The 72,089-nt window shown below is 46.1% G+C and overlaps 1 protein-coding gene across 1 annotated transcript; it reads right to left on the bottom strand.

The window, feature by feature from the left end:
- Positions 1–55,447: 55,447 nt before the first annotated feature.
- On the bottom strand, positions 55,448–57,298 carry LOC147984738 (uncharacterized). Its single transcript, XM_087541238.1, has 2 exons — positions 56,851–57,298; positions 55,448–56,265 (listed from the first exon to the last, which is right to left on the bottom strand). Exons 1-2 carry the CDS (start codon positions 57,296–57,298, stop codon positions 55,448–55,450), a joined length of 1,266 nt encoding a protein of 421 aa, XP_087397364.1.
- Positions 57,299–72,089: the final 14,791 nt, after the last annotated feature.

Here is a 72,089-nt window from a genome sequence, read left to right as displayed (position 1 = left end):
GTTGCAATCCGTGCTAAATTCTCCACATGCTTATAGTCAAAATAAAGCCTTTAACAAACATATCGTTGATGCTTTGATGCAATCTTATGAAGAAAAACTTGAGTTGGAAGTTTCTGTCCCTAGAAAACTTTATGATGAGTGGGAACCCACTATTAAAATCAAGATTAAAGATCATGAATGCTATGCTTTGTGTGATTTGGGTGCTAGTGTTTCCACGATTCCAAAAACTTTGTGTGATTTGCTAGGTTTCCGTGATTTTGATGATTGCTCTTTAAACTTGCACCTTGCAGATTCCACTATTAAGAAACCTATGGGAAGAATTAATGATGTTCTTATTGTTGCAAATAGGAATTATGTGCCCATGGATTTTATTGTTCTTGACATAGATTGCAATCCTTCATGTCCTATTATTCTTGGTAGACCTTTCCTTAGAACGATTAGTGCAATTATTGATATGAAGGAAGGGAATATTAGATTCCAATTTCCATTAAGGAAAGGCATGAAATACTTCCCTAGAAAGAAAATTAAATTACCTTATGAATCTATTATGAGAGCCACTTATGGATTGCCTTCCAAATATGGCAATACCTAGATCTATCCTGGCTTTTATGCCAAGCTAGGGGCGTTAAACGATAGCGCTTGTTGGGAGGCAACCCAATTTTATTTTTATTCCTTGCTTTTTGCTCCTATTTAGTAATAAATAGTTTATCTAGCCTCTGTTTTTTGTGTGTTTTTTGTGTTTAATTAGTGTTTATGCCAAGTAGAACTGTTGGGAAGACTTGGGGAAAGACTTTTTAATCTTGCTGTAAAAAATAGAAACTTTAGCACTCACGATAACTGATGCCATTTTTATTTGGAAAGTGATATTTAGTTAATTATTTTTGAATATGATTAATAGATAAATTACTCACGTCCAGAAATTTATTTTAGAATTTTTGGGGTTCCAAATCTTGCGTTAGCTACAGATTACTACAGACTGTTCTGTTTTTGACAGATTCTGTTTTTCGTGTGTTGTTTGCTTATTTTGATGAATCCATGGCTAGTAAAATTGTTTATAAACCATAGAGAAGTTGGAATACAGTAGGTTTAACACCAATATAAATAAATAATGAGTTCATTACAGTACCTTGAAGTGGTGTTTTCTTTTCTTTCATTAACGGAGCTCATGAGAGTTTCTACTTTAAGTTTTGTGTTGTGAAGTTTTCAAGTTTTGGGTAAAGATTTGATGGATTATGGAACAAGGAGTGGCAAGAGCCTAAGCTTGGGGATGCCCATGGCACCCCCAAGATAATCTAAGGACACCTATAAGCCAAATCTTGGGGATGCCCCGGAAGGCATCCCCTCTTTCGTCTACTTCTATCGGTAACTTTACTTGAAGCTATATTTTTATTTACCACATGATATGTGTTTTGCTTAGAGCGTCTTGTATTATTTGAGTCTTTATTTTTTAGTTTTCCACAATCATCATTGCTGCACACACCTTTTTGAGAGAGACACTCATGATTCGGAAATTGTTAGAATATTCTATGTGCTTCACTTATATCTTTTGAGTTATATAGTTTTTGCTCTAGTGCTTCACTTATATCCTTTAGAGCACGTTGGTGGATTTGTTTTATAGAAACCATTGTTCTCTCATGCTTCACTTAGATTATTTTGAGAGTCCTACAAAACAGCATGGTAATTTGCTTTAATTATGTTAGGCATTCAAGATTAATAATAAAATTTTCTTATGAGTGTGTTGAATACTATGAGAAGTTTGAAACTTGATAATTGTTTTGAGATATGGAGATGGTGATATTAGAGTCGTTCTAGTTGAGTAGTTGTGAATTTGAGAAATGCTTGTGTTAAAGTTTGTGATTCTCGTAGCATGCACGTATGGGGAACCATTATGTTAAGAAGTCGGATCATGATGTATTTATTGATCATCTGTAACACCCTCGATGTGACTATATCTCCCACGTGTCGAGGCACAACTTAGAGGCATAATCGCATTGAAGGCATATGTCGCAAGTTAGGCAATCTTCACAACATCCCATGTAATATAGATAATAAAAGGGGAGATAACATAGTTGGCTTACACTCGCCACGTCAATCAAGTACATAAATAACATTACATCATACAAACACTCATGGCCCGACTACGACGCCAAAATAAAAGATAACCCAACATGCGACACGGTCCCGATCACCCCCAACTGGGCACCACTACTGATCATCAGGAAAGGAAACATAGTATCGTTGAGAGTCTTCGTCGAACTCCCACTTGAGCTCGAGCGCGTCACCTGGAGCGGAATCATCAGGCCCTGCATCTGGTGTAATAGTAATCTGTGAGCCACAGGGACTCAGCAATCTCGCACCCTCGCGATCAAGACTATTTAAGCTTAATAGGTATGGCAAGGTAAATATGTGGAGCTGCAGCAAGCAACTAGCAAATATGGTGGCTATCCTGTTCGCAAAAGAGAGCGAGAAGAGGAGGCAAAGCGCAAGCGAGAAACTAGAGAGCAACCTGCGCAAGCATTACTCCAACACCGTGTCCACTTCCCGGACTCCGCCGAGAAGAGGCCATCATGGTAACTCACACGGTTGATTCATTTTAATTAAGTTAAGGTATAAGTTATCTACAACCGGACATTAACAAATTCTCATCTGCCTATAACCGCGGGCACGGCTTTCGAAAGTTCAAATCCCTGCAGGGGAGTCCCAACTTAGCCCATGACAAGCTCTCACGGTCAACGAAGGAATAGACCTCCTCCCGAGACGTTCCGATCAGACTTGGTACCTCGGTTCTTCAAGACACTTCGACAGGTTAAAACAAGACCAGCAACACCACCCAGATGTGCCGACAAATCCCGATAGGAGCTGCACATATCTCGTTCTCAGGGCACACCGGATGAGCAAGACGTCGGGTAGGCCAGCCCAGAGTTGCCCCTGGTAGCCCCGGACATCGCTCGGTTGGACCAACACTCAGAGGAGCACTGGCCCGGGGGGGGGGGGCTAAAATAAGATGACCCTCGGGCTCCGGAAACCCAAGGGAAAAGAGGCTAGGTGGCAAATGGTAAAACCAAGGTTGGGCATTGCTGGAAAAGCTTTAATCAAGGCGAACTATCAAGGGGTTCCCATTATAACCCAACCGCGTAAGGAACGCAAAAATCCGGGAACATAACACCGATATGACGGAAACTAGGGCGGCAAGAGTGGAACAAAACACTAGGCGAGAGGCCGAGCCTTCCACCCTTTACCAAGTATATAGATGCATTAAGATAACAAGATAATATAATGATAACCCAACAAGTAAATAAATGTTCCAACAAGGAACGGCCTTCAATCTTCACCTGCAACTAGCAACGCTATAAGAGGGGCTGAGCAAAGCGGTAACATAGCCAAACAACGGTTTGCTAGGACATGGTGGGTTAGAGGTTTGACATGGCAATTTGGGAGGCTTGAAAGCAAGTGGTAGGCATCGTAGCATTGGCATAGCAAAAGAGCGAGCAAACTAGCATAGCAAAGATAGTAGTGATTTCGAGGGTATGATCATCTTGCCTGCACAGTTGTCAGAGTTGACTGGATCCTCGAAAGCAAACTCAACGGGCTCCTCGATAGCGAACTCGTCTCCCGGCTCTATCCAAACAAGACAAACAAGCAACAAGGAAACAATCAACCACGTGCAAGGATCAAACAATATGATGCAAGGATGGTACGATATGCGGGATGCGATGCGGGATGCATATGCAAGATGTGAAAAGGAATGCATGAACCTGGCCTCAACTTGGGAATCCAAGTGTGCCACTGGAAAGATGAGATGAAATCGCTTGAAAACGATATAAAGAACGCCGGAATCGGAGTTATGGTTTGGAAATGGCAAGCAATTCAAATATGACACCGGTCTGCGATTTACAGCAAGTAGCCATCTAAATGCAATGAGATAAACATGCTACAGCACCCAAACATGACAACAAAATACATGGCAGGGATGCATTCATGATGCTTAACAAAAGTCTAGCACTGAGCTATGGCCAATTCATCCATTAACAGGTTCAAACAAGCATGGCAAAAATGCATATGGCAAACAGATTTCAGACTTGGTGAAATTAACACTTGTCTGGAATTTCAGATCAGGTAGCACACTTCGGAGCAACAAAACTACATGCTACAGGACCTGAACATGGCAAAGTAAAGCATGGCATGGAGCTACTCAAAGAGCTTAACAAAAGTCCCTTAGTGACCTTGAGCCAAAAGGGATCAGAAAATACAATAGCAAGCATGTGAACATGGAAAAACATAATCAGTTCTCAGACTTAGTGAAAACTGGAGCATGCTGAAAACAGATATCAAGTAGGCGTGTTTACGAGCTCGATGCACTCACTACGGAGCAAGTCATGAAAATCTAAGCATACACCCACCAAGAATACACAAAATTCAAGCTAGACATGGCAAGAACAATAACATAGCATGCACGGATCAACTACAACATCATCGGCAAAATCGCTAACAAGTAGACAATCTGCCTAGATTCACGAAGTAGCAAAAGTAGATCTCTATTGACTCAAGTTAGGGTGCTCCATAATTTCAAACAAAGACATGGATGGATAAAGCACTACAATATTAACAAAACATCCTTACTGATCATCCTCAAAAGAGGCATGGATCACTAGGAAACAGCATGAACATATGACCATATGAGATAAACAGCTCAAGGACTTAGTGGAAATGCTAAGTCCCTGAAATCAGCATTACCAAGTGCCTCACTTTGCAAGCTTGTGTTAGTCAGCACACACATCACAAAATTACATGGGTTGCACCTCTGGAAATATGGCAAAACCCTTAACAAAACATATGTAGAGCTCATGGGCATAACATGCACACAATAATCATGGCAAAAAAGACAAGTATCTAAATGGAGTAGCAGATCTGACAATTATCTCAAGTAGCCCTCTTCTAACAGAATTTCGGGCATCAAGATGAACACAAATGAAAATGATGCAATGGAACAAAATGATGTGTTCTCTGAGGCGAACATTTTGATATGCTATATGCCCAAAACGGAGCTACAGATGCAAAGTTACGATGCGATGAACATGGCAAGATAATTAGGGTTTCGGGGCAAAAGTCAACCGAGGCAAATATCCCAGATCTAGATCCAGCCGGGCACGCTTTACGAGGTTCGCCGGGATCACTGTTCACCGGAGGGAGGAAGCTCGCCGGAGTAGAGGAAGGAGACCGGGACGGAGTGGTCGGAGCGGGGTAACGCTCGCCGGCGCAGGCGGCGGCCGGAACGGGGCGGCGATGTCGGCGCCGGGGACTTGCGGCGGCGCGGCGGCCCGGTGGCGCGATGTCGGCGCCGGCCGGCGAGGAGCGCGCGGCGGCGCGTCGGGGGAGGCGGTCGGCATCGGCGAGGGAAGGGGCGAAGCCGCGCGGGCGGGCGCCTCTGGCCCGGTGGCGGGCGCGGGCGGGCCGGCCACGGGCCACCGCTGGCTTCGGCGGCGCGGCGATGTGGGCGCTTGGCGGAGCGAATCCGGTGATGCCACGTGGAGGCGGACACGTCGGGCGCACACGTCCGTCGGCGGGAAAAATTTCTGGCGGGCTGCGGGTGGAGACGGATCTAGGGTTTCGAGGAGGGGATCCGAGATTTGGAATGGGGGAGGTATATATAGGCATAGAGGGAGCTAGGAGTGTCCAAATGAGGTGCGGTTTTCGGCCACGCGATCATGATCGAACGCTCTAGATGATGGAGAGGGTTTTGGTGGGTTTTGGGCCAACTTGGAGGGGTGTTGGGCTGCAACACACAGGAGGCCTTATCGGTCCCTCGGTTAACCGTTGGAGTATCAAACGAAGTCCAAATGGTACGAAACTTGACAGGCGGTCTACCGGTAGTAAACCAAGGCCGCTTGGCAAGTCTCGGTCCAATCCGGAAATGTTTAATCCCCACACACAAAAGAAAGGTAGAAATGACCACCGGAGGAGAACGAAGCGCCGGAATGCAAAACGGACAACAGGGAAAATGCTCGAATGCATGAGATGAACATGTATGCAAATGCAATGCACATGATGACATGCTATGAGATGCATGACAACGACAACAACACACGGAGACAAAAACCCAAACCCGAGAGAATAAAATAACTTAACGCCGGAAACGGCAAGAGTTGGAGTACAAATTGGGAAAGTTACATCCGGGGCGTTACATCATCCTCCTTATGAGTGGCGGTCAGGGACGAGCGATGGTCTTTTCCTACCAATCTATCCCCCTAGGATCATGCGTGTAGTACTTTGCTTCGATAACTAATAGATTTTTGCAATAAGTATGTGAGTTCTTTATGACTAATGTTGAGTCCATGGATTATACGCACTCTTACCCTTCCACCATTGCTAGCCTCTCTAATACCGCGCACCTTTCGCTGGTATCATGCACCCACCATATACCTTCCTCAAAACAGCCACCATACCTACCTATGATGGCATTTCCATAACCATTCCGAGATATATTGCCATGCAACTTTCCACCATTCCGTTTACTATGACACGCTCCATCATTGTCATATTGCTTCGCATGATCATGTAGTTGACATTTTAGTTGTGGCAAAGCCACCGTTCATAATTCTTTCATATAAGTCACTCATGCATCATTGCTATCCCGGTACACCGCCGGAGACATTCATATAGAGTCATACTTTGTTCTAGTATCGAGTTGTAATCATTGAGTTGTAAACAAATAGAAGTGTGATGATCATCATTCATAGAGTATTGTCCCAATAAAAAAGAGAAAGGACAAAAAAAGAAGGCAAAAAAGAATAAATAAAAAGGGGCAATACTACTATCCTTTTTTTCCACACTTGTGCTTCAAAGGAGCACCATGATCTTCATGATAGAGAGTCTCTTATGCTACCACTTCCATATACTAGTGGGAATTTTTCATTATAGAACTTGGCTTGTATATTCCAATGACGGGCTTCCTCAAATGCCCTAGGTCATCGTGAGAAAGCAAGTTGGATGCACACCCACTTAGTTTCTTTTTGTTGAGCTTTCATATACTTATAGCTCTAGTGCATCCATTGCATGGCAATCCCTACTCACTCACATTGATATCTATTGATGGGCATCTCCATAGCCCGTTGATACGCCTAGTTGATGTGAGACTATCTTCTCCCTTTTTGTCTTCTCCACAACCACCATTCTATTCCACCTATAGTGCTATGTCCATGGCTCATGCTCATGTATTGGGTGAAGATTGAAAAAGTTTGAGAACACCAAAAGTATGAAACAATTGCTTGGCTTGTCATCGGGGTTGTGCATGATTTGAATACTTTGTGTGGTGAAGATGGAGCATAGCCAGACTATATGATTTTGTAGGGATAACTTTCTTTGGCCATGTTATTTTGAAGAGACATAATTGCTTTGTTAGTATGCTTGAAGTATTATTATTTCTATGTCAATATTAAACTTTTGTCTTGAATCTTTCGGATCTGAATATTAATACCACAATTAAGAGAATTACATTAAAATTATGCCAAGTAGCATTCCACATCAAAAATTCTGTTTTTATCATTTACCTACTCGAGGACAAGCAGGAATTAAGCTTGGGGATGCTTGATACGTCTCCAACGTATCTATAATTTTTGATTGTTCCATGCTATATTATATCCTGTTTTGGTCATTATTGGGATTTATTATACACTTTTATATTATTTTTGGGACTAACCTATTAACCGGAGGCCCAGCCCAGAATTGCTGTTTTTTTGCCTATTTTAGTGTTTCACAGAAAAAGAATATCAAACGGAGTCCAAACGGAATGAAACCTTCGGGAACGTGATTCTTGGAACTAACATGATCTAGAGGACTTGGGCCCTACGTCAAGCAATCAACCAGGAAGGCACGAAGTAGGGGGCACCCCTACCCCCCAGGCGCGCCCTCCACCCTCGTGGGGCCCATGTTGCTCCACCGACGTACTCCTTCCTCCTATATATACCTATGTACCCCCAAACTACCAGATACGGAGCCAAAACCCTAATTCCACCGCCGTAACTTTCTGTATCCATGAGATCCCATCTTGGGGGCTTTTTCGGAGCTCTGCCGGAGGGGGTATCAATCACGGAGGGCTTCTACATCAACACCATAGCCTCTGCGATGAAGTGTGAGTAGTTTAATTCAGACCTACGGGTCCATAGTTATTAGCTAGATGGCTTCTTCTCTCTTTTTGGATCTCAATACAAAGTTCTCCCCCTCTCTTGTGGAGATCTATTCGATGTAATCTTCTTTTGCAGTGTGTTTGTTGAGACCGATGAATTGTGGGTTTATGATCAGGTTTATCTATGAACAATATTTGAATCTTCTCCGAATTCTTTTATGTATGATTGGTTATCTTTGCAAGTCTCTTCGAATTATCAGTTTGGTTTGGCCTACTAGATTGATCTTTCTTGCAATGGGAGAAGTGCTTAGCTTTGGGTTCAATCTTGCGTGTCCTTTTCCAGTGACAGTAGGGGCAGCAAGGCACATATTGTATTGTTGCCATCGAGGATAACAAGATGGGATTTATATCATATTGCATGAGTTTATCCCTCTACATCATGTCATCTTGCTTAAAGCGTTACTCTGTTCTCTTGAACTTAATACTCTAGATGCATGCTGGATAGCGGTCGATGTGTGGAGTAATAATAGTAGATGCAGGCAGGAGTCGGTCTACTTGTCTTGGACGTGATGCCTATATACATGATCATACCTAGATATTCTCATAACTATGCTCAATTCTATCAATTGCTCAATAGTAATTTGTTCACCCACTGTAATACTTATGCTCTCGAGAGAAGCCTCTAGTGAAACCTATGGGCCCCGGGTCTATTTTTCATCATGTTAATCTTCCAATACTTAGTTATTTCCTTTGCCATTTATTTTACTTGCATCTTTATTTCTCTTTATCATAAAAATACCAAAAATATTATCTTATCATATCTATCAGATCTCACTCTCGTAGGTGACCGTGAAGGGATTGACAACCCCTTTATCGCGTTGGTTGCGAGGAGTTTATTTGTTTGTGTAGGTGCGAGGGACTTGTGCGTGGACTCCTACTGGATTGATACCTTGGTTCTCAAAAACTGAGGGAAATACTTACGCTGCTCTACTGCATCACCCTTTCCTCTTCAAGGGAAAACCAATGCAGTGCTCAAGAGGTAGCATCCGTTCGGAATAAAAGAAATGGTAGAAATTCAAATTCTAAAAGTTCAAGCAAAAAAGAAACCTCATGGAAATTTAAATTGTAAAAGTACAAGTTGTAAAATGAGAGAAGTTCAGAACATCATTGTAAAAAATGTTGAGTTCAAAAAAGAAACAAACAAAACATTTTCTTTTTGAAAAAAATATCATTCAGTTCGACGATATAAACTATGTTAGTACAGGGCGATGATACCGTAAACCATTGAAACTTTAAGAGGAAAACCTTACCCAGAAAACAAAGTAAAAGTCCAATCTATGAAAACGTCCTTAGTACAAATCCATATGGAGATCAGTTCGAGTACTTTGTTTCCGGAATGGAAAAAGAAAAGGTTTCCTTCACCCTATTCGAAATTACTCTGTGAAATAAATAGATCAGTACCAACACACAAAAAGATCAGCACAAGTACTCTGTTTTTTCTGACGAGAAAACAACACGATGTGTCTCACGGTATTCGAAATTACTCTTCAACGGTTGCGAATTTTAGAAAGTGTTAAACATGACTAAATTTCGCATTTTCGATAGCTTTCTAACGATATATTATTTTCCCAATTTCGACAAACTGTGAAAAAAATCACGTTTGAAATCAACTTTGACCGTATTCGAATTCGTTTTTAAACCGTAAGGAATTAGAAGAACATTTTAATACAAAAAAGTTGCACATTTTCCATAGCTTTCCAATGCCGTATCATTTGCGTCAATTTCGACAAACCGTTTGTAAAAAAATGCGAAAATACATTTCGCCCAGAATTTCACCATTTTAAAATTACTTTTAAATTGTATATAATTTGGAAAAATAATAGATATATGGAAGATGTGGATTTCACGAGCTTTCCAACGCCATCTTATTTGCTCAATTCCGACAAACCGTTTGAAAATTGAGTCCAAAATACGATTCGCGTTTTTGGTTTTGATTTTTTTCAAAACTGCTCTTAAACCATGATGATTTTGCAAAAAATTACTATATATTTATAATGTATATGTCAAGAGTTTTCCAACGATATATTATACGCCCCATTCCGATGAAAAGATGATTAGTTTGACGAGATGAAAATCATAAGTACAACCGCCTGAAACCATCATTTTAAGTAGGGTAACAGAATAATATTCTGTTAAGCGAAACAGAATAGCCCAGATGTATATATAATGACGGAAAGAGTGAAGACAATGCAACATTGTAGTATTTGAACAACTGAGGAAATTCAAAACTGGAGAAATATTCAAATTGAAGATTTTCAACTTTTGTTGGTGGCGTGACCCACCATATAAGAATGATGATTTCAGACGTAGCATACAATTGTTGTATGGCTCTGAGAATCAAATTCTTTGTTAATTGCTTCACACTTAGAGGGTTAGTCTCCATTGATTGAAGAAAAATGTTACTTCGTGTGTTGCATATCTAAGTCATCAATTTTGCATAAGTGTTAGGATGTGTGTACTTTTCAAAGGACGTTCGAAGATTTTAAGATATTTAGCTCACACCAGAACTTGCTAAATCTCTTCTCATCCAAGGGCTTTGTGAAGATATTGGCTAGCTGTTCTTTAGTCTTCACGTGCTCGATAGAGATGTCGCCCTTCAACACATGATAACGAAGAAAATGATGACGAATGTGAATGTGCTTTGTCTTTGAGTGCTGAACTGTTTTATGAGCAATCTTGATGGCGCTCTCATTGTCATGGTAGTAAGGCACATTATTCACATTGATGTCATAGTCCTTGAGGGTTTATTTCATCCATAGCAATTGAGCACAGCACGAACCGGCAACAATGTACTCAGCTTCATCAGTAGAGAGTGATGCACAGTTCTGTTTCTTCGGACCAACATACCAAAGATCGTCCGAGGAAATGGCATGTGCCTGATGTTGACTTGCGGTCCACATGATCACCAGCATAGTCAGAGTCTGAATATCCAATTAGATCAAAACCTGAGCCCTTGGGATACCATAATCCAAGTATTGGAGTGTGAGCTAGATATCGAAGAATATGCTTCACAGCCTTATGGTGTGATTCCTCCGGTGTAGCTTGAAAATGGGCACACATGCAAACACTAAGCATAATATCTGGCCTAGATGCACATAAATACAGTAAAGAGCCAATCATGGAGTGGTATACCTTTTGATCAAAGTCAATACCGTTTTGATCAGTGCATAGATGGCCATTTGCGGGCATAGGGATTTTGATGCCTTTGCAATCTTGCATGCCGAATTTCCTCAATACATCCTTGAGGTATTTCTCCTGAGATATGAAGATGTCGTTGCGTTGTTGACAAATCTGAAGACCTAAGAAGAATTTCAATTCTCCCATCATAGACATTTGATATTCTTCATTCATCATATAGGCAAATTCATCACACGCCCGAGGGGCTTGCTTGAGGCCATAGAGGGCCTTATTGAGTTTGGAGACTTTGTCAGGATGCTTTAGATCTTCAAATCCCAGGGGTTGAGCAACATATACTTCTTCCTCAAGCTTACCACTGAGGAATGCATTTTTCACATCCATTTGATATAAGATGATATTATGATGATTAGCATAAGCAAGTAATATGCGAATAGCCTCAGGTCTAGCAACAGGTGCAAAAGTGTTATCAAAATCAATTCCCTCAACCTGTGTGTAGCCTTGAGCTACAAGCCATGCCTTATTCCTCACCACAAGGCCATTTTCATCTTCCTTGTTGCGGTAGATCCATTTGGTGCCGATGATATTGTGCTTGCATGGGTCTGGTCGCTTGACAAGTTCCCACACATTGTTGAGCTCAAAATGATGTAATTCCTCTTGCATCACTTGAATCCACTTAGGCTCCAGAAATGCTTCATCTACTTTAGTGGGCTCTGTGATAGAGACAAAAGCAGAGTGCCCACAAAAGTTAGACAAATGTGAAGCTTTTGAGCGTGTTAGAGGACCTGGTGCTTTGATGTCGTTGATGATTCTCTCAGTCTGTACTTCATTTGCAACGCAAGGATGAGCGGGTTGACGATGTTGAGGGGGCTCATCATTTTATTCAGAGCCATTTTCCTCAGGTGCAGCATGTCGGTGGGAACGACACCTATGGGATCACTGGGATCCCTTCTACGGTTGGCGGGTGCGGGGTCGTGAGAAGAGCAGGTTTAGGAGCAAGCACATGGGTCGTTTATCCAGGTTCGGGCTGCGAGGATGCGTAAAACCCTAGTCCTGCTTTTGTGGATGTATTGAGTGTTCTTGAGCTTTTTGAACTAGCTATGGTGGCTATGCCGTCCCAGAAAGCCGAATCCCTCTCATGGTCGCCTCGGACCTCCTTTTATAGGAAAAGGGGTTGCCACAGTGGCACACAGGAGGTGGAAATGCCTACAGTGCGAGAGCTTATTGCACGGCATTACGGGACAAAGTGCATTAAATGCGCTATGTAGGTGTCCATTAGCTTTATCGGGGACGGGAACGAGGCATGTCCCGTCCGTCGCCGCTTCGCCTCGCTTCGACATGTGCCCAGACCAGCGATGCATGCAGCGCCATGTAGGCAGGTAGGCAGCTGAGGTGGCACGGTGGTAAGGCCTTCATGAAGATCTGCATGCCGCCATGCAGGTGCTTGCTGATTTGGCCTGGAAGCTGCATGTTGCCATGCAGGTGCCTGCCCAGCTGGTTGGGCTGCCAGCTGCATGTGAACGGCGGTGGAGTCTTGGTTGATGTGGGCCTGGCAGTGGCCCTGCTGATGTCCTCGGCAAGGGTCTTGCCGTGGCATTGCCGTCATCCCCGACAAGGGTCTTGTGGAGTTCCTCGGCTGGGATCCTGCCGAGGGTTGCCGTCTTCTAATCCTCATCTGATCTTGTGTTTATGATCTTGACGAAGATTTTCATGCCACCACAGAGGCGCCTCCCGAGCCTTGGTTCCAGCACAGTTGTTTGGGTCGGAGCCTGGGGGCTCAAGGGTGGCTCGCTCTGCTGGTGTTTGGCAAGTTGCCCCAGCAAGGCTCTTGCCGGGGCTGCAGGGGGGGGTGGGGTGGTGGTGGCTCCTCGGCAAGGATCTTGCCGAGGGAGTCCACCTCACCCTCTTGCCCTCCTGCGCTTCTGGTCTTGGCGTCGCCTTGGTTGTCTTGTGCTTCGGCTTCTCTCCGGCTTCCCTCCTCTGCCCTGCTAAGTGTGGCCGCGGCGCGTGGCTCTGACTGCCCGTGCACAAGTAAAGGGGTCATAAGGAGAGCTCCTACTTTTGTACACCGACATGGCACCCAAGACTGGCAAGGGCAAGGGATCGGCCAAGAAAGCCGGAGGGGTGGAGCCGCCAGAGAATGAGTTGGAGGCGTGGCGGACAGAGCTTGCCTACTTTCCCTCGACGGTCGACACGGCCCACCTTCGGGACAACTTCAGGCCGCTGTGGGGGGTCAAGACGGGGGGGAGAGACGACGGGGCATCCTGCCACACGCGTCATCCCCGCCAACTACGGCAAAGCCGCCCTGAATCGGTATCCGTTCTTCGTCGATTACTTCTCCTGCAGCCTCTGCCCCCTTCTCTGATTTCTTTAATGACATCATGCATACCTTCGGCTTCCATCTCCTGGATTTTACCCCAAATGCCGTGGCGTGCATGGCTGTCTTCGCCCATCTCTGCGAGGGCTTCGCCGGAGTGCACCCCAACACGGCGCTCTTCCGCCACTACTTCTTCCCTCGGATCCAGCAGGGAGGCGCCATCTCCGGTTGTGTCACCTGGATCCCGAGGTCCAAGGGGACATACCCGGAGGGCGCTCAGAAGGAGAGGTGGGAAGAGTGGCGGGGCTGGTGGTGCTGGATTGAAGAGGAGGATCCACAAGAGTTCAGCCGGGTTCGCCAGGCGCCGCCGGTTCGCGGAAACGATTGGAGCAGTGTCGATGCCGATGACACAAAGCTCACGGTCGCCACCAGCAGGATTCTTTGCCTCACCGAGGCCGGGCTCACCCTTGAGATGATCGGGGCGGATTTCATCCGCTGCCGAATCGCTCCGCTGCATAACAAGGGGAGGCCGGCCTGGCTTTTCGCGAACACAACGGACATCATGCGACTCCGCGCCGGCCCCGACCAAAACTTTACCGTGTTGGCGCACGCTCGCTTCTGCCAGTGGCTCTTCCAGCTCGATGTGGACCGCGACAGCAGGGCCGAGAGGTCCGGCAAGGCTGTGAAGGCCGGCAAGGTCGTCAAGGGGCCCTTATTTGGGTTTCCGGCAGGGGTGGTCCTGCTGAGCAACAACTCCCGCCAGACCGACATCATCGCCATGATGCCGGACTGCAAGGCGCATGACCCCGTCCAAAAATGGGTCGCGCCGCCAGAGGAGCAGGTGCAGGAGTTTTTTACACCCTAGAGGAGAAGTACATCCGCGAGGAGCCGCGGCTCATCCAGGACACCACCTAGGCGGAGCTGGACTACATCGCCGCCAGGGCGGTGGAGGCGGAGCTTGCTAGGGAGGCCGGCAGTGCCGGCGGCTTGGAGGATAAGGCCGCGGTGGCCGCAGAAGAGAAGGAGCTCGCCCAATGATCGGAGTCTGCTAGGGAGGCCAGCAGCGCCGGCACCAGGGTTCCTCTTATCGGAGACGACGACGACGAGCCGTCCGAGGAGGAGGTTGAAGCTGTCGAGCCCCCAGCCGCAGGGAAAGGGCGAGTCCTGTGATGGGCCACCTCTGGCGAGCCGGTTCAGCCCGGCAGGGCCATGCCACCCCGACGAGCCTAGGAGACGTCCGCACACCAAACGAGGTCGCGGCGGTGAAGAAGTTGGTGAAGGCTGCGGTGGCGAAGAAGAAAGCATCTGCTTCTTCTTCGTCTAAGTGTTCCCCAACTCCACCTGCTTCCCCTCCTCCGACAGGTGACGACACGGAGGTCTTCTTCGACCTTGGGTCTCTCAGCCCGAGGAGGAAGAGGAAGGCAGTGGAAGAAGAAACAGAGGACGAGTAAGTGCTTCAACTCTTGTCATCTCCGTCCCTCCGGGCCGTATCTCTTTTCTTGACCTGGCTTCATCTTGGCAGGGATACGGAGACACTGGCCCAGAGGGTGAAGAGGGTCAGGTCTTCGGCAGGTGGCCAGCCCCCGACGGGCACCTCTAAGGCGCCACTAGTGGTGGTGAGCAGCCCGAATAGCAGCCCCTGGCACAGCCCCCAGCGTAAGCTCATCACCCGCCCCTCGTCAACGTGTGTCGGGGGTACGATCTTTGGTGCTGACCTTGCCGTGATCGCAGGAGGAGGGCAGAAGTAGGGGGAGCCACTGACGGCCACCCCCAACACACCGCCTCCGTCAACCACGCCGCCCCGAGGGGCGTCCCCGGCAAGGGCGCCAAGCACCGAGCCCATGCACACGGAGGAGGAGGAGGAGAACTTGGGCGCCAACGGCTCCACCTTGGCACCAAATGTTGGCGAGGAAGGGGCTACTTCTCCCCAGCCTGGCACGGGTACATTATTTGCCTCTCGTCCCTGCCCTTTTGTTCTTCTTTCTGAATCTTTATCTTGGCTTTGCTTCATCCCCTTCTTGATGTCCAGATCGTCCGTCGGCGGACCAGGAGGACATAGATACCATCATCGAGGAAGTTGCCAAGGGCACCATAGCGGAGGCCAAAAAGATCGCCGCCGAGGAGGCCGCCAAGGGCTCTGCCGAGGACACCGCCAAGGGGCCTGACGGGGAGCCCAACAAGGCTACTGCCGAGGAGGCCAGCAAGGGACCTGCCGGGGAGGCCGGCAAGGCCGCTGCCGAGGAGGAGCTGGTGGATGACCAGCCTTCCTCCTCTACTGCCTCTGGCTCCGGCAGGTACTTGAGGGTGAGCGACGACCTTTTCGTCCACCTTCCAGGGGCGTCGATCTCCAGGGCGCCCATTGAGGGAGAGGTGTTCGATGAGGAGGTGCTTGCTGCCGCCGGGCTCGAGGTTGTCGACGAGCCAAGCACCGGCGGTGACGGTTCCCAGGAGGAGCGGATTATCCAGGCCATGGGTGCCAACTTCCGGAAGCTCCAGGCGCTCCACCGCACCCGCTTAGACAAGGCCAAGTCCAGGGCGGCAACAGTGGACAAGGCGGAGGAGGACCTCAAGGTACGCGTCGCCGAGACGCAGACTTGGTTCCGCCAAGCTTGTGAGGAGCTGAAGGCCGCCCATGGCGAGCTGGCCAAGCACGAGGTGGAGCTCACCATGAAGCGGGCCGACATTGAGAAGGCCCAGGAGACGGCGGAGAACCTAGCCGCCGCAGCCGAGGCCGCTCGAGCCTAGCACCAGGCCGCGCTGAACTCCCAGGAGGAGGACCTTGCCGCGCATGAGGAGAAGCTTGCTGCAACGCTCCACGGCAAGGATGAGGAGGTGGAGAAGCTCGTCGTGGAGCGGACCCAGGGTGTGGAGCAGAGGCACAGGGAGGCACTCAATGCCCAGGCTCAGGTTCACGCCGACAAGATGAAGCTGGAGGTGGAGTGGGACGGGCTGAAAAACCAGGTCCTTACGCTATCCAAGGAGAAGGACACGCTCAACAACGCTCTGACGAAGGCGCGGGGTGCGGTCCTCAGCAGGGCTGGGGAGCTCTCCGAGGCCAACAACTCCATCAAAGACCTCAAGCTGAAGCTGGAGGGTCTCGAGGAGATGTTGTCGGAGAGCAAGGCCCGGGAGGAGACCCTGACCAAGAATCTGGAGACCGAGAAGCAGCCGCGGAAGGACGACGCCCTCGCCCACAAGGAGCACGTGGAGGGCGAGAACCGCTGGCTCAACCGCCTCGCCACCATTGCCGACAAGGCCACCACGCAGCTGGCTACCATGGGGATACCGGATGTGAGGTACGCTCCGGAGCCGAACTTGAGCGCCAACTGAAGCCTGACCCTGTTCTTTGAGAGGGTTGTCGGTGCCTTGGAGCGGCTTCGCACCAACCGGGCAGCCTCGTTGGCCAATGAGGCCCGGAGGCTTTGCCAGGGTGCCATGACCAAGGTTCTCACCAAGATGGTATACTAAAACCCCAACCTTGACTTCGACGCCACGCTGGACAGCTTGCCGGTGGGTGTGGACCTCGCGGCACTCAAGGAGCGTATCAAGCCCATCATCAGCCGCATCGGTGAAATCGAGAGGGTGGAGGGCCAGCGCCAAGATTAGGCACCCCGTCTCCCACTATCGCTGCAGGTTCATGACCAAGACCATTTTTATCTTTAGTTAGAACCGCAGCAACAATTGATGTAATATAACTCTACATCACTTTTGGTACGATGCATGTTATCTTCCTGTTCGATCTTCCCTTTGTATGTTTACCCTACGTTAAACGGGTAGGCTTGCCAGCGCGTAAACCCAGGGCGGCACCTTGAGGACGGATCCCCAATGGCCTTCCGGGTGTGTTTGTTGCCGAGCGAACCACCTTACCGCTCTCAACGTGGCCGCTCGAACTGCCGAGCTTGACTCGAGTCAGAATTGAGAGTGTTGCCAATTGCGGAAGGCTACCCTGCCACTCTCGACGCGGCCGCTTGAGCTATTGAGTGGACTCAGAATAGAACAAGGGTGTTGCCAATTGCGGAAGGGTCCCTTTGCATGCAGGCTTTCATACATAGGGCAGGACCTTCGAGGACAATAACCTGATATATAAAAAGGAAATTGCTTAAGGTTTCGTATGACTTAGCTTTTCTGTCGCCGCACCGGCGTCCTTCGCGCTTGCAGGCGGCGTCGTTCTCTTGGCCGTCTTCTTCTCTGGAAGCCGTGGCCACGAGAAACTGCTAAGCCGGCCGCTAAACCAGATTCTCGCAACTGTGGTCCCCTACCTGGCGCACCAAATATGTCGGTGGGAACGACACCTATGGGATCACTGGGATCCCTTCTACGGTCGGCGGGCATGGGGTCATGAGAAGAGCAGGTTTAGGAGCAAGCACACGGGTCATTTACCCAGGTTTGGGCCGCGAGGATGCGTAAAACCCTAGTCCTGCTTTTGTGGATGTATTGAGTGTTCTTGAGGTTTTTGATCTAGGTACGGTGGCTGTGCCGTCCCAAAAAGCCGAATCCCTCTCCAGGTCGCCTCGGGCCTCCTTTTATAGGAAAAAGGGGTTGCTATAGTGGCACACAGGAGGCGGAAAGGCCTACAATGCGCGAGCTTATCGCACGGCATTACGGGACAAAGTGGATTAAATGCGCTACATAGGTGTCCATTAGCTTTATCGGGGACGGAAACGAGGCATGTCCCGTCCATTGCCGCTTCGCCTCGCTTCGACACACGCCTAAACCAGCAATGCATGCAGCGCCATGTAGGCAGGCAGGCAACTGAGGTGGCGCGGTGGTAGGGCCTTCATGAAGATCTGCATGCCGCCACGCAGGTGCTTGCTGATTTGGCCTGGAAGCTGCATGTTGCCACGCAGGTGCTTGCCCAGCTGGTTGGGCTGACAACTGCATGCGAACAACGGCGGAGTCTTAGCTGATGCGGGCCTAGCAGTGGCCCTGCTGATGCTCTCGGCAAGGGTCTTGCCGGGGGCCCGGCAAGGGTCTTGCCGTGGCGCTGCTGTCATCCCCGGCAAGGGTCTTGCCAGGGGTCTTATGGATTTCCTCGGCTGGGATCCTGCCGAGGGTCGCCATCTTCTAATCCTCATCTGATCTTGTGTTTATGATCTTGACGAAGATTTGCATGCCACCACAGAGGCGCCTCCCGAGCCTTGGTTCCAACGCAGTTGTTTGGGTAGGATCCTGTGGGCTCAAGGGTGGATCGCTCTGCTGGTGTTGGGAAAGTTGCCCCGGCAAGGCTCTTGCCGGGGCTGCGGGGGGCTGCCTCGGCAAGGATCTTGCCGAGGGAGTCCACCTCGCCCTCTTGCCCTCCTGTGCTTCTGGTCTTGGCGTCGCCTTGGTTGTCTTGTGCTTCGGCTTCTCTCCGGCTTCCCTCCTCTGCCCTACTAAGTGTGGCCGCGGCGCATGGCTCTGACTGCCCGTGCACAAGTAAAGGGGTCAAACGGAGAGCCCTACTTCTGTACACCGACACAACAGCATGATGTTCTTCACCATTATGAATGACTTCTTCAGCAAATTCCTCGATAGGAATGACATCCTCTGTAGCCTTGAACTTGATGGATTCCTTAGGTGGTATTTCATCTAGCACATGAGGTAGGTGCTCTCTTTGTGAGCCATTAGATTCATCGAACCGCACATCTACAGTCTCAACAACCTTGTGGTGATAGGTGTTAAGACTCTATAGGTGTGCGAGTCCTTTTCCATAACCAAGCATAAAACCTTCAAGTGCTTTCAGTGCAAATTTAGAATTGTGATGAGGATCTCTAATCCAACATTTAGCACCGAAGACTTTGAAATAACTCACATTGGGTTTCTTGTTAGTGAGGAGTTCATATGAGGTCTTTCTGAAGAATTTGTGAAGATATACCCTGTTGTTGATGTGGCACGCAGTATCAATTGCCTCAGGCCAGAAGCAAGGAGGCGTCTTGTATTCATCAAGCATAGTGCGAGCCATCTCAACAAGAGTCCTGTTCTTGCCCTCCACGATGCCATTCTGCTGAGGAGTATAAGGAGCAGATAACTCGTGAGTAATACCAAGTTCATAAAGATAGTCATCAAGACCAGTATTCTTGAACTCAGTTCCATTGTCACTTCTGATGTGCTTGATCTTCACACCAAAGTTGGTTGAAGCCCTCGAGGAAAATCGTTTGAAGACTTCCTGTACTTCAATTTTGTAAGTGATGATATGCACCCATGTGTAACGGGAGTAGTCATCAACTATGACAAAATCGTATAAATATGCAACGTTAGTAAATGTGGCATAGTGAGTAGGGCCAAAGAGATCCATGTGAAGCAATTCAAATAGATGAGTGGTAGTCATGATGGTCTTTGAGGGATGCTTGGCTTTGATCATATTTCCATCTTCATAAGCTCCACACAGATGGTCCTTGAGCAATTTGACACCCTCAATGCCAATGCCATGCTTCTTCTTCGCTAGTGTAACACCCCAGATGTAACTTTCCCAATTTGTACTCCAACTCTTGCCCTTTCTGGCGTTAAGTTATTTTATTCTCTCGGGATCGGGTTTTTGTCTCCGTGTGTTGTTGTCGTTGTCATGCATCTCATATCATGTCATCATGTGCATTGCATTTGCATACGTGTTCATCTCATGCATTCAAGCATTTCCCCCATTGTCCGTTTTGCATTCCGGCGCTTCATTCTCCTCCGGTGGTCATTTCTACCTTTCTTTTGTGTGTGGGGATTAAACATTTCCGGATTGGACCGAGACTTGCCAAGCGGCCTTGGTTTACTACCGGTAGACCGCCTGTCAAGTTTCGTACCATTTGGACTTCGTTTGATACTCCAACGGTTAACCGAGGGACCGATAAGGCCTTGTGTGTGTTGCAGCCCAACACCCCTCCAATTTGGCCCAAAACCCACCAAAACCCTCTCCATCATCTAGAGCGTTCGATCACGATCGCGTGGCCGAAAACCGCACCTCATTTGGACACTCCTAGCTCCCTCTATGCCTATATATACCTCCCCCATTCCAAATCTCGGATCCCCTCCTCGAAACCCTAGATCCGTCTCCACCCGCAGCCTGCCGGACATTTTTCCCGCCGACGGACGTGTCCGCCCGACGTGTCCGCCGCCACGTGGCGTCACCGGATTCGCTCCGCCAGGCGCTCACATCGCCGCGCCGCCGAAGCCCGCGGTGGCCCGTGGCCGGCCCGCCCGCGCGGCTTCGCCCCTTCCCTCGCCGGTGCCGGCCGCCTCCCCCAACGCACCACCGCGCGCTCCTTGCCGGCCGGCACCGACATCGCCGCCACCCGGCCGCCGCGCCGCCGCAAGTCCCCGGCGCCGACATCGCCACCCCGTTCCGGCCGCCGCCTGCACCGGCGAGCGCCGCCCCTTTCCGGCCACTCCGTCCCGGTCTCCTTGCTCTACTCCGGCGAGCTTCCTCCCTCCGGTGAATAGTGATCCCGGCGAACCTCGTAAAGCACGCCCGGCTGGATCTAGATCTGGGATATTTGCCTCGGTTGACTTTTGCCCCGAAACCCTAATTAACTTGCCATGTTCATCGCATCGTAACTTTGCATCCGTAGCGCTGTTTTGGGCATATAGCATATCAAAATGTTCGTCTCAAAGAGCACATCATTTCATTACATTGCATCATTTTCATTTGAGTTCATCTTGATGCCCTAAATGCTGTTAGAAGAGGGCTACTTGAGATAATTGTCAGATCTGCTGCTCCATTTAGATACTTTTTTTGCCATGATTATTGTGTGCATGTTATGCCCATGAGATCTACATATGTTTTCTTAAGGGTTTTGCCATCTTTCCAGAGGTGCAACCCATGTAATTTTGTGATGTGTGTGGTGACTAACACAAGCTTGCAAAGTGAGGCACTTGGTAATGCTGATTTCAGGGACTTAGCATTTCTACTAAGTCCTTGAGCTGTTTATCTCATATGGTCATATGTTCATGTTGTTTCCTAGTGATATGTGCCTCTTTTGAGGATGATCAGTAAGGATGTTTTGTTAATCTTGTAGTGCTCTATCCATTCATGTCTTTGTTTGCAATTATGGAGCACCCTAGCTTGAGTCAATCGAGCTCTACTTTTGCTACTTCGTGAATCTGGGCAGATTGTCTACTTGTTAGCGATTTTTCCGATGATGTTGTAGTTGATCCGTGCATGCTATGTTATTGTTCTTGCCATGTCTAGCTTGCATTTTGTGTATTCTTGGTGGGTGTATGCTTAGATTTGCATGACTAGCTCCGTAGTGAGTGCATCGAGCTCGTAAACATGCCTACTTGATATCTGTTTTCAGCATGCTCCAGTTCACATGCTTGCTATTGTATTTTCTGATCCCTTTTGGCTCAAGGTCACTAAGGGACTTTTGTTAAGCTCTTTGAGTAGCTCCATGCCATGCTTTACTTTGCCATGTTCAGGTCCTGTAGCATGTAATTTTGTTTCTCCGAAGTGTGCTACCTGATCTGAAATTCCAGACAAGTGTTAATTTCACTAAGTCTGAAATCTGTTTGCCATATGCATTTTTGCCATGCTTGTTTGAACCTGTTAATGGATGAATTGGCCGTAGCTCAGTGCCAGACTTTTGTTAAGCATCATGAATGCATACCTGCCATGTATTTTGTTGTCATGTTTGGGTGCTGTAGCATGTTCATCTCATTGCATTTAGATGGCTACTTGATGTAAATCGCAGACTGGTGTCATATTTGAATTGCTTGCCATTTCCAAACCGTAACTCCGATTCCGGTGTTCTTTATATCGTTTTCAAGCGATTTCATCTCATATTTCAAGTGGCACACTTGGATTCCCAATTTGAGGCTAGTTTCATGCATTCCTTGTCACATCTTGCATATGCATCCCGCATAGCATACCATCCTTGCATCATATTGTTTGATCCTTGCACGTGGTTGATTGTGTCCTTGTTGCTTGTTTGTCTTGTTTGGGTAGAGCCGGGAGACGAGTTCGCTATCGAGGAGCCCGTTGAGTTTGCTTTCGAGGATCCAGTCAACTCTGACAACTTTGCAGGCAAGATGATCATACCCTCGAAATCACTACTATCTTTGCTATGCTAGATTGCTCACTCTTTTGCTATGCCAATGCTACGATGCCTACCACTTGCTTTCAAGCCTCCCAAATTTCCATGTCAAACCTCTAATCCACCATGTCCTAGCAAACCGTTGATTGGCTATGTTACCGCTTTGCTCAGCCCCTCTTATAGCGTTGCTAGTTGCAGGTGAAGATTGGAGGCCGTTCCTTGTTGGAGCATTTATTTACTTGTTGGGATATCATTATATTATCTTATTATCGTAATGCATCTATACACTTGGTAAAGGGTGGAACGCTCGGCCTCTCGCCTAGTGTTTTGTTCCACTCTTGCCGCCCTAGTTTCCGTCATATCGGTGTTATGTTCCCGGATTTATGCGTTCCTTACGCGGTTGGGTTATAATGGGAACCCCTTGATATTTCGCCTTGATTAAAGCTTTTCCAACAATGCCCAACCTTGGTTTTACCATTTGCCACCTAGCCTCTTTTCCCTTGGGTTTTCGGAGCCCGAGGGTCATCTCATTTTAGCCCCCCCGGGCCAGTGCTCCTGTGAGTGTTGGTCCAACCGAGCGATGTCTGGGGCTACCAGGGGCAACTCTGGGCTGGCCTACCCGACGTCTTGCTCATCCGATGTGCCCTGAGAACGAGATATGTGCAGCTCCTATCGGGATTTTTCGGCACATCTGGGTGGTGTTGCTGGTCTTGTTTTAACCTGTCGAAGTGTCTTGAAGAACCGAGGTACCGAGTCTGATCGGAACGTCTCGGGAGGAGGCCTATTCCTTCGTTGACCGTGAGAGCTTGTCATGGGCTAAGTTGGGACTCCCCTGCAGGGATTTGAAATTTCGAAAGCCGTGCCCGTGGTTATGGGCAGATGGGAATTTGTTAATGTCCGGTTGTAGATAACTTGAACCTTAACTTAATTAAAATGAATCAACCGTGTGAGTTACCATGATGGCCTCTTCTCGGCGGAGTCCGGGAAGTGGACACGATGTTGGAGTAATGCTTGCGCAGGTTGCTCTCTAGTTTCTCGCTCGCGCTTTGCCTCCTCTTCTCGCTCTCTTTTGCGAACAGGATAGCCACCATATTTGCTAGTTGCTTGCTGCAGCTCCACATATTTACCTTGCCATACCTATTAAGCTTAAATAGTCTTGATCGCGAGGGTGCGAGATTGCTGAGTCCCGGTGGCTCACAGATTACTATTACACCAGATGCAAGGCCTGATAATTCCGCTCCAGGTGACGCGCTTGAGCTCAAGTGGGAGTTTGACGAAGACTCTCAACGATACTATGTTTGCTTTCCTGATGATCAGTAGTGGTGCCCAGTTGGGGGTGATCGGGACCGTGTCGCATGTTGGGTTATCTTTTATTTTGGCGCCGTAGTCGGGCCATGAGTGTTTGTACGATATAATGTTATTTATGTACTTGATTGACGTGGCGAGTGTAAGCCAACTATGTTATCTCCCCTTTTATTATCTTTATTACATGGGATGTTGTGAAGATTGCCTAACTTGTGACATATGCCTTCAATGCGATTATGCCTCTAAGTCGTGCCTTGACACGTGGGAGATATAGTCGCATCGAGGGTGTTACAAGTTGGTAATCAGAGCCTTCCCCGACCTTAGGAGCCCCATTGCTTGATCGTTTTTAGCAGCCTAGTTGTGTCTAGAAAAATGTTTTGAGTCATTTAGGAATTATATATCGGAGATTTTAGGAATTCTTTTTACTTCCCAGTCTCCTCATCGCTCTGGTAAGGCATCTTGATGTAGAGTTTTGACTCTTCTCTTCTCAAATTTCACTAAATTTTTTTTAGGATCACGCGGGTATCTTGGAATCGTTCCGATGGTTTTATGACGAGAACATTGTCTTGGTGCCTCCTGTCAGGGGTTTTGTGGAAGTGTCCCGGGGAGTTGAGCTCTGAGGTGTTGTCGTCATAATTTTATCGTTGCAGTTCTGGAATACCTGAGTTTAGTACGCCGACATCGAAAATCTCTTTTATGCAGTTCGTTGGTGAGATAACCTCGACGCCACCCAGTACTGGGGCGGGAGTTCGGGAGTATCGCCATAACTTGTATAACGGATGCTTTTCGAAGGTTTAGGTAGATGGTTTCCGAAGTTTTTCTCGGTTATGTGTTGAAGGATGGATACAGCTGGATGTAGGATTTGCTAGATTTGGGTGATATATTATGCTTCCCCTGTATCCCCAACACCCGATTGCATAACCGAAAAGGTTCGGGAGTTTCATAGGTGGGAATTCTAGTAGCTCTAGTTCTTCTTCCACGGATAGTTGGTTTGAGATTGGGATTTCTTACCGATTATTCGTTCTTGATCCGTTCCTTGTTGATTTATTTATCTACCTAAATTCTAAGTGGCTTCTCAATTTAGGGATATGTGACCATTTCAAGAGGAATGCATTCGTTCATTTTGTTCGGATGTGAAGACTATATGTTGCAATTTTCATTCCGTTGGATTTAGCTTCAATATTTGTCTATCTATGTGCTAATGGATGTCAACCTCTTCAGGATGGCTCCTCCAACGCGCACGACTCCGAATCCTGATCCGCCACCACCTCCACCTCCTCCGGAGGCATGGCAAGCTGTGATGGCCGCAACCAATGCAAACACACAGTTGATCATGTAAATTCTTCAAGAGCGAAATCAAGGCAACCAAGGGAACCAAGGCAACAATCAGAATCACTTTGCTACACTCAACCAGTTCCTTGCTAACGGGCCAAAGACTTTCATCAATTGTGTTGAGGCAACCGATGCTGACGATTGGCTTGTGGATCTGTGCAAGCATTTCGAATGCAGTAACATCAGGCCCGAGGACTTTGTCAAGTTGGCTTCCTTCCAACTCAAAGATCAAGCTGCAGAATGGTTCCAGCAGTACAAGGATTCCAGAGGTGGACGTGTAATTACCTGGGATGAATTCCGTCAAGATTTCAGAGCTCACCATATCCCTCAGAGCATGGTTGAAAGCAAGCGTGAGGAATTCCGCAACCTGAAGCAAGGCTCTTTGTCTGTCTATGACTACAACAAGTTGTTTCAGAAGCTCGCCCACTTTGCCAAGCAGGACGTCCCTGATGAGAAGAGCATGATATACCAGTTCAGGGGTGGTCTCAGAGAAGAAATTCAGCTCGCTCTTGTTCTCTTTGAACCCGTGAGGTACGATGAGTTCTACAACATGGCGTTGAAGCAAGAGGCCGCCCAACTGAGGTGTGATGCTTCCAATAAGCGAGTCAGAGATGTTACTCCTTCTTCCTCTACTCAAGTGGCCAAGCAGCAGAAGTATTGGCTTCCTCCTCCTCCGTTCCGTCAGCTTTATCAGCAGAAGAGCAAAGGTGGCAGTGGATCTTCCCACCCACCCAACCCTGGCTTTCAGAACAAGACTTCGTCCCAACCTCCAAGACCGAGTGCTCCGTATCACCATCCGCTTTCAGAGGTCACGTGCAACAAGTGCCAACAGAAGGGTCACTATGCCAACAAGTGTCTCAATCAGAGGCGTCTTCCTCCTCCTCCTCCTGTGAGGTCGACAAGTATAGCTATGGTCAAGCATAACACCAAGTCCGCCAAGGTCAACTTGCTGAATGCAGCTCAGGCAGAGGACTCACCAGATGTGATCATGGGTAACCTTCCTGTTAATGACATTCCCGCAAGAGTTCTTTTTGACACTGGTGCATCTTTATCATTTTTATCGAAGCCTTTTGCATCCATGCATGATGTGCATACTATTGATTTGCCTAAGCCGATAGCGGTTTCTTCTCCGGGTTTATTCATGAACACCAAAATGATGGCTCCGGATGTTACTATCACGTTGGGCAATTACAAGTTTCTTTCTTCCCCAATGGTTCTTGGCAACTCGGATATTGATCTTATTCTCGGGATGGATTGGCTTTCTAAGCACAAGGCACATCTTGACTGTGCAGCCAGGCAGATTCAATTGACTCATTCGTCTGAGGATGTAATTGTCTTTGCCGCTCGTGATGATACCATCCGTCTGTTTTCTCTCAATGAGAAGGGTGAAATCGATGCTATCTCGCAAATTCCAGTCGTTTGCAAATATCAAGACGTCTTTCCAAAAGAGCTTCCAGGAATGCCTCCGCACCGGCCAGTTGAATTCGTTATTGATCTTGAGCCTGGCACGGAACCTGTGTGCAAGAATCCTTACAAGCTCGGACCTGAAGAGTTGAAGGAGCTGAAGAAGCAACTCGATATTCAAGAGAGAATGGGTCTCATCCGGCCTAGTTCTTCTCCGTGGGGTTGTGGTGTTCTTTTTGTGAAGAAGAAGGATGGAACGGACCGACTTTGTGTTGATTACCGTCCATTGAACAAGAAGACCATCAAGAACAAATAGCCACTTCCCAACATCAACGAGCTGTTCAAACAACTCAAAGGTGCCCAAGTATTCTCCAAGCTTGATCTCCGTATGGGTTATCATCAGATTCGAATCCGTGAGCAAGATATTCCCAAGACGGCTTTCAGGACAAGCTATGGTTCATATGAATACACTGTCATGTCTTTTGGCCTCGTCAACGCTCCTCCGACGTTCTCTCGCATGATGAACTTCATCTTCAACGCCTACACCAATGACTTTGTTTTGGTCTATCTCGACAACATTCTGGTTTTCTCGAAGAACAAGGAAGATCATGCCAAGCACTTGCGTTTGGTACTCGATAAGCTCAGGGAACACAAGTTCTACGCCAAGTTCTCCAAGTGCGAATTTTGGCTCGATGAGGTTCTTTATCTTGGTCATATCATCTCTGCCAAGGGCATTGCCGTGAATCCTGAGAAGGTGTCTGCAATTGTGAATTGGGAACCTCCTCAGAACGTGAAGCAACTCCGTAGCTTCCTCGGTCTCGCAAGCTATTGTCGAAGATTCGTTGAAAACTTTTCTAAGATTGCGAAGCCTCTCTCTAATCTTCTCCAGAAGCACATCAAGTACGTTTGGTCTCCGGAGTGTGACATTGCCTTCAACACTTTGAAAGAGAAATTGATAACTGCTCCAGTTCTAACTCCACCTGATGAATCCAAACCGTACGAGGTCTTTTGTGATGCCTCTCTCCAAGGTCTTGGCGCAGTATTGATGCAAGAGAAGAAAGTTGTTGCTTATACCTCTCGCCAGTTGAAGCCCAATGAGAAGAACTACCCCACTCATGATCTCGAGTTGGCGGCAGTTGTGCATGCTCTTTTGACTTGGAGACATCTCTTATTGGGAAGAAAAGTGGACATCTTCACTGATCACAAGAGTCTCAAGTACATTTTCACTCAGCCTAATCTCAACCTCAGGCAAACTCGATGGGTCAAAATGATTCAAGAGTATAATCCGAGTATCAAGTATACTCCAGGCAAGGCCAATGTGATTGCTGACGCATTGATCAGGAAGGCTTACTGCAACAGTCTTATTCTCAAGCCTTATCAACCCGAGCTTTGTGAAGCTTTCCGCAAACTTAATCTACAAGTTGTTCCTCAAGGTTTCCTCGCCAACCTTCAAGTCTCTCCTACCTTGGAAGACCAGATTCGCCAAGCCCAGCTTCTTGATGCTATGGTGAAAAAGGTGAAGATTGGGATTGCCAAGAGTCAACCCAAGTATAAGTGCTACCGCCTTGATGACAAGGATACTCTCTTCTTCGAGGATCGTATTGTTGTACCCAAAGGTGACCTTCGTAAAGTGATCATGAACGAGGCTCACAATTCTCTCCTCTCCATCCACCCTGGGAGCACGAAGATGTATCAGGACCTCAAGCAGGCTTATTGGTGGACTCGAATGAAGCGCGAGATTGCTCAATTCGTGAATGAATGTGATGTCTGCAAAAGAGTGAAGGCAGAACATCAAAGGCCAGCGGGTCTCCTCCAACCTCTTGCCATTCCAGAATGGAAGTTTGACCACATTGAAATGGACTTCGTGACTGGGTTTCCAAAGTCCAAGCATGGCAATGATGCTATATTCGTTGTCATCGACAAACTCACCAAAGTGGCTCACTTTCTGCCTATCAAAGAGTCGATCACTGCAGCTCAATTGGCGGAACTCTATACCTCTCGGATTGTCTCTCTGCACGGTATTCCACAAGTGATCTCTTCAAACCATGGCAGCATCTTTACCTCCAAGTTTTGGGATTCTTTTCAGAAGGCCATGGGCACCAACATCCGTTTCAGCACAGCTTTCCATCCTCAAACTAGCGGTCAAGTCGAGCGTGTCAATCAGATTCTTGAAGATATGCTCAGGGCTTGTGTGATCTCTTTCGGCATGAAGTGGGAGGATTGTCTTCCTTATGCTGAATTCTCCTACAACAACAGTTTTCAAGCAAGTTCGGGCAAGGCCCCATTTGAAATTCTGTATGGCAGGAAGTGCCATACCCCTCTCAACTGGTCCGAAACCGGTGAACGTCAGCTTTTGGGAAATGACTTAATCACAGAGGCAGAGGAAATGTGCAAAGTCATTCGAGATAACCTCAAAGCAGCCCAATCCCGACAAAAGAGCTACTATGATAGTAAGCACCGTGATTTGGCCTTCGAGATCGGAGATCATGTTTACCTCCGCGTCTCTCCTATGAAAGGTACTTGTTGCTTCGGTATCAAAGGGAAGCTTGCCCCCAGATACGTGGGACCTTTCAAGATTGTCAGCAAGAGAGGCGACCTCGCCTATCAACTCGAGCTTCCTTCAAACTTTGCAAATGTTCATGATGTGTTCCATGTCTCTCAGCTCCGAAAGTGCTTCAAGACTCCTGACCGCACCGTCAACTTTGAGGACATTGAGCTCCAAGAAGATCTCTCCTATCGTGAGCACCCCGTTACTATTCTTGAAGAGACTGAATGCAAGACTCGCAACAAGTCAATCAAATTCCTCAAAGTCAAGTGGTCACACCATTCCGATCGTGAAGCTACCTGGGAACGCGAGGATCACCTCCGTTCTGAGTACCCGGCGTTATTTCAGTCCCAGATCTCGGTACGAGATCCTTCGTAGTGGTGGAGTGTTGTAACACCCCGGATGTAACTTTCCCAATTTGTACTCCAACTCTTGCCGTTTCTGGCGTTAAGTTATTTTATTCTCTCGGGATCGGGTTTTTGTCTCCGTGTGTTGTTGTCGTTGTCATGCATCTCATATCATGTCATCATGTGCATTGCATTTGCATACGTGTTCATCTCATGCATTCGAGCATTTCCCCCGTTGTCCGTTTTGCATTCCGGCGCTTTGTTCTCCTCCGGTGGTCATTTCTACCTTTCTTTTGTGTGGGGGGATTAAACATTTCCGGATTGGACCGAGACTTGCCAAGCGGCCTTGGTTTACTACCGGTAGACCGCCTGTCAAGTTTCGTACCATTTGGACTTCGTTTGATACTCCAACGGTTAACCAAGGGACCGATAAGGCCTCGTGTGTGTTGCAGCCGAACACCCCTCCAATTTGGCCCAAAACCCACCAAAACCCTCTCCATCATCTAGAGCGTTCGATCACGATCGCGTGGCCGAAAACCGCACCTCATTTGGACACTCCTAGCTCCCTCTATGCCTATATATACCTCCCCCATTCCAAATCTCGGATCCCCTCCTCGAAACCCTAGATTCGTCTCCACCCGCAGCCCGCCGGACATTTTTCCCGCCGACGGACGTGTCCGCCGCCACGTGGCGTCACCGGATTCGCTCCGCCAGGCGCCCACATCGCCGCACCGCCGAAGCCCGCGGTGGCCCGTGGCTGGCCCGCCCGCGCCCGCCACCGGGCCAGAGGCGCCCGCCCGCGCGGCTTCGCCCCTTCCCTCGCCGGTGCCGGCCGCCTCCCCCGACGCGCCGCCGCACGCTCCTCGCCGGCCGGCGCCGACATCGCCGCCACCCGGCCGCCGCGCCGCCGCAAGTCCCCGGCGCCAACATTGCCGCCCCGTTCTGGCCGCCGCCTGCGCCGGCGAGTGCCGCCCCTTTCCGGCCACTCCGTCCCAGTCTCCTTCCTCTACTCCGGCGAGCTTCCTCCCTCCGGTGAACAGTGATCCCGGCGAACCTCGTAAAGCGCGCCCGGCTGGATCTAGATCTGGGATATTTGCCTCGGTTGACTTTTGCCCCGAAACCCTAATTATCTTGCCATGTTCATCGCATCGTAACTTTGCATCCGTAGCTCCATTTTGGGCATATAGCATATGAAAATGTCCGTCTCAGAGAGCACATCATTTCATTCCATTGCATCATTTTCATTTGAGTTCATCTTGATGCCCTAAATGCTGTTAGAAGATGGCTACTTGAGATAATTGTCAGATCTGTTACTCCATTTAGATACTTGTCTTTTTTTGCCATGATTATTGTGTGCATGTTATGCCCATGAGATCTACATATGTTTTGTTAAGGGTTTTGCCATCTTTCCAGAGGTGCAACCCATGTAATTTTGTGATGTGTGTGGTGACTAACACAAGCTTGCAAAGTGAGGCACAAGGTAATGCTGATTTCAGGGACTTAGCATTTCCACTAAGTCCTTGAGTTGTTTATCTCATATGGTCATATGTTCATGTTGTTTCCTAGTGATCCGTGCCTCGTTTGAGGATGACCAGTAAGGATGTTTTGTTAATCTTGTAGTGCTCTATCCATCCATGTCTTTGTTTGCAATTATGGAGAACCCTATATTGAGTCAATCGAGCTCTACTTTTGCTACTTCGTGAATCTGGGCAGATTGTCTACTTGTTAGCGATTTTGCCGATGATGTTGTAGTTGATCCGTGCATGCTATGTTATTGTTCTTGCCATGTCTAGCTTGAATTTTGTGTATTATTGGTGGGTGTATGCTTAGATTTTCATGACTTGCTCCGTAGTGAGTGCATCGAGCTCGTAAACATGCCTACTTGATATCTGTTTTCAGCATGCTCCAGTTTTCACTAAGTCTGAGAACTGATTATGTTTTTGCCATGTTCACATGCTTGCTATTGTATTTTCTGATCCCTTTTGGCTCAAGGTCACTAAGGGACTTTTGTTAAGATCTTTGAGTATCTCCATGCCATGCTTTACTTTGCCATGTTCAGGTCCTGTAGCATGTAGTTTTGTTGCTCCGAAGTGTGCTACCTGATCTGAAATTCCAGACAAGTGTTAATTTCACTAAGTCTGAAATCTGTTTGCCATATGCATTTTTGCCATGCTTGTTTGAACCTGTTAATGGATGAATTGGCCGTAGCTCAGTGCTAGACTTTTGTTAATCATCATGAATGCATCCCTGCCATGTATTTTGTTGTCATATTTGGGTGCTGTAGCATGTTCATCTCATTCATTTAGATGGCTACTTGCTGTAAATCGCAGACCGGTGTCATATTTGAATTGTTTGCCATTTCCAAACCGTAACTCCGATTCCGGCGTTCTTTATATAGTTTTCAAGCGATTTCATCTCATATTTCAAGTGGCACACTTGGATTCCCAAGTTGAGGCCAGGTTCATGCATTCCTTGTCACATCTTGCATATGCATCCCGCATCGCATCCCGCATAGCACACCATCCTTGCATCATATTGTTTGATCCTTGCACGTGGTTGATTGTGTCCTTGTTGCTTGTTTGTCTTGTTTGGGTAGAGCCGGGAGACGAGTTCGCTATCGAGGAGCCCGTTGAGTTTGCTTTCAAGGATCCAGTCAACTCTGACAACTTTGCAGGCAAGATGATCATACCCTCGAAATCACTACTATCTTTGCTATGCTAGATTGCTCGCTCTTTTGCTATGCCAATGCTACGATGCCTACCACTTGCTTTCAAGCCTCCCAAATTTCCATGTCAAACCTCTAACCCACCATGTCCTAGCAAACCGTTGATTGGCTATGTTACCGCTTTGCTCAGCCCCTCTTATAGCGTTGCTAGTTGCAGGTGAAGATTGGAGGCCATTCCTTGTTGGAACATTTATTTACTTGTTGGGATATCATTATATTATCTTATTATCGTAATGCATCTATACACTTGGTAAAGGGTGGAATGCTCGGCCTCTCGCCTAGTGTTTTGTTCCACTCTTGCCGCCCTAGTTTCCGTCATACCAGTGTTATGTTCCCGGATTTTTGCGTTCCTTACGCGGTTGGGTTATAATGGGAACCCCTTGATAGTTCGCCTTGATTAAAGCTTTTCCAGCAATGCCCAACCTTGGTTTTACCATTTGCCACCTAGCCTCTTTTCCCTTGGGTTTTCGGAGCCCGAGGGTCATCTCATTTTAGCCCCCCCCGGGCCAGTGCTCCTCTGAGTGTTGGTCCAACCGAGTGATGTCCGGGGCTACCATGGGCAACTCTGGGCTGGCCTACCCGACGTCTTGCTCATCCGATGTGCCCTGAGAACGAGATATGTGCAGCTCCTATCGGGATTTGTCGGCACATCTGGGTGGTGTTGCTGGTCTTGTTTTAACCTGTCGAAGTGTCTTGAAGAACCGAGGTACCGAGTCTGATCGGAACGTCTCGGGAGGAGGTCTATTCCTTTGTTGACCGTGAGAGCTTGTCATGGGCTAAGTTGGGACTCCCCTACAGGGATTTGAACTTTCGAAAGCCGTGCCCGCGGTTATGGGCAGATGGGAATTTGTTAATGTCTGGTTGTAGATAACTTGAACCTTAACTTAATTAAAATGAATCAACCGTGTGAGTTACCGTGATGGCCTCTTCTCGGCGGAGTCCGGGAAGTGGACACGGTGTTGGAGTAATGCTTGCGCATGTTGCTCTCTAGTTTCTCGCTCGCGCTTTGCCTCCTCTTCTCGCTCTCTTTTGCGAACAGGATAGCCACCATATTTGCTAGTTGCTTGCTGCAGCTCCACATATTTACCTTGCCATACCTATTAAGCTTAAATAGTCTTGATCGCGAGGGTGCAAGATTGCTGAGTCCATCTGGCTCACAGATTACTATTACACCAGATGCAGGGCCTGATGATTCCGCTCCAGGTGACGCGCTCGAGCTCAAGTGGGAGTTCGACGAAGACTCTCAACGATACTATGTTTCCTTTCCTGATGATCAGTAGTGGTGCCCAGTTGGGGGTGATCGGGACCGTGTCGCATGTTGGGTTATCTTTTATTTTGGCGCCGTAGTCGGGCCATGAGTGTTTGTATGATGTAATGTTATTTATGTACTTGATTGATGTGGCGAGTGTAAGCCAACTATGTTATCTCCCCTTTTATTATCTATATTACATGGGATGTTGTGAAGATTGCCTAACTTGCGACATATGCCTTCAATGCGATTATGCCTCTAAGTCGTGCCTCGACACGTGGGAGATATAGTCGCATCGAGGGTGTGACAGCTAGAGTGTGCAGGTTCCTCATGCTAGCATGACCAAGTCGTCGATGCCATAGCCAGCCTTCTGAAGCTTTCGCAAGTAGACATGTAGTAGGTTGAGGTCCTGTAGAGAAATCAACAATATACATATCTCCTCTCCTAAAGCCTTCGAAGACTTTGGAATTGTCAGCTTCCATGATCACAACACAATGATACTTGCCAAAGACAACAACCATATCAAGATCACAAAGCATTGAGACAGACATGAGGTTGAACCCTAAGGACTCGACAAGCATGACTTTGTCCATGTGTCGATCCTTTGAGATCGCAACCTTACCTAGACTAAATACCTTGCTTTTGCCTTTGTCAGCGTAGGTGATATGATTCAGATGGGATGGAGATAAAGTGGTGTCCATCAATAAGTTCCTGTCACCAGTCATGTGATTTGTACATCCACTGTCAAGGAGCCACTCAGTGGCTTTGGGTTGATCATCCTGCAGATGAATTAGTGCATCTTACAAACTCATATACTTCATCAGTGAAGAATATGACATCAAATTCATCAGATCAATTTCATCAAGCAAGAGAACAGGTAAAGCAGTATGAGGACGAGAAAAATTGAAGTTCATTTATTCATGATTAGCTTGCATCCTTTCAAGCATATTCAGGTCTCCAGCAAATTCTTCGGATGTTTAAGTTCATCTAGAGTAGACCTAACCCTGCATAAGAGATTAGTTCTTTTTCTTCACCACCCACATCTGGAGGGGTGGCAAAGAGTTCATCATTCTGCGAGCTCCATAAGAGAAAGGTGGCATTGAAGCCAATCCACTTCGTTCACATGAGAGGGATTAGAGTAAGCATATGAATAAGCAGAGAAATTCTTCAAGGACTTATGAACATAATGATTTGAAGAATAATGCACATATTCATAACCCTTAGATCTTCCCTGCAAAACAGAAGTGTTAGCACGATGATGTTCATATGAGGACTTTGATCCATATGAGGAATTTGATCCACGTGAGGAATGTGGTCCATATGAGGACTTGGATCCATATAAAGACTTTGGTCCATATGAAGAATTTGATCTGGGGTTCCTATTCTTCATAGGTGGTGTCATGATGACATTCACCTGAAGACTTTCAAGGCACCTTTTGGGAACCCAGATTTTCTTCATAGGGGGACCCTTCCCGCAGTTAGTGCCAACATATCTAGCAAATACATCACCATTCTGATTTTTGAACAGTTTATAATTGGAGTCAAATGACTCATCAGAAGAATATGAAGATTTACATGTAAAGCCAGATAAGGTAGATGGATCCACTGAAGGTCCCTTTGCAGCAACCCATGAGGTTTTGGGATACTGCTCAGGTTTCCAGTAGGTCCCATCAGCATTGAGTTTCCTCTCAAAGGCAATACCCTCTTTCCTAGGGTTCATGTTGAGGATCTACTTTTTAAGCACATCACAAAGTTCCTGATGCCCTTTGAGACTTTTGTACATGCCTGTCACATACAATTCCTTCAGCCCTGCATGGTCAGTGATACTAGTAGCATCCTCAGATGAGGAATTAGTGATAGCAGACACAATTGAAGAATTTGCAGCAATAGAAGCATTTGAACTTTCAGGTGAAGAATTAGCAGATTCACGTTCAATGCATTTCAAACATGGTGGGATGAATTCAACCTGAGCAGAACTGATTTGTTGAGCATGTAATGAGTCACATTCCTTCTGAAGATCTTCATAAATCACTCTTAGCTGTTCAAGGTCTTGCTTTCTTTGAAGAAATTCATAAGAAAGCTTCTCATGATTAGATAAGGGAGTGTTATGATGACTCTGATGGTTGTCAAACTTAGTTTGAAGTCTCTGAATATTTCTAGTCAAAGTTTTAGTGCGATCCATTTCTTCGCCCAACATATCATCGCTTTTGTCTAGCATATTTTGAACCTTCTCAAGAGCCTTTTGTTGTTTCACAGCTATCTTAGCAAGTTTAGAATAGCTAGGCTTGAGGTTTTCATCAGATTCATCCTCACTTGATTCAGAGGAGGGATATTTGAGTACCTTTGCACCTTTTGCCATGAAGCAATAGGTGAGAGCGTACTCATCATCGCTATCGTCAGCAGTGTTGGGGAGGTCATTTTCCTCAGAGTTAAAGATGGACTTGCTTACGAACGTAGTAGCGAGAGTTAGGCTTGCCACACTAGAGTCTGACTCCTCAGATGCCTCCTCTTCCTCATTTTCCTCAGATTCAGCCTCAGAGTCCATTTCCTTGCCAATGAATGCCCGAGCCTTCTTGGAGCTATTCTTCTTGTGTGATGAAGACCTTGAGGATTTCGATGAAGAGGACTTTGAAGATTTCTTCTTCTTCTTTGAATCATCAAAACTGTAGTCCTTGTACTTCTTCTTCTTTGATTCGTTTTCCCACTAAGGACAATCTTGAATATAGTGACCGGGTTTCTTGCATTTGTGGCAAAGTCTCTTCTGCTAGTCACGGGATGCGGAATCTGATCTTATGTCATCACTTCTTGAGGATTTGTCAAATCTACCATGTCTTGAGAACTTCTGGAATTTCCTCACGAGCATTGATAGCTCCTGGCTTAGTTCTTCAGGATCACCAAGGCTGCTACCTGAATCCTCACCTTCAGATTCAGAGACTGCCTTGGCCTTTAGTGCATGTGATCTGCCATAGCCCGGTCCATAGAGATCTCTCTTCTCAGCAAGTTGGAACTCATGAGTATTTAGCCTCTCGAGGATATCAACGGGATCAAGTGACTTGTAGTCTCCACGTTCTTGTATCATCAATGCCAGAGTGTCAAAAGAGGAATCAAATGATCTCAACAATTTCTTCACCGCCTCATGGTCGGTGATGTCAGTGGCACCAAGTGCTTGAAGCTCGTTTGAAATGTTAGTGAGGCGATCAAAGGTTTGCTGAACATTTTCATTGTTGAGTCTTTAGAAGTGGTTGAAGAGATTGCGAAGAACGTCAACTCGAGAGTCACACCGTGTTGAGACTCCTTCATTGACCTTGGACAGCCTATCCCAGATAAGCTTTGCTGTCTCCAAAGCACTCCCTCTGCCATACCGCCCTTTGCTCAGATGGCCACATATGATGTTCTTCGCTTGAGAGTCGAGTTGCTTGAATCTCTTCACGTTAGCAGTGTTGATGGTAGGAGTGACAGAGGGAACACCATTTTCCACAACATACCAGAGATCGTTGTCAATTGCCTCAAGATGTATTCACATCTTATTCTTCCAGTAGGGGTAGTCCATCCCATCGAAGGTAGGACACCCAGCGGAGACCTTGATCATACATGCGGTCCACATAACTAAAACTCCAGGAGGTTAAACCAAAATCACACAGAACAAGGGAGTACCTTGCTCCGATACCAACTGAAAGTGCGTTATATCGACTAGAGGGGGGTGAATAGGCGATTTTTACATATTCGTCACTGAGGAATTTCAGGGTGAGGAAATTCCTAAGCAACAAAATACTTAGCAGTTGAATAAGTACTCAGATGCAAGCATAACAGAGAAGTATCACAGTCACCATGAAGAAGTGAAAACAAGCACAGAATACAGAAAGCGTAAACACAGGATAAGTAGGCTGAGGACAAACTGACTGAAGAAATTGAATTGAAGAAATTGAGAAAATCTCCAGTCAAAGTCTTCAAATAGTAATGATCAAGAACAACAACACAGTAATGAGGAAATGAAAGGGTTGAAGAAATAGAACCAGTTAGCTCAGTGAAGACAATGATTTGGTAGACCAGTTCCAACAGCTATGACAGTCGTATGTCTGGTTGGAGCGGCTAGGTATTTAAACCCGAGGACACACAGTCCTCACTGTATTCTCCTTGAGCTAAGGTCACAGAGACCTCGCCCAATCACTCAGGGTAAGTCTTCAGGTGACTTCCAAACCTTCACAAACTCGGTCACTCGGTGATCCACAATTTCCTCTTGGATGCTCTAGACCATGATGCCTAACTGTCTGGAGGATGCACAGTCCTCAAAGGTAACAAGCATCAGTTCCACATAGGAAAAATCTCTTGAGTGATGCTCAATCACTTTGGGTTTGTAGGTGTTTGGTTTGGGGTTTTGGGTTTTTCCTTACTTGATGATTTTTGCTCTAAGTCCTCGGAGGATGGGATGCTCTCAATGACAAGTGTCAGTTTCTCGCGGAGCAGCCAACTAGCTAGTGATTGTATGGGGCATCTATTTATAGCCTAGGGAGCAGCCCGACATGATAAGACATAAATGCCCTTCAATGATATGACCATTAGGTGGGTGGATATTTTGGGACAGCTGTCACGTAGAAGAACAACGGTCAGAAATTTGGCTATCAAATTCCTTAGGGATATCATGTTTCTCACTTGTAGGCAATCCGCAGTGGCGAATTCCTAACTCCTCAGTTAGAACAAATTCCTCAGAGAACAGAAGATCTTCGTCTCTGTCACTGAACAAATTGACTGAACTATATGAGATTTCCAATGGCTTCACTCGAAAGGATTGGTAGGTGTAGAATTTTGAGATGAGCATCACTTGGAAACTTTTCCTTAGTTTTACCTCGACCCCCTTTAATAGAAAATGAAACTATGAAAACAAAAGTCTTCACGCTTCATGTTCCTCGCATGAATATCAAGTCTTCATGGTCACACCAATTTCTTCACTTTCAAAGTCTTCAGAAAGCCAAAGTCTTCAGTTGAAGACATTCAATTTTAGGGGTCGACTTTCTCTGTAAATATCAAACTCCTCATAGACTTATAGACCTGTGTACACTCACAAAAACATTAGTCCCTTAACCTATAAGTCTTCAATACACCAAAATCACTAAGGGGCACTAGATGCACTTACATTCTCCCTATGTGGTTTTGGTGATTGATGACAGTGCACAAGATAATTAGGTGCCCCTGGGAGCCTATCGAAGATGGTGGTTTTCTATGTTTCTTTTTGGTGGATTTGAGCCGTAGGAAAGCCGTACTATCAAGAGGGGGTCCGCTTCGGAAAGGTTAGGGTGGAATCAAAACATGCACATCTGTTCCTTTGCACCACCTTTCCTTTGCTTCGATGGAGCACCATCGGTTTATCCATGTCTCTGCGATATGAAGGCTGTCAAATGCTAAAGCCTCTGTGGCATGCGGTAGTTCTGCTCAAGGGAGCAGTAGTACCACAGGGGCATGCGGTAGTACTGCTCAAACAAGCAGTAGTACCACTCCTGGTGAGCGGTGGTACCACTCCTGGTGAGTGGTAGTACCACTGCTTCCAGCCCTGACGCTGGCGCATGCGGAAGTAGGTGCGGAATAATTTTTTTACTTCCGCCCCTACACGGTAGTACCGCTCCCTGTGAGCGGTAGTACCATGCCGGAGTTTTGCACAACTCCAACCTCAACGAAAGTAGCTACGGAAGCAACTTATTTCTCCCGTGCATTTTCCAGAGCCAGTTGAGCCCTGCCTTATGGTAGTACCATAAGGGCGCGTGGTAGTACCGCTCCGGCAGTTCTACCGCCCGTTGCCATGTGCAACATGCCCTCATCTGGCCTCTACCGAGTGGGGGGTAGTACCGCACCTCACAACAGTAGTACCGCGGCCGTGTGCGGTAGTACCGCGTCTCGCGGGCTGAGAGAGGGGTAACGGTTGGATCTTTTCCCCACTATATAAAGGGGGTCTTCTTCCCCAAGAAGCCCACCTCTTCCCTCCCCAAGCTCCCTTGTTGCTCAACGCTCCATTTTCGCCCGATCTCTCTCCCTAGCCAATCAAACTTGTTGATTCTCTAGGCATTGGTTGAGAAGGCCCCGATCTACACTTCCACCAAGAAAATTTTGATTCCCCCTACTAATCCCTTTCGGATCTTGTTACTCTTGGGTGTTTGAGCACCCTAGACAGTTGAGGTCACCGCGGAGCCACATTCCATTGTGGTGAAGCTTCATGGTATCATTGGGAGCCTCCAATTAAGTTGTGGAGATAGCCCCAACCTTGTTTGTGAAGTTTCGGTCACCACCTTCAAGGGCACCAATAGTGGAATCACGGCATCTCGCATTGTGTGAGGGCGTGAGGATACAGTGGCCCTAGTGGCTTCTTGTGGAGCATTGTGCCTCCACACCGCTCCAACGGAGACGTACTTCCTCTCAAAGGGAAGGAACTTCGGTAACACATCCTCGTCTCTACCGGCTCCACTCTTGGATATCTCTTACCTTTACTTGTGCAAGATTACACTGTGTTGTATCCCTTGCTTTCTCATGTACTTGTTGTTGTTGCATCATATAGGTACCTACTTGCACATCTAGACAACCTATTTTGATTGCTAAGTTTAATTCGGCAAAGAAAACCTAAAAATTGTTAGTTGCCTATTCACCCCCACTAGTCAACCATATCGATCCTTTCAATTGGTATCAGAGCCTCATCTCTTTATTAAGGACTTTTCCGTCCGAAGAGTATGGTTGACACCACAGACGAGGTGGAGGAGCACTCCGGTGCGAGTCCTCCCTTGTCTGCGGCCGATTGGTGATCCTCGGTCTATCATGAGGAGTTCAATGCAGCTTTGGAGACATTAAAAACCTCCATGATGACCGAGGTTAAAGGCATGTTTAAGGATTTTCTTGAAGTTCTTAAATTATCCACCGCACCGTTGGAAGTGGTTGATTCCACTAACAAGGTGACGGATGCCAACTCCAATAAGGGGGAAGCTAGTAGTGACCAAGTTCCTTTGTCGAGTGGTATGAATGGGAGTGGCATCTTTGCCCATGTTGAACCTCCCATTTCCTATGGAGGACCGGTTCCCTCCACACATATGAATCATGTTGGTCCTCCTCCTAATCTTGTGAAAAATGAGGATTTTGCCTCTTGGGTGTATCACTTTAAATGTCATTTAAATCATAGTTCTACTAATCTTTGGAGAACTATTGAGCACGGTTTCTACCCGCACAACCCAAGAAACTTCACTCCTAGAGAAGCCACATATCATCAATTTAACGATTACACAATTTAACGATTACACTCTCTTCATTCTCCAAGAATCCATTCGTCCCGAAGATATTGGGCACCTCCAACCTTTCACCGTGGCCAAGGAAGCATGGCAACATGTTGTTTCCATTTACAAGGGAAGCGCAAGCATTCAACGCTCAAACTTTGAAGTGCTGCAAGATGAAGCCGATGAGTTTGCAATGATTGAAGATGAAGAACCGCGAGAGCTTTACCGAAGATTAACCACTCTCGCGGTCTCACTCCGAGATCATGGGTGTTGGGGAACGCAGTAATTTCAAAATTTTCCTACGCACACGCAAGATCACGGTGATGCATAGCAACGAGAGGGGAGAGTGTTGTCTACGTACCCACGCAGACCGACTGTGGAAGCATTGACGCAACGTAGAGGAAGTAGTCGTACGTCTTCCCAATCCGACCGATCCAAGCACCGTTACTCCGGCACCTCTGAGTTCTTAGCACACGTACAGCTCGATGACGCTCCCCGGGCTCCGATCCAGCAAAGCATCGGGGATGAGTTCCGTCAGCACAACGGCATGGTGACGATGATGATGTTCCACCAACGCAGGGCTTCGCCTAAGCACTACAACGATATGACCGAGGTGGAATATGGTGGCAGGGGGCACCGCACACGGCTAAGGAATGATCACGAGGATCAACTTGTGTGTCCTAGGGTGCCCCCTGCCTCCGTATATAAAGGAGCCAAGGGGAGGGGTGCGGCCGGTCAAGGGAGTCCTACTCCCTCTGGGAGTAGGATTCCTCCCCCCAATCCTAGTTGGAATAGGATTCGCTGAGGGGGAAAAGAGAGAGGGGGGCCAGCCACCTCTCCTTGTCCTAATAGGACCAGGGGAGGGGGGAGGCGCGCGGCCCATCTTGGGCTGCCCCTTCTCTTTTCCACTAAAGCCCAGTAAGGCCCATATAGCTCCCGAGGGGGTTCCGGTAACCTCCCGGTACTCCGGTAAAATCCCGATTTCACCCGGAATACTTCCGATATCCAAACATAGGCTTCCAATATATCAATCTTTATGTCTCGACCATTTCGAGACACCTCGTCATGTCCGTGATCACATCCGGGACTCCGAACTAACTTCGGTACATCAACATGCATAAAACTCATAACAACTGTCATCGTAACTTTAAGCGTGCGGACCCTACGGTTCGAGAACAATGTAGACATGACTGAGACACATCTCCGTTCAATAACCAATAGCGGGACCTGGATGCCCATATTGGCTCCTACATATTCTACGAAGATCTTTATCAGTCAGACCGCATAACAACATACGTTGTTCCCTTTGTCATCGGTATGTTACTTGCCCGAGATTCGATCGTCGGTATCCAATACCTAGTTCAATCTCGTTACCAGCAAGTCTCTTTACTCGTTCCGTAATACATCATCCCGCAACTAACTCATTAGTTGCAATGCTTGCAAGGCTTATGTGATGTGCATTACCGAGAGGGCCCAGAGATACCTCTCCGACAATCGGAGTGACAAATCCTAATCTCGAAATACGCCAACCCAACATGTACCTTTGGAGACACATGTAATGCTCCTTTATAATCACCCAGTTACATTGTGACGTTTGGTAGCACCCAAAGTGTTCCTCCGGCAAACGGGAGTTGCATAATCTCATAGTCATAGGAACATGTATAAGTCATGAAGAAAGCAATAGCAACATACTAAACGATCGGGTGCTAAGCTAATGGAATGGGTCATGTCAATCAGATCATTCACTTAATGATGTGATCCCGTTAATCAAATAACAACTCATTGTTTATGGTTAGGAAACATAGCCATCTTTGATTAACGAGCTAGTCAAGTAGAGGCATACTAGTGACACTCTGTTTGTCTATGTATTCACACATGTATTATGTTTCCGGTTAATACAATTCTAGCATGAATAATAAACATTTATCATGATATAAGGAAATAAATAATAACTTTATTATTGCCTATAGGGCATATTTCCTTCGGTCTCCCACTTGCACTAGAGTCAATAATCTAGTTCACATCACCATGTAATTTAACAGCAATAGTTCACATCACCATGTGATTAACACCCATAGTTCACATCGCTATGTGATTAACACCCAAAGAGTACTAAGGTGTGATCATGTTTTGCTTGTGAGATAATTTTAGTCAACAGGTCTGTCACATTCAGATCCGTAAGTATTTTGCGAATTTCTATGTCAACAATGCTCTGCACGGAGCTACTCTAGCTTATTGCTCCCACTTTCAATATGTATCTAGGTCGAGACTTAGAGTCATCCAGATCTATGTCAAAACTTGCATCGACGTAACTTTTTATGACGAACCTTTTGTCACCTCCATAATTGAGAAATATTTCCTTATTCCACTAAGGATAATTTTGACCGCTGTCCAGTGATCTACTCTTAGATCACTATTGTACTCCCTTGCTTAACACAGTGTAGGGTATACAATAGATTTGGTACACAGCATGGCATACTTTATAGAACCTATGGCTGAGGCATAGGGAATGACTTTCATTCTCTTTCTATCTTCTGCCGTGGTCGGGCTTTGAGTCTTACTCAACTTCACACCTTGTTACATAGGCAAGAAACTTTTTCTTTGACTGTTCCATTTTGAACTACTTCAAAATCTTGTCAAGGTATGTACTCATTGAAAAACTTATCAAGCGTCTTGATCTATCTCTATAGATCTTGATACTCAATATGTAAGCAGCTTTACCGAGGTCTTTCTTTGAAAAACTCCTTTCGAACACTCCTTTATGCTTTGCAGAATAATTCTACATTATTTTCGATCAACAATATGTCATACACATATACTTATCAGAAATGATGTAGTGCTCCCACTCACTTTCTTGTAAATACAGGCTTCACCGCAAGTCTGTATAAAACTTATATGCTTTGATCAACTTATCAAAGCGTATATTCCAACTCCGAGATGCTTGCACCAGTCCATAGATGGATCGCTGGAGCTTGCATATTTTGTTAGCACCTTTAGGATTGACAAAACCTTCTGGTTGTATCATATACAACTCTTCTTTAATAAATCTATTAAGGAATGCAGTTTTGTTTATCCATTTGCCAGATTTCATAAAATGCGGCAATTGCTAACATGATTCAGACAGACTTAAGCATAGATACGAGTGAGAAACTTTCATCGTAGTCAACACCTTGAACTTTGTCGAAAACCTTTTGCGACAATTCTAGCTTTGTAGATAGTAACACTACTATCAGCGTCCGTCTTCCTCTTGAAAATCCATCTATTTTCTATGGCTTGCCGATCATCTGGCAAGTCAACCAAAGTCCATACTTTGTTCTTATACATGGATCTCATCTCAGATTTCATGGCCTCAAGCCATTTTGCGGAATCTGGGCTCACCATCGCTTCTTCATAGTTCACAAGTTCGTCATGGTCTAGTAACATGACTTTCAGAACAGGATTACCGTACCACTCTAGTGCGGATCTCACTCTGGTTTACCTGCAAGATTCGGTAGTAACTTGATCTGAAGTTACATGATCATCATCATTAGCTTCCTCACTAATTGGTGTAGTAGTCACAGGAACAGATTTCTGTGATGAACTACTTTCCAATAAGGGAGAAGGTATAATTACCTTATCAAGTTTTTTACTTTCCTCCCACTCACTTCTTTCGAGAGAAACTCCTTCTCTAGAAAGTTTCCGAATTTAGAAACAAAAGTCTTGCCTTCGGATCTGTGATAGAAGGTGTATCCAATAGTTTCCTTTGGATATCCTATGAAGATTTACTTCTTCGATTTGGGTTCGAGCTTATCATGTTGAAACTTTTTCACATAAGCATCGCAGTCCCAAACTTTAAGAAACGACAGCTTAGGTTTCTTGCCAAACCATAGTTCACACGGTGTCGTCTCAACGGATTTAGATGGTGCCCTATTTAACGTGAATGCAGCTGTCTCTAATGCATAACCCCAAAACGATAGTGGTAGATCGGTAAGAGACATCATAGATTGCACTATATCCAATAAAGTACGGTTATGACGTTCGGACACACCATTATGCTATGGTGTTCCATGTGGCATGAGTTTGTGAAACTATTCCACATTGTTTTAATTGAAGACCAAACTCGTAACTCAAATATTTTACTTCTGCGATCATATCGTAGAAACTTTCATTTTTGTTACGATGATTCTCCACTTCACTCTGAAATTCTTTGAACTTTTCAAATGTTTCAGACCTTTGTTTCATCAAGTAGATATACTCATATCTGCTCAAATCATCTGTGAAGATCAAAAAATAATGATACCTATCGCGAGCCTCAATGTTCATCGGACCACATACATCAGTATGTATGACTTCCAACAAATCTGTTGCTCGCTCCATTGTTCCAAAGAACAGAGTCTTAGTCATCTTGCCCATGAGGCATGGTTCGCAAGCATCAACTGATTCATAATCAAGTGATTCCAAAAGCCCATCAGCATGGAGTTTCTTCATGCGCTTTACACCAATATGACCTAAACGGCAGTGCTACAAATAAGTTGCACTATCATTATTAACTTTGCATCTTTTGGTTTCAATATTATGATTATGTGTATCACTACGATCGAGATCCAACGAACTATTTTCATTGGGTGTGTAACCATATAAGGTTTTATTCATGTAAACAGAACAACAATTTATTCTCTTACTTAAATGAATAACCGTATTACAATAAACATGATCAAATCATATTTATGCTCAACGTAAACACCAAATAACACTTATTTAGGTTCAACACTAATCCCGAATTTATAGGGAGTGTGCGATGATGATCATATCAATCTTGGAACCACTTCCAACACACATCGTCACTTCACCCTTAACTAGTCTCTGTTTATTCTGCAACTCCCGTTTCGAGTTACTAATCTTAGCAACTGAACTAGTATCAAATACTGAGGGGTTGCTATAAACACTAGTAAAGTACACATCAATAACATGTATATCAAATATACTTATGTTCACTTTGCCATCCTTCTTATCTACCAATCACTTGGGGTAGTTCCGCTTCCAGTGACCAGTCCCTTTGCAGTAGAAGCACTTAGTCTCAGGCTTAGGATCAGACTTGGGCTTCTTCACTTGAGCAGCAACTTGCTTGCTGTTCTTTTTGAAGTTCCCCTTCTTCCCTCTGCCCTTTTCTTGAAACTAGTGGTCTTGTCTACCATCAACACTTGATGTTTTTTCTCGATTTCTACCTTCGTCAATTTCCGCATTACGAAGAGCTTGGGAATCATTTCCGTTATCCCTTGCATATCATAGTTCATCACGAAGTTCTACTAACTTGGTGATGGTGACTAGAGAATTCTGTCAATCACTATCTTATCTGGAAGATTAACTCCCACTTGATTCAAGCGATTGTAGTACTCAGACAATCTGGGCACATGCTCACTAGTTGAGCGATTCTCCTCCATATTTTAGCTATAGAACTTGTTGGAGACTTCATATTTCTCAACTCGGGTATTTGCTTGAAATATTAACTTCAACTCCTGGAACATCTCATATGGTCCATGACATTCAAAACGTCTTTGAAGTCCTGATTCTAAGCCATTAAGCATGGTGCACTAAACTATCAAGTAGTCATCATATTGAGCTAGCCAAACGTTCATAATGTCTGCATCTGCTCCTGCAATAGGTCTGTCACCTAGCGGTGCATCAAGGACATAATTCTTTTGTGCAGCAATGAGGATAAACCTCAGATCACGGATCCAATCCGCATTTTTGCTACTAACATCTTTCAACACAATTTTCTCTAGGAACATATCAAAATAAACACAGGGAAGCAATAACGCGAGCTATTGATCTACAACATAATTTGCAAAATACTACCAGGACTAAGTTCATGATAAATTTAAGTTCAATTAATCATATTACTTAAGAACTCCCACTTAGATAGACATCCATCTAATCCTCTAAGTGATTACGTGATCCAAATCAACTAAACCATGTCCGATCATCACGTGAGATGGAGTAGTTTCATTGGTGAACATCGCTATGTTGATCATATCTGCTATATGATTCACGCTCGACCTTTCGGTCTTCGTGTTCCGAGGCCATATCTGTATATGCTTGGCTCGTCAAGTATAACCTGAGTATTCTGCGTGTGCAAAAACTGGCTTGCACCCATTGTAGATGGACGTAGAGCTTATCACACCCGATCATCACGTGGTGTCTGGGCACGACGAACTTTGGCAACGGTGCATACTCAGGGAGAACACTTCTTGATAATTTAGTGAGAGATGATCTTATAATGCTACCGTCAATCAAAGCAAGATAAGATGCATAAAAGGATAAACATCACATGCAATCAATATAAGTGATATGATATGGCCATCATCATCTTGTGCTTGTGATCTCCATCTCTGAAGCACCGTCATGATCACCATCGTCACCGGCGCGACACCTTGATCTCCAGCGTAGCATCGTTGTCGTCTCGCCAATCTTATGCTTCCACGACTATCGCTACCGCTTAGTGATAAAGTAAAGCATTACATCGTGATTGCATTGCATACAATAAAGCGAAAACCATATGGCTCTTGTCAGTTGCCGATAACTCGGTTACAAAACATGATCATCTCATACAATAAAATTCAGCATCATGCCTTGACCATATCACATCACAACATGCCCTGCAAAAACAAGTTAGACGTCCTCTACTTTGTTGTTGCAAGTTTTACGTGGCTGCTACGGGCTTTAAGCAAGAACCAATCTCACCTACGCATCAAAACCACAATGATAGTTTGTCAATTTGACTCCGTTTTAACCTTTGCAAGGACCGGGCGTAGCCACACTCGGTTCAACTAAAGTTGGAGAGACAGTCGCCCGCAAGCCACCTATGTGCAAAGCACGTCGGGGGAACCGGTCTCACGTAAGCGTACGCGTAATGTTGGTCTGGGTCGTCTCGTCCAACAATACCGCCGAACCAAAGTATGACATGCTGGTAGGCAGTATGACTTATATCGCCCACAACTCACTTGTGTTCTACTCGTGCTTATAACATCAAACCATAAAACCTGGCTCGGATGCCACTATTGGGGAACGCAGTAATTTCAAAATTTTCCTACGCACACGCAAGATCATGGTGATGCATAGCAACAAGAGGGGAGAGTGTTGTCTACGTACCCACGCAGACCGACTGCAGAAGCGTTGACGCAACGTAGAGGAAGTAGTCGTACGTCTTCCCGATCCGACCGATCCAAGCACCGTTACTCCGGCACCTCCGAGTTCTTAGCACACGTACAGCTCGATGACGCTCCCCGGGCTCCGATCCAGCAAAGCTTCGGGGATGAGTTCCGTCAGCACAACGGCGTGGTGACGATGATGATGTTCCACCAACGCAGGGCTTCGCCTAAGCACTACAACGATATGACCGAGGTGGAATATGGTGGCAGGGGGCACCGCACACGGCTAAGGAACGATCACGAGGATCAACTTGTGTGTCCTAGGGTGCCCCCTGCCTCCGTATATAAAGGAGCCAAGGGGAGGGGTGCGGCCGGCCAAGGGAGTCCTACTCCCTCTGGGAGTAGGATTCCTCCCCCCAATCCTAGTTGGAATAGGATTCGCTGAGGGGGAAAAGAGAGAGGGGGGCCGGCCACCTCTCCTTGTCCTAATAGGACTAGGGGAGGGGGGAGGCGCGGGGCCCATCTTGGGCTGCCCCTTCTCTTTTCCACTAAAGCCCACTAAGGCCCATATAGCTCCCAGGGGGTTCTGGTAACCTCCCGGTACTCCGGTAAAATCCCGATTTCACCCGGAACACTTCCGATATCCAAACATAGGCTTCCAATATATCAATCTTTATGTCTCGACCATTTTGAGACTCCTCGTCATGTCCGTGAACACATCCGGGACTCCGAACTAACTTCGGTACATCAACATGCATAAAACTCATAACAACTATCATCGTAACTTTAAGCATGCGGACCCTACGGTTCGAGAACAATGTAGACATGACTGAGACACATCTCCGGTCAATAACCAATAGCGGGACCTGGATGCCCATATTGGCTCCTACATATTCTACGAAGATCTTTATCAGTCAGACCGCATAACAACATACGTTGTTCCCTTTGTCATCGGTATGTTACTTGCCCGAGATTCGATCGTCGGTATCCAATACCTAGTTCAATCTCGTTACCGGCAAGTCTCTTTACTTGTTCCGTAATACATCATCCCACAACTAACTCATTAGTTGCAATGCTTGCAAGGCTTATGTGATGTGCATTACTGAGAGGGCCCAGAGATACCTCTCCGACAATCGGAGTGACAAATCCTAATCCCGAAATACGCCAACCCAACATGTACCTTTGGAGACACCTGTAATGCTCCTTTATAATCACCCAGTTACGTTGTGACGTTTGGTAGCACCCAAAGTGTTCCTCTGGCAAACGGGAGTTGCATAATCTCATAGTCATAGGAACATGTATAAGTCATGAAGAAAGCAATAGCAACATACTAAACGATCGGGTGCTAAGCTAATGGAATGGGTCATGTCAATCAGATCATTCACTTAATGATGTGATCCCGTTAATCAAATAACAACTCATTGTTCATAAGCAAGTATGTCATAAATTTCTCTATTCAATCCACCCAAGAACCTAGCCATAGCGGCTTCCTCAGTCTCAACTAAACCACAACGTAACATGCCCATTTGCAATTCTTGATAATAATCTTCCACAGATTTAGATCCTTGGTTCAAGCGTTGTAGTTTATTTATCAAGTCACGTTCATAATATCCAGGAACAAAACGGTGACGTATTACTAATTTCAAAGCTTCCCAAGTGGCAGGAATATTATTAGGATGTTTACGACAATGTGCTCTCCACCAAACAGAAGCAAAATCACTAAACTCACTAGTTGCAGCCCTAACTCTTTTATCATCAGGAAAATCATGGCAAGCAAATTTTTGATCAACTAGTAATTCCCAGTCAAGATAAACATCTGGATCATATTTCCCATCAAAAGGAGGCATGACAAATTTAATTCTACCCAAAGAATCGTCATGGCCACGTACCTGAGGACGCTGGTGTCATCCCATACCTTGTTGATTATTGCGTAGTCAACGATGATCACGATCATTGTTATCATTAACTGCATCAGGATCCTCAGAATCACCATCATAGTTGTCATCTTGGATGTCGTCGGCTATCGAGTTGGCATTGCGAGGACGGGGCTGGTCGACGGCATCGGTGTATGAAAGAGGGTGCCCCGGGTCCCCTGGGAGTACCCGACGAGCTCGTTGCAGACCTGTGTTGGTGGCTGGAAGATGCGGAGCGGAAGTGGAGGCGGCACCTAGATGGGCATCCTGGGCATCAAGATGTTTCATAATAGATGCAAGTGTTTGGGTGAACGTCTCATTGCTATCCTCGATCGACTTGAGACGCTTATCAAGTGCGCCCTCGAACGATGTGAATCGCTCGGTGTATGCATGCACATCCTCCTCAAGGCGTGCCACCATGGCTTTCATGTTGTCTTCGTCACCTGCCATGGTTAGGACGGAACAAGAACGAAATCACAAGTATATTGCTCCTACAGTAACTATAGTGAGGTGGTGGAAAATGTCTCTCAACTCTCGAGCAATTACCAAGCTCTTACCAGTTCTTACCGTGCTGCAGTGGTTGTCGGCCGTTGGCGATGTCAAAAGTGATCAAAAGATTGATATAGCGATTACCAAGGGACCGAACAAGATACGATATAGGAAGTGGAGCTTGGTGAAGGTTTCCTCAACTCAAAATATGTGGCACAATTAAGCAAAAAGTAATGCAAGCTGAATAATTGCTCAAACTCCTAACTAGTGCTGGCAGTCGACTAGTAAGAGATAAAACAATCTAAGCCTAGATACTGAAACAAGTGAGTGGAAACCGATGAAAAATATGATAGCTCTAAGTAGCTAGATATAAGTGAGGTATAAATGCCGTGTATAATAAAGCTCGGAAGCAGATGATAAATGACGCGGCGATGAACACTGTAGCAGTAAAATAATGTCCAGAAAAGAAAATATCAGCCCAAAACAGATGCTAGCCGGCCTGATTTTTTTTGCAACTTTTTCTTTTAACTTTTCTTTTGATTTTTTTCACTCTTTTTTTGTTTTTTCTTCTTTTTTTTTCTCTTTTTTTTGAGGCCGGTTGCTAGCAGACGTCAGGGACACAAAGCAAGGCTACTGGACAAAGGTGCTACGAGAGCTAGCTATACGTGCACTGGTGTTGAGATTACCTAAAACTAGTAGTACTAATGCACAGAAACAGTAGGCTGCTGGTGGAGAGTGTTGGTTGTGGCGCGTGTGGAGGCAGACAAAGAGATTTGGATGTCTGGCGTGGTGCATGTGGGGAAGCGGCGCTGGCGGGCTCTAGCAAAGCAAGCGCGTGGATGGATGGGCGGACCTACGGTGTCAGACACGGATGATTGTCTGTCTGGCCGTAAGCTGCTGCTGTGCGACGGTGATTTGTGCGATCAAATCATCGACTGATAAAAATATAGCAAAGAACAACACAGGCGTCCGGAGGTAATAAGAATCGGAAACAATTGATCACAATATTTATTTTTTTTGATCGTGAACGAGCGGAAGTGATTATGTGGGTGGAAAAAAACAGATTGATCTAGTAGATAATTTTACACCCTAACCAATCTAAACCAGCACTAATTCTAGGATGAATGTAACCAAAAATTCAATGATGCAAATACTAGATGCAAAAACTGCTAAAGGCTAAAAAGGTAGGTGTGATGGATGAACTAATCTAAATTTTTTTTGGCTTTTGTTTGTGGGTCTATGGGACAGAAAATAACTAATCTAATAAAACTGTAAATCTCTGACCGATGAACCTGAAAACTGATACCACTTGATGTGACGACGGCCCGATCTTTCGATGAGAGTGGGGATAATTATCGATTTGGTGGATTTTGACCTTGACGATCCGGCTATACCGTACCCGACGATACACCTCGACAATCGCTAAACCAATCTCCGATGGTTATTGACCTTGCCGTAGGCACGATCAACCTGAACAACGAGGTTCAAGTTCCTGCAAGCAACCGAAGAACCGGCAAGAACCAAGGTGAATTGCAACTAAAATTGCGGATAATAAACTGAGCACACGAACTAGATGAAAAAGTTGGGGTTCCACTGTGGATCTGACAAGGCGGTAGTCCTACACGTCTCGTAGATGCGAATTGTAGCGATGGCTAGACAATACAATAAAACCCGACCTCTAAACCTAACAGTAGCTAACTATTTATTAGAGTACGGCCGCCTGCGCGTAGACGAATCCTGGTCGGCTACGACTTGAAAGAAATCAGAATCATGAGCCGGCCCACATGTAGTTTATTTCCTTGTTTAGCTGTTGACGGTGTGGGCTGCACGCGGACGTGGCCATCTCTGGTCCAGGAAGCCTAATACTCCTTCTCCTCCTTTTGCACTTCAGCACGTACGTGGCTAGGTACCTTCTTGCATGTCAATAGTGTTGCTGCTTGTGGAATCAACGTGCAACATTTTCATCTTCCATCTGCATGCGGCTTTTCCTCCTTATCTCTCCAACACCTTCGTTCCTGAGTACAAGTAAATCCAAACATGAGTGTAATATAATATTCTCATTAGTTAAATCATATGTACAAAGGAGCGATAGTACCTGGTCATTTATCTGTCTCGCTCGTGCTCTAGTCATAGGTCCAGATGGAATAACTGATGTCGCGGTGGGTGCAACTGTGGCAGAGATGTCCTCATCATCCCCCCCTTCTTGAATCGAAGTCGCCCTCGACGGTACCTCTTCATGCTCTCCCAAATAAGGTTTTAAGTCTGCAACATTAAATGTGGGACTAACCCGAAATTCTGCAGGCAGATCAAGCTTATACGCATTCTCATTAATTTTTTCTATCACCTTAAAAGGTCCATCTGCACGAGGCATTAATTTTGACTTTCGTAAATCAGGGAAACGGTCTTTTCGCAAATGTAACCATACTAAATCACCTGGTTCAAACACAAGACTTTTCCTTCCCTGACTACCAGCAAGTTTATGTTTGGCATTCATGCGTTCAATATTTTTCTTAGTCATCTCATGCATTTTTAATACTAATTCAGAACGTTCTTTAGCATCAAGGTTTACCTTCTCCGAAGATGGAATAGGTAATAAATCAATTGGTGCACGAGGTTTAAATCCATAAACAATCTCAAAAGGGCATAATTTTGTGGTGGAAAGAACGGAACGATTATAAGCAAACTCTACATGTGGTAGACATTCTTCCCACATTTTTAAGTTCTTCTTCAAAACAGCCCTAAGCATAGTAGACAATGTACGATTAACCACTTCAGTTTGACCATCAGTTTGAGGATGACATGTAGTACTAAATAAAAGCTTAGTCCCCAATTTTGTCCACAACACCCTCCAAAAGTGGCTAAGGAATTTTGTGTCACGATCAGAAACAATTGTATGTGGCACACCATGTAAACGAACTACTTCGCGAAAGAACAAATCATCAATGTGAGTAGCATCGTCACTTTTATGACAAGGTATAAAATGTGCCATCTTAGAGAATCTATCGACAACAACAAATATACTATCTCTCCCCCGTCGTGTTCTAGGCAGTCCTAATACAAAGTCCATAGATATATCTTCCCAAGGAGTGCTAGGAACAGGAAGAGGCATATATAAACCATGTGGGTTCAATCGTGACTTAGCTTTTTGGCATGTCGTGCAGCGTGCAACATATCTCTCCACATCCCTTCTCATTTTTGGCCAGAAGAAATGACTAGCAAGGATGTCTTCTGTCTTCTTGACGCCAAAATGTCCCATAAGTCTTCCTCCATGCGCCTCCTATAACAACAAAAGACGAATAGAGCTATTTGGGATGCATAGCTTGTTAGCGCGAAAAACAAATCCGTCATTAATGACGAACTTGTTCCAAGTTCTACCCTCTCTGCAATTGAGCACTATATCTTTAAAATCGACATCATTAGCGTATTGCTCTTTTATAGTTTCAAGTCCAAAAATTTTGAAGTCAAGTTGTGATAACATGGTATAGCGTCTAGACAATGCATCGGCAATAACATTCTCCTTCCCTTTCTTGTGCTTAATAACATAAGGAAAAGATTCAATAAATTCAACCCATTTTGCATGTCTACGGTTCAGTTTGCTTTGACTTCTAATATGCTTGAGTGATTCATGATCAGAATGTATAACAAACTCCTTAGGCCATAAATAATGTTGCCATGTCTCCAAAGTCCGAACTAGTGCATAAAGTTCTTTATCATATGTTGAATAATTCAGACTAGGCCCACTGAGTTTTTCACTAAACTATGCTACTGGTTTGCCTTCTTGCAATAGAACACCACCTAAACCAATGCCGCTAGCATCACATTCTAATTCAAACATCTTATTGAAATCAGGTAATTGCAGCAAAGGGGTGTGTGTAAGCTTATCTTTAAGAATAGTGAAGGCTTCCTCTTGTGCGTCGCTCCAAACAAATGGCACATTTTTCTTTGTGAGTTCATTGAGCGGTGCTGCGATGGTGCTAAAATCCTTCACGAACCGCCGGTAGAACCCAGCAAGTCCGAGAAAACTTCGTACCCGTGTGACCGAGTTAGGGGTCGGCCAACTCTGGATCGCTTCAACCTTGGCTTTATCAACTTCAATTCCCTGCGCTGTCACAACATAGCCAAGAAAAGCGACTCGATCCGTGCAAAAAGTGCACTTCTCGATAGTACCAAATAAACGTGCAGCACGCAGAGCAGAAAAAACAGCACGCAAATGGTCTAAGTGTTCCTCTAGTGACTTGCTATAAATCAAAATATCATCGAAATATACTACCACAAATCGTCCAATAAAAGCTCGCAAAACTTCATTCATTAGTCTCATGAAAGTACTAGGTGCATTAGTCAATCCAAAAGGCATAACTAACCACTCATATAAACCAAATTTAGTTTTGAAAGCAGTTTTCCATTCATCACCTAGTTTCATACGAATTTGATGGTAGCCACTACGCAAGTCCACTTTAGAAAACACAACTGAGCCACTGAGTTCATCAAGCATGTCATCTAATATAGGAATAGGATGACGATATCGAATTGTAATATTATAGATGGCTCTACAATCAACACACATACGCGAAGTACCGTCTTTTTTAGGAACAAGTAAAATTGGTACAGCACATGGACTAAGGGATTCACGAATGTAACCTTTTTCAAGTAGTTCGTGAACTTGTCGCTGAATCTCCTTAGTCTCCTCTGGATTAGTCCGGTACGGCGCACGGTTGGGTAATGAGGCGCCAGGGATCAAGTCAATTTGATGTTCAATTCCTCTCATAGGTGGCAGCCCCGGTGGTACTTCCTTTGGAAAAACATCATGATACTCCTGCAAAAGGTTAGCGACAACAGGAGGCAAAGAAGAAGGCATATCCTCAAATGAAAACAAAACTTCTTTGCAAAGAAGAGCATAACATTCATCAGTATGAGCATCTAACTCAAAAATTTCAGCACGTGTAGCTAAGAAAGATACACCTTTCAATTTAATTTCTTTAGATGTGCTAGGATCAGATTTGTGCAGCTTATTAAATTGTTCTAACTCATCAACAACTTTTTGATTTTCAGATTGAGTACGCTCAATATTTGTGTTTCTACTAGCCCTAGCAAGATCATCTTTTAAAATTTGCTCAGGAGACATAGGGTGTAGAATGATTTTCTATCCTTTATGTGTGAGAGTGTACTGATTAGTTCTACCATCATGTAAACATTGTTTATCATATTGCCATGGCCTTCCTAGTAACATAGAACAAGCTTGCATAGGCACAATATCGCAATCAATAGTGTCATGGTATGAACCTAAAGAAAAAGGAACTCTCACCATGCGTGTTACCTTTACCTTTCCACCATCATTAAACCATTGAATGTAGTATGGTTGTGGATGTTGTCGCGAAGGTAGGGAGAGCTTCTCCACCATGTCAATGCTTGCTAAATTGTTACAACTCCCTCCATCAATGATTATGCGAACAGAACGCTCCTTGACGACTCCTTTGATGTGGAAGAGGTTGTGACGTTGATCCTTCTTTGCTTTGACAATCTGAGCACTAAGTACACGATGTGATATAAGACTCATGTACTTATCGGCGTCGTCAGCGGTCACATGTTCTTCCTCTTGCTCCGGTCTTGTGTCATCGTCTTCATGTGTAGCAAGCAAGGCATATGTGTCTTCATCAAAATCACTAGCAGAGTCGTACTCGCCGTCTTCACGAATGATCAATACACGCTTATTAGGACACTCCTTCATGACATGGCCAAATCCCTTGCAAGTGTGGCATTGGATATCCTTTGTTCTTTTGGAGGAAGCGGACGATGATGATGAACTTTTTGTTGGAATTTGTGTAGTACTTTTCAGTGGTGCCGAAGTGTGTGATGCTGAAGTTAATGAAGAAGGCCCCAGTCGAGAGGTTGCAGGTGCTGTTGTAGAGGTGCGAGTGGACGGGGCAGCAGGAGTGCGCGACGCCCATGTGGAAGTACGACCTGCAGAAAAATTAGGACGCAGTCTGGAACGACCCTGCACTTCATGTTCAGCATGTATAGCAAGATGGAATAAACGGGTCATTGAATGATAATCTTTATAAGCAAGTATGTCATAAATTTCTCTATTCAATCCACCCAAGAACCTAGCCATAGCGGCTTCCTCAGTCTCAACTAAACCACAACGTAACATGCCCATTTGCAATTCTTGATAATAATCTTCCACAGATTTAGATCCTTGGTTCAAGCGTTGTAGTTTATTTAGCAAGTCACGTTCATAATATCCAGGAACAAAACGGTGACGCATTACTAATTTCAAAGCTTCCCAAGTGACAGGAATATTATTAGGATGTTTACGACAATGTGCTCTCCACCAAACAGAAGCAAAATCACTAAACTCACTAGTTGCAGCCCTAACTCTTTTATCATCAGGAAAATCATGGCAAGCAAATTTTTGATCAACTAGTAATTCCCAGTCAAGATAAACATCTGGATCATATTTCCCATCAAAAGGAGGCATGACAAATTTAATTCTACCCAAAGAATCGTCATGGCCACGTACCTGAGGACGCTGGTGTCATCCCATACCTTGTTGATTATTGCATAGTCGACGATGATCACGATCATTGTTATCATTAACTGCATCAGGATCCTCAGAATCACCATCATAGTTGTCATCTTGGATGTCGTCGGCTATCGAGTTGGCGTTGCGAGGACGGGGCTGGTCGACGGCATCGGTGTATGAAAGAGGGTGCCCCGGGTCTCCTGGGAGTACCCGACGAGCTCGTTGCAGACCTGTGTTGGTGGCTAGAAGATGCGGAGCGGAAGTGGAGGCGGCACCTAGATGGGCATCCTTGGCATCAAGACGTTTCATAATAGATGCAAGTGTTTGGGTGAACGTCTCATTGCTATCCTCGATCGACTTGAGACGCTTATCAAGTGCGCCCTCGAACGATGTGAACCACTCGATGTATGCATGCACATCCTCCTCAAGGCGTGCCACCGTGGCTTTCATGTTGTCTTCGTCAGCTGCCATGGTTAGGACGGAACAAGAACAAAATCACAAGTATATTGCTCCTACAGTAACTATAGTGAGGTGGTGGAAAATGTCTCTCAACTCTCGAGCAATTACCAAGCTCTTACCAGTTCTTACCGTGCTGCAGTGGTTGTCGGCCGTTGGCGATGTCAAAAGTGATCAAAAGATTGATATAGCGATTACCAAGGGACCGAACAAGATACGATATAGGAAGTGGAGCTTGGTGAAGGTTTCCTCAACTCACAATATGTGGCACAATTAAGCAAAAAGTGTTGTCTTCGGCATTGCAAGGCGGGTTCCTTCTCTGAATACATCACGGAAGAATTTGAATACGAGGATAGTGTCCGACCCTCCAAATAAGTTCCACATTCCACCGTAGAGAGAATAATATTTTCGCAAATCCAATTCGCTGACTCGTTTTGGCAGCCTAACGTTATGTCATGGCCCGGTGATTATTCGAACCGTTTTTCTTCAACCAGCTCCAGACATAACGCGAGGCGGTTTCTTAACACATCTTGTCAAAGCAGAGATCGTGTTCCCCCAATTACGGGATTCTCATTAATGCGGTCGTGGGTAACCCAACCGTGTCTAGGACTCCTAGATCATAGGCAAGTCCTAAACGGCTACGGAGAGGACGCTTGATATTCACCCTCTTTATAAAGGGACAAGGTTTTCACTTTTTCCCTCTCGTGCTCAATCGAACCTCCCCCCGCCTTGAGTTCTAACACCCAAAGCCCAGGTTAGGTGCTCCGGATCTTCAATCATGTCCGGATCCAGCCTTCAAGGCTGATGGATGCCCTCCTCCGTTACGGAAGAGGACATTAAGAAGCTGAGGGAGGCCAGATACCTGACCGCCGAGGTTTCACATCGGCTGCCTGATCGAGGGCAGGTTGTCCCTACTCCCGAACCCAATGAGAACGTCGTGTTCGTCTCCCACTTCCTCTGAGGCCTAGGCCTCACTCTGGATCCCTTCATCAGGGGTTTGATGTTCTATTACGGGCTAGATTTCCACGATCTAGCTCCGGACTCCTTTCTCCACATCTTGACATTTATCGTCGTGTGTGAGGCCTTCCTCCGCATTACCCCTCACTTCGACCTGTGGCTCAAGACCTTTGAAGTGAAGCCGAAGATGATCGAGGAGCAACATGCAGCGTGCGGAGGTGCATCAATAGGCAAGATGGCAGGAGCTCCATGGCCGAAAGGTTCTTTTCCAGAGGTGTCTGAATTATGGCAACGGGAGTGGTTTTACGTCACGGCTCCCAGAAGTGCCAAGTGGGCGGCTGCCCCCGCTTTCCACTCAGGCCCCCCACCACAACTGATGTCATGGATTAGCAGAGGTCTGAGCTGGGGTCCAGCCAAGGACGTGCCTATACTTCAAAGCCGCATTCGAGATCTCTTCGAGGGAGATTTTAATTTGGTTGTGGTAATACAAGTTATGCTGGTTCGTCAAGTCCAGCCTTGCAAACGCCGGCCCCTTCGCTTGTGGGAGTTCAACCCAGAGGGACCGCGTGCCATTCAAAGTTTCCTCGGCCTGACGCACGAGGAGATGTACAAGTCATTCTTCGGACCTCAAGTAGAGTGTCCGGATATTACCGAGGACGTGGGCCTGAGCAGTAACCGCGCCGCCGAACAAGTAAGAAATCCTCTGGCCGAACACACTGTCTTTTATTCATCATGAAGTTATTTCTGAGAGTTCTCTTTTTGACCAGGACTGGCTAACAAGGCCGAAGACGATTCGGTGTTTGGCCCCCCTCCCTAAGTGTTTGGAAAATCCGGTATTGGAAAAGATGCTCGAGGTCGCACCTTACCCGGAGCCCTCGAAGGAAGATACGGGGGGGGGGGGGGGATAATACGGGCGGACGCGGGCCCCCATCGCTGCTAGTTCCAACCGAGGGAATGAGCGTCTCCATGAAGGAGAATAACCGGGGGAGGAAAAGGACTGCTTCCGAGGATCCAGAAGCCGAAGCCTCCAAATGAGAGAAGAAGTCTCACACAGAGGGTCTTGCCTCAGGGGGTGCTTTTGCCGCACAAAGTCCGCGGGGGGATCAGCCCTCCAACGAGTCGTAAGTGATCCGAAATACTTTAATAGCAAAGGTATGCTATCTTTTTTCTGAGAAAATAACCACCGCATATATCTTGCAGTTCGGGCCTTAGCCCCTCTCAGCTGAGCTCGTCTTCGAGGGATCTTCTTCCAGAGATGATGGAGAGCGAAATGCCTCCGCCGGACTCCTCCGCTCTAGAAGCGGGCGACCCCGAAGTGTCATCACGGAGGGCCTCTCCGGATCCGATGAGGCTAGAAGATAATCCCATAGACCCCCAAAGTCCCCAGCGTTCGGCTCCCAAAGAGAGCAAACAAAAGGGTCCGGCACCGTCTGGTATGCGGTCGGACGTTCTGAGGGAGCTGGTGGGGCGAGCGGCCATCTCAGAAGAACACCGTACGCTGATGGGTACAGTGATGGAGAGAATTTCGTTCGCTGAAAGCGGAATACATGAAGCCTTTATGAGTCTACTGACAGGCTTTGAGGTACGTGAGATAATATGTGATAGTACTGCACATGTTAGGTGTGCCCTGTGTAGATAGTAGCCCCTGAGACTCTGGTTGTCGTCGAGAACGGCAGCGAACAGAGGATCATAGTCCCAGGCAATAACCAGACTGCCCTTATGTGCAGGTGGTGGAAGCTCCGGTGGCTAGCCGGACTAGTGAGTTTGCCGAATTAAAACGGCAACTGGATGCGGCAGACGCCGACATCGGGCTTGTTAACAAGAGGCTTGACGAGGCACAGGGTAAGTGTTATTATCTAGTGAACGCCACATAGTAAGAGCAGCATGATGTTAGTATCTTTAATATGTTGTGACTGCAGATGGATCTGCCACCGTGGAAACCTTGTGGGCAGAACTTGCCCGAGCCAAGGAACAAGCGAGGATTAGTAATGCGGCTGCCTTGAAGGCGGCCGAAGAGTTGAGAGCCAAGAAGGCCGCACATTGCGAGAGCCAAGAGAAGATGGTCAAGATGGCCGTAGAATTAAAAGACACTACCGACCGTTGCGAGCTCCTTGAAAAAGAAAACCGAGCGAAGGCAACGAACCTTGAGAAGGCCACGATGGCGGACAAAGACACCCGCTCTGCAATGAGAGCGAGGAAGGAGGAGCTGCGGGAGGCCGGGGATATTACGGCTGGGAAGCCCTTCATGCTACGGAGGAAGTTCGGAGATCCACGGTATGCCCCTCTGGATCGGCTGTGGAGTTCAACAGATGCGTATATGGAATTGGCGGCGAGCGCTGCCGATGCGGCCAAATGCTTCCAAGGTCAAACAAATCGTGAAGTGGACAAGCTGTTTTGGTCGCAATTCAATGTTCCAGAGCATCCGCTTCCATTGACTGATCAGCTGGCCGAATGGGCCGAACTAAATAGGTTGTCCGGACTCGCCATGAGGTCTGTCATGGATCAGCTATGGCCGGAAAAGCCAAAGCCGAACAATTATTTTAGTTTAGTGCAGTGGTTCCTTGGTGCAATGCTGCGTATTAATGCGATGAAGAGGTCGGCGTGCATAGAAGGCTCGCGAATGGCCCTTGCCCGTGTTAAAGCATACTAGGCGGAGATGGACGCTACCACTGTTGCGGCGCAGGGTTCGGCCATAGGCCGAGTGGCTGCCGAGCACTATTTCGAGGAAGTTCTCGAGGGTGCTCGTTTGATAGAGGCCCAGTGCTCGAAGAATATTATGTTTGAGTGACATGTGTTCTCATTGTAAACACAATGCTTTTATGAAATTTTATAAGGCTATGTTTATACTTTTGCCTGAAAGTAGTATGATGCCTCCTGTGCGGCCGTTTATGTATACTTGTGTATAACCTGAAAGATTGCAGCCGTCGGCTTCAACCCCCACACATATAATGCGGAGGTGCTCGCAAAAAACGCGTGTTCACACTTAACCCAACGTCTTGGTCCTATTTAAGGAGGTGATAGCGTAGCGAACGATGCAACCGGACTATAATGCTTTAACACTTTCACTTAGCCATAGGAGTTTGACAGTGGGGCTACTAGATAGCCCCTGGTGGCTCCGCACTCTCCCGATCTCGGGATGCGTACATGCCTGGCGGGAAAACGGCCCTTCGTTAAGGCGGAGGAATTCTAACATTCCGATAGGTCATCGAGTGGTTGACCAGTCTCATGCTATATCATGACAGTCAGTTTTCGGCTTTCTCTACTGAGGTGCTTGTCTGGATGAACCATGGCACAATCGCAGTAGTTCTCCTGGTGCTGCCTTAGCCGGTAAAGCGGAACGTAAGGCACCAAAACACAGGAGCCAGGCAAACCCAACATTTGACCAAAGACAATTATTCAGAGCTGATGCATATAAGGCCAAACTCGCGACGCCGAACACTCCCTAAGGTATTCGGTCTTTATGGTATAAACCAGGCCTAAATAGTGCCCTTTGTAAGAAGCCCCTTATGTCCAGGTACGTGCATTATTCTGACGTGGCCACATGCCAAGACGTCAGCATCCTTCTCGATTGTGCTGAGAATTCGGTGGATGTGTATCAATAAGAGACAGTAAAAAAGGTTTATGCAGGGTCTTAATCTAAAAAGAATCCTTGGAAAGGGTCCCTGCTGCACGTATGCGCCTGTGTCTCCGTTGTGCCGTATCCTGGACGGGTGTAGCACGATGGTCATCTATAAAAGCGAGGAATTTAGGTGAAAAAGTTTTCGTGCAGGGAGATAGTTTTTTAAAGAAACCATCTATAATGAGAAATGAGTATAAATTGCTGCTTGTCTGCGCGCGTCGGGCCCCTTGTATTATTAATAGGGGTGTGGCCATCAATCTGGTATAAATTACATATAGCAGCGCCGGACTCGTCTAATCGCGTCTGTGGTCTTGACGACCTATCAAATACTTTAGTCGGCGAGGCAGTTTTTAGTGTGCGGCTGCCAAGGCAGTCACATTCTCTTCGGCACGCAAGGATCGCTTAATACTTCCGTTCACTATAATGATGCCGCGTGGACCGGGCATCTTGAGCGTCAGGGAAGCGTAATGTGGTATTGTATTAAAGCGAGCAAAAGCTTCGCGTCCAAGTAGTGCTTGATAGCCACTTTGGAACGGAGCGATGTGGAAGGTTAAATGTTCGCTACGGAAGTTATTGGGGAAGCCGAATATAACCTTTAGTAGCAGGGAGCCCGTGCAATGAGCCCCTAGGCCTGGTGTTACTCCTTTAAAGGTAGTATTGCTATGGCAAATTTTCGTTGGGTCTATCCCCATTTCCCGGATTGTATCCTGGTATATTAGGTTTAGACTGTTGCCACCGTCCATTAGGACTCGTGTGAAGTGGTATGCATCAATTATTGGGTCTAATACCAGGGCGGCCCATCCCGCACGCAGGATACTTGCTGAGTAATCACGATGGTCGAAAGTGATCGGTTGAGACGACCAGTGGCAGGACTCCGCGGTGATAGGCCCTTGGGCATATTTTTCTGGGAGTGCCGTTTTGTTTCTCCCCTTGATCACGTGTAACACGTTTACTGTTTTGACTTCTGGTGGAAATTTCTTTTGTTCCCCAGTGTCTTTCTTGAGAGGCTCATCCTCGTCTTCGCTTGGTGTATCCTCCCCCTTGTGTACGGCGTTGAGCTTGCCGGACCGCTTGAAGACCCAACATCCTCTGTGGGTATGATTAGCGGGTTTACCAGGGGTGCTATGGATCTGACATATTTGGTCCAGAATTTTGTTTAGGCTGGACAGTTAGTCTCTGGCGCCTTTAGAGGGCGGCTGTTGCTGACCTGGCCGAGAGCTTTTGAATCCAGCGTTTACTGCCGTGCTCTTCATGCTGTCTTCTTTATTCCGGCGTTTGTTATTACTGTTGCACCATGATTTCCCGTTTCCATCTCTAACTTCGGATGTACTGGGGTCGCTGGTGCTGCATCTGGCTAGCCAGCTGTCCTCACCCACGCAAAAGTGGCTCATGAGGCTTGTTAATGCTGCCATTGTTCTCGGCTTTTCTTGGCCGAGGTGTCTGGCAAGCCATTCGTCACGGACGCTATGCTTAAAAGCTGCCAAGGCCTCAGCGTCCGGACAGTCGACAATTTGGTTCTTTTTAGTAAGAAACATGTTCCAAAGCTTTCAGGCTGACTCTTCGGGCTGTTGAGTTATATGACTCAAATCATCCGCGTCCAGAGGTCGGACATAAGTCCCTTAAAAATTTGCCCGAAAGGCGTCTTCGAGCTCTTCCCAGCTTCCAATGGAGCTTTCAGGGAGGCTCTTAAGCCAGTGCCAAGCTGGCCCTTTGAGTTTGAGGGGTAAATACTTAATGGCGTGGAGATCATCTCCCCGAGCCATATGGATATGGAGGATATAGTCCTCAATCCAGACCCCAGGGTCTGTTGTTCCGTCGTATGCCTCTATGTTTACGGGTTTGAATCCCTCTGGAAATTCATGGTCCAGCACCTCATCGGTGAAACATAGGGGGTGTGCGGCACCCCTATATCTGGGTGTACCGCGTTGTTCGGATGTTTGTTGTGTTGCATCGTATGCTGGAGCACGCTTGCGTGGTCCATAGATGGATCTGGTTTCGCCCTCCTTTTGATGCGAGCCCTCGCGTAGACCGCGTATTGGCTTATGTGCGGCGTTGCTTGCCGCTTTATGTTGGCCATGAGCTCGTCTATCCGGCCAAATGGCTGTTTTAATTTTTGGTTGTGGGGGGTCTGAGGCCTCCTCATCGAATTTGGGTAGCAACTTCTGCTTTGGGTAGCTCTTGGTGGGGCGATTGCCGCCGTACTTCGCTGCTGTGTTGAGTACTTTACTCCATCTGATTTGGAGTGTGTCCTGCGCAGCCTTGAGCCTTTGCTTATGCTTTTTCAGACTCCTCGCAGTGGCAACAAGCCTTTCACGGGAATTCTGCTGCTCCGGGTGCCTGTCCGGCGTTATGTCGTCCGGACTATTATCTTTGACAGAATTGGTTTGTTCGGTTTGATTCTCCGTATGATCGTTATTTCTGCCGAAGCGGGATTTGGGGCGGCGCTTACGCTGTTGCTTTGACTGCTTCTCGAGGGGACAAGCCTTCGTTGCGTCCTTCCGTTCCTCGTCGTCGTCTTCTTTTGGTGTGTCCACCATGTATACGTCATATGATGAGGTGGACGTCTAGCGCCCTGTGGGCGGTGGTTCCTCTTCGCCTCCCGCATCGTCATCCATACCGTTGATGTATTCGGAGTTGAAGTCGAGCATGTCGGTTGAGTCATCGACAGTGGCTATTAAGTGGGTGGTGGGTGGGCGTCGAATTTCTTCGTCATCCGCATCCCAATCCTGTTGGCCATAATCCAGCCAGGGCTCTCCTGACAAAGAGAGAGACCTTAGTGAATTCAGAATGTCGCCGAAGGGCGAGTACTGAAAGATATCCGAGGCGGTGAATTCCATGATCGGCGCCCAATCGGATTCGATTGGCAGGGGCGCAGGCGGTTCAGAGTCAGAAAAAGAGTCCGGCACCTTGGGGTCACAGGCTGCGCAGAGGATTAGGATGGTGTTCGGCTCGATCGCCATTGAGACTACAGCCCCTGAGGCGGTGTCTAACCACCCGTCCTCGATTGGCGCATTTGGCTCCGAGCTAAGGTTCAGAGCTGATGCGGGCGCGGCCTCTGGGGTATTGTTCGGCGGCAGAGCTAGGTCATACCCATCGTGATAGTGCGGCGCGCCCGGCTGTGGCCCGAATCCGTCGAAGATCAGGTCTCTGTGGATGTCAGTCGTGTAGTTCAAACTTCCAAATCTGACCTGATGGCCAGGGGCGTAGCTTTCATTCTGCTCCAGATGGCCAAGCGAATTAGCCCGCAGTGCAAAGCCGCCGAGTACGAAGATCTGTCCGGGGAGAAAAGTCTCACCCTGGACCGCATCACTATCGATGATAGTAGGAGCCATCAAGCCTAACGACGATGACACAGAGCAACTCTCAATGAAAGCACCAATGTCGGTGTCAAAACCGGTGGATCTCGGGTAGGGGGTCCCGAACTGTGCGTCTAGGCCGGATGGTAACAGGAGGCAGGGGACACAATGTTTTACCCAGGTTCGGGCCCTCTTGATGGAGGTAAAACCCTACGTCCTGCTTGATTAATATTGATGATATGGGTAGTATAAGAGTAGATCTACCACAAGATCGGAGAGGCTAAACCCTAGAAGCTAGCCTATGGTATGATTGTATGTTGTGGTTGTTGTCCTACGGACTAAAACCCTTCGGTTTATATAGACACCGAAGAGGTTAGGGTTACACAAGGTCGGTTACAAAGGAGGAGATATCCATATCCGTATTCCCTAGCTTGCCTTCCACGCCAAGTAGAGTCCCATCCGGACACGAGACGAAGTCTTCAATCTTGTATCTTCATAGTCTAACAGTCCGGTCAATGGAGATAGTCTGGCTGTCCGGAGACCCCCTAATCCAGGACTCCCTCAATCTTGATGCCCAATATTTAAGCAGCTTCACCGATGTCTTTCATTGAAATTTTTTTATTCAAGTATCCTTTTATGCTATCTAGAAATTCTATATCATTTCCAATCAATAATATGTCATCCACATATAATATTAGAAATGCTATGGAGCTCCCACTCACTTTCTTGTAAATACATGCTTCTCCAAAAGTCTGTATAAAACCATATGCTTTGATCACCTCATCAAAGCGTATATTCCAACTCTGAGATGCTTGCACCAGTCCATAGATGGATCGCCGGAGCTTGCACACATTGTTCGTACCTTTAGGATCGAAAAAACCTTCTGGTTGCATCATATACAACTCTTCTTTAAGAAATCCATTAAGGAATGCAGTTTTGACATCTATTTTCCATATTTCATAATCATAAAATGCGGCAATTGCTAACATGATTCGGACAGACTTAAGAATCTTTACGGGTGAGAAGGTCTCATCGTAGTCAACTCCTTGAACTTGTCAAAAACCTTTCGCGAAAAGTCGAGCTTTGTAGACAGTAACATTACCATCAGCGTCAGTCTTCTTCTTCAAGATCCATTTATTCTCTATGGCTCGCCGATCATCGGGCAAGTAAACCAAAGTCCACACTTTGTTCTCATACATGGATCCTATCTTAGATTTCATGGCCTCAAGCCACTTATCGGAATCTGGGTTGATCATCGCTTCTTCATAGTTCATAGGTTCGTCACGGTCTAGTAAAATGACCCCTCCAGAATAGGATTATCGTACCACTCTAGTGTGGAACATGCTCTAGTTGATCTATGAGGTTTGGTAGTAACTTGATCTGAAGTCTCGTGATCATTATCATTAGCTTCCTCCCTAGTTTGTGTAGTCATCACTGCTACGGTTTTCTGTGATGAGCTACTTTCCAATTCGAGAAAATGTACTATTACCTCATCAAGTTCTACTTTCCTCCCACTCACTTCTTTCGAGAGAAACTCCTTCTCTAGAAAGGATCCATTCTTAGCAACAAAGATCTTGCCTTTGGATCTGTGATAGAAAGTGTACCCAACAGTTTCTTTTGGGTATCCTATGAAGACACACTTCTCCTATTTGGGTTCGAGCTTATCAGGCTAAAGATTTTTCACATAAGCATTGCAACCCCAAACTTTAAGAAACGACAACTTAGGTTTCTTGCCAGACCACAATTCATACGGTGTCGTCTCAACGTATTTAGACGGTGTCCTATTTAAAGTGAATGCAGCAGTCTCTAATGCATAACCCCAAAATGATAGTGGTAAATCGATAAGAGACATCATAGATCGCACCATATCTAATAAAGTATGGTTAGGACGTTCGGACGCACCATTACGCTGTGGTGTTCCAGGTGGCATGAGTTGTGAAACTATTCCACATTGTTTTAAATGAAGGCCAAACTCATAACTCAAATATTCGCCTCCGCGATTAGATCGTAGAAACTTCATTTTATTGTTACAATGATTCTCCACTTCACTCTGAAATTCTTTGAACTTTTCCAATGTTTCAGACTTGTGTTTCATCAAGTAGATATTACCATATCTGCTCAAATCATCTGTGAAGGTCAGGAAATAATGAGACCCGCCGCGAGCCTCAACACTCATCAGACCACATACATCGATATGTATTATTTCCAATAAGTCAGTAGCTCGCTCCATTGTTCCGGAGAATGAAGTTTTAGTCATCTTGCCCATGAGGCATGGTTCGCAAGCATCAAATGATTCATAATCAAGTGATTCCAAAAGCTCATCTCATGGAGTTTTTTCATGCGCTTTACACCAATATGACGTAAATGACAGTGCCACAAATATGTTGCACTATCATTATCAACTTTGCATCTTTTGGCATCAATATTATGAATATGTGTATCACCACAATCAAGATTCAATAAAAATAGACCACTCTTCAAGGATGCATGACCATAAAAGATGTTACTCATATAAATAAAACAACTATTATTCTCTGATTTAAATGAATAATTGTCTCGCATCAAACAAGATCCAGATATAATGTTCATGCTCAACCCTGGCACCAAATAACAATTATTCAGGTCTAAAACTAATCCCGAAGGTAGATGTAGAGGTAATGTGCGGACGGCGATCACATCGACCTTGGAACTATTCCCAACGCGCATCGTCACCTCGTCGTTAGCCAATCTTTGTTTAATCCATAGCCCTTGTTTCAAGTTACAAATATGAGCAACCGAACCAGTATCAAATACCAGGCGCTACTATGAGCATTAGTAAGGTACACATCAATAACATGTATATCAAATATACCTTTGTTCACTTTGCCATCCTTCTTATCCGCCAAATACTTTGGGCAGTTTTGCTTCCAGTGACCAGTCCCTTTGCAGTAGAAGCACTCAGTTTCAGGCTTGGGTCCAGACTTGGGATTCTTCCCGGGAGTGGCAACTTGCTTGCCATTCTTCTTGAATCTCCCCTTCTTTCCCTTGCCCTTTTTCTTGAAACTAGTGGTCTTGTTAACCATCAACACTTGATGCTCCTTATTGATTTCTACCTCTGCAGCTTTGAGCATAGCGAAGAGCTCGGGAATTGTCTTATCCATCCCTTGCATATTATAGTTCATCACGAAGCCTTTGTAGCTTGGTGGTAATGATTGAAGAACTCTGTCAATAAAACTATCATCTGGAAGATTAACTCCCAGCTGAGTCAAGTGATTACGATACCCAGACATTTTGAGTATGTGTAGCAACCAAACCTCAAACAGTCTGATCTCTGTGCTCCGGTGTCATCCCTGGATCAGTAATGCCGACACCACACAGTACTCAGAGGATTTATAGCAGAGTAGCAATCACACACTTATTACATCGAGTGTCTCAAAAGAGAACTTATTACAATAAATATGGCTTAAGGCCATCTAATAACGATAACAGCGAAAGGCTTGGAAGATAAGTGAGTCCATCAACTCCAACGGCATCACTGAGTATAGAACCACAACCTCAAACTCCTTAATCGTCGTCTGAAAAGTCTGCAACATTAATGTTGCAGCCCGAAACGGGTCAGCACATGGAATATGCTAGCAAGGTAACACACACAGAGTAATGAAATGAAACAGCTATACTATATGCATATTTGGCCGGTGGAAAGCTCTATGGTTATAGTTTTGCGTAAAGCCAATTTTTCCCTACTTCAAAGGAATAAAATTTATTTAACTATCATGGTAGTTGTTAAACATTGAGAATGGTTGACAACATTCTCAATCCCAATTACTCATCATCATTAAACATAACCCAACAAAGTTAATTTAGAGTAACATGTTGAGATTCACATGATAATCCAAGTACTAGATACTCAAGATGTCCATAACCGGGGACACGACTAACCATGATTAGTTTATTACACTCTGCAGAGGTTTGCGCACTTCTCCCCACAAGACTCGATCGCCTCCGTTTGGTTTCTCGCACTACATGGTGTTTGAGAAGACGGATGACCGAGACATAGTCTTTCAGAAGCGCTAGCACCTTACGATCGGGTAGACCGTACCACCTACATCCCCTACATCTGCTAGTCTACCACTGTAAGAGTTCGCACAACTTAGTCAACTATGCTAGAGCCCATAATAGCTTGTGGCTGCACACGGAAGTTTCTAGTATGAATAGTCTCATGATCCCTTTGAGCCTGGGTGGCGTTCCAAAAGAAAACAGGCAAGTCCTGGAATACCCGGGTGCCTCAATCCACCCAGATGTGTGTTTAAGTTGCCACCTTAGATAAACCATTAATTAACAAAACTCACATCTGTCATGGATATCACTCACCCAATCCACGTCTACTAGCATAGCATGGCATAATAAGCAAACGTAGAAGTAACTCCCAAAGGTTTGATAATAAACAGGTAATAGGTTCTACCTCAACTACTTTCCATCCCACAATTTAATTAGATCCTAACCATGCAATGTGTGAGGATTGATCTAATGCAATAAAACTGGATAGTAGAAAAGGTATGATCAAAGTGTTACTTGCCTTGCTGATGATCCGCGAAACCTAGAGATTCGAAGTAACAGGCGGCGCACTCCGGGTATTCTATCGCAGACAAACAAACAAGCATACAATAAGTACTCATCTAATGCACAGGTAAAACTCAAATAAGATATCGAACCAAAAGGTTCAACTTAAGAACTCCGGTTGGCAAAAAGAATCAAATCGAACAAAGCAATGAAAGTCAAATGGCGAAAGAAAACAACTTCATTCTACAAATCTCGATCTAGGGAAAATTTTACAGTAGCAAAAACTTGTTTAAGTTGGTTAAACGGATAGAGGGTTTCGAGATGAAACTCTAGGCGCTTGAATCGCCTGATTCCGATAAATGAGCGAAAAGTAATACTAAAAAGAAAATCGGATCAGGAATCGCGATCAGAAAAATCGCGGATTTAACCCGAGAAAAAGAAAAAACGACGAACGCTCGCTAGAACGAATGAACGGACGAACGCTCGCTATTTAAATAAACCGTAAAAACCGATCTATTAAAAAACCGAATCTAAAAAAACCAATCTAAGAATTTTTTTTAAAAAAAAACCGATGGCATGGAAGTCGAGGCGGCGGTGAACCTCGGCGGCGGCGGCGCGGCGGGGCGGCGGCGCGGCGGCGCGGGCGGTGCGGCGCGGGGCGGCGGCACAGGCGGGGCGGCGCGTGTGGCGGGGCTGGCTAGGGTTTTCTCCCGGGGGAGCTGGGCCGGCTTATATTGCCTAGTCGGGCCAAAGTCCTAGTCAGACATGGCCCGTTAGGTCGGTTCGTTTTTTTTTAAATAATTACGCTCGGAAGAAAAATAAAAAGAAATACTGAACAGACTCCAAAAATTCCGAAATAAATTTTCACGGGCTTCTAAAATCAAGCCGCACAATGTGAACATTTATTTGGGACCTAAATGCAATTTTGAAAAACGCACTTTTTTCCTAAATTCAAATAAAATACCGAAAAACTGCGAAATAAAATCTTATTTGATTTTATTATTAAATCCTCAATATTTCTTTATTTTGGGAAAGTCATTTTATTCCCTCTCTCATATTTTTCTAATAGAAATAATTGATGATAAAATAAATAAAATCAAACGATCCTATTCTCAAAATTTGAGAGAACTCAAATATGAAAATAACGAAATCCCCAACTCTCTCCGTGGGTCCTTGAGTTGCGTAGAATTTCTAGGATCAACCAAAATGCAAAAATAAAATATGATATGCAATGATGATCTAATGTATAGCATTCCAAATTGAAAATTTGGGATGTTACAAACCTACCCCCCTTAAGATGAATCTCGTCCTCGAGATTTGGGTTGGCTAGAAAATAGGTGAGGGTGGTCCTTGAGCAAATCTTCTTCTCGTTCCCAGGTGGCTTCATCCTCCGTGTGGTGGCTCCACTGAACTTTGCAAAACTTGATAACCTTGCTGCGGGTAACTCGACTGGCAAACTCGAGAATCTTAATTGGTTTCTCCTCGTACATCAAATCGTTATCCAACTGAATAGTTTCCAAAGGCACTGTATCTCTCAACGGTATGTCAGCCATCTCCGCATGACATTTCTTTAACTGAGAAACGTGGAACACATCATGAACTCCTGACAATCCTTCAGGCAATTCCGACTTGTAGGCCACTTCTCCCATACACTCCAAAACTCGATACGGTCCTACAAATCGTGGTGCTAACTTCCCTTTTACTCCAAAATGCTTTGTTCCCCGAAGTGGAGATACTCAAAGATAAGCTCTATCTCCAACTTCGTAAACTGTCTCCTTGCGTTTAGAATCTGCATAACTTTTCTGTCTGGACTGGGCTACCTTGAGCCTATCGCGAATCAACTTCACCTTCTGTTCAGACTCTTTAATCAAGTCAGGTCCAAACAACTGGCGGTCTCCAACTTCGTCCCATGACAACGGTGTCCTGCACCTCCTTCCGTACAGGGCTTCGAAAGGGGCCATCTTTAAACTGGTTTGGTAACTGTTGTTGTAAGAGAACTCTGCATATGGCAAATTGTCCTCCCAACTAGATCCGGAATCTAGCACACAAGCTCTCAGCATATCCTCCAAAATCTGATTGACTCTCTCGGTTTGTCCATCTGTCTGTGGATGAAAAGCTGTACTGAATTCTAGCCTGGTTACCAAAGTTTCGTGCAACTGCTTCCAGAACTTTGAGGTAAACTGGGTTCCTCTATCTGATACGATACTCCTCGGAACTCCATGCAAACATACGATCCTTGTCATGTATATCTTGGCCAACTTAGCACTGGTGTAAGTGGTCTTTACTGGGATGAAATGAGCTACTTTTGTCAATTGATCAACTACAACCCAAATTGAGTCATAGCCTGAACGAGTCCTGGGTAATCCCGTGATAAAATCCATGCCTAGCTTATCCC

This window comes from Triticum urartu, chromosome 2A, assembly GCF_056163025.1.
Source record: "Triticum urartu cultivar PI428250 chromosome 2A, HENAU_Tu73, whole genome shotgun sequence".
In the NCBI taxonomy this organism is placed as follows: Eukaryota; Viridiplantae; Streptophyta; class Magnoliopsida; order Poales; family Poaceae; genus Triticum; species Triticum urartu.
Note: the sequence above shows the minus strand (reverse complement) of the source record. Positions and strands in the feature narration are given on the sequence as shown.

Excerpts from the sequence above, each read along its gene's own strand:
- LOC147984738 (XM_087541238.1), bottom strand. The coding sequence starts at position 57,298 with ATGGCAGCTGACGAAGACAACATGAAAGCCACGGTGGCACGCCTTGAG. Across the intron at positions 56,266-56,850 it reads ACTATGCAATAATCAACAAG|GTCGTACTTCCACATGGGCG; the intron begins GTATGGGATGAC and ends ATTTTTCTGCAG.